The sequence below is a fragment of the Molossus molossus genome, unplaced genomic scaffold (assembly GCF_014108415.1).
Source record: "Molossus molossus isolate mMolMol1 unplaced genomic scaffold, mMolMol1.p scaffold_m16_p_11, whole genome shotgun sequence".
Classification (NCBI taxonomy): Eukaryota; Metazoa; Chordata; class Mammalia; order Chiroptera; family Molossidae; genus Molossus; species Molossus molossus.
The window spans coordinates 64,819,271-64,891,359 of record NW_023425346.1 but is presented as its reverse complement, the minus strand read 5'-3'; the positions used below and the strand labels follow the sequence as shown (position 1 = coordinate 64,891,359).

Here is a 72,089-nt window from a genome sequence, read left to right as displayed (position 1 = left end):
GGTCGGGGTCATGCAGGAGGCAACCAATCACACATAGATGTTTCTGTCTCTCTGTCTCTGTCTCTCCCTCCCACTCAATCTGAAGATAAATGGAAAAATATCCTCGAGTGAGGATTTAAAAAACAACAACAAAAAGAAGTCAATGCTACCAAAAGCAATCTACAGATTCAATGCCATCCTTACCAAAATTCCAATGGTGTATCTCATGAAACTATAACAAATTATTTTAAAATTTGTGTGGAATCACAAAATATCTCTGGTAGCCAAAGTAATCTTGGGAAAGACCAAAAAGGGAGGTATCATGCACCCTGATTTTAAGATACACGGCAAAGCTATACTAATTGAAACAGTATAGTATTGGCACAAAAACAGACACACAGACCAAGGAACACAATTGAGAGCCCAGAAATAAACACATCCAAATGTGTGCAAATTATGGCTAAGGAAGCAAGAGCATATAATGGAGAAGAATCTGGTCAATAAACAGTGTTGGCAAAACTTGGACAGCCATGTACAAAAGAATGAAACTAGACTACTATCTTACACCATACACAAAATGAATGCAAGATTTGAACTTAAGACCTGAAACAATAAAATTCCTAGAAGAAAACAGAGCAACTCCTTGACGTCAAGTTCCTTGGTGTTTTTGTAGATTTGACTCCAAACGCAAGGGAAACAATGCAAAAATACACAAAAGGACTACCTCAAACTAAAAATCTTCTGTACAGTGAAGGAAACCTTAATTAAAACAAAAAGACAACAGTCCGGCCGGTATGGCTCAGTGGTTGAGCGTCAACCCATGCACCAGAAGGTCGCCGGTTCTATTCCCCCGACAGGACACATGCCCAGGTTGTGGGCCTAATCCCCAGTGGAGGCATGCAGGAGGTGGCCAGACTATGTTCTCTCCTATCAATGTTGCTATCTCTCCCTCCCTCTCCCTTCCTGTCTCTCTAAAGTTAATTAAAAAATTATAAAAAAGGAGAAACATCTGTAACAAAAAATAAATTCAAAAGGAAAAGAAAAATTATTTTAAAAAAAAAAAAGACAACCTACTGAATGGGAGAAAATATTTGAAAATCATACATCCAATAAGGGGTTATTCTAAAAATACATAAAGAACTCATGCAACTCAACAATAGTTTAAAAAACAACCCAATTAAAAATGGGCAGAGGATTGGAATAAACATTTTTTCAAAAGAAGATAAACAGATGGCCAACAGGCACATAAAAAGATGTTCACCCTCACTAATTATTAGGGAATTGCAAATCTAAACAACACACATATAGAATGGTTATTATAAAAAAGATAAAAATCTGGAGAAAAGGACGTGGACAATAAAGAACCCTCGTACACTGTTGGTGGGCGTGTAAATTGGGGCAGCCACATGGAAAACAGTGTGGAGGTTCCTCAGAAAATTAAGAATAGAACTACCACCTGATCCAGCTATTCCACTTCTGGATATGTATTTGGAGAATATGAAAACACTAATTTGAAAAGATATATGCACCCCTATATTCATGCAGCATTATTTACAGTAGCCACGATATAGAAGCAACCTAAGACCCCACCAATGAATGAGTGGATAAAGAAGTTGTCGTTGGCCCTGGCCAGTTTGGCTCAGCGGTTAGAGCGTCGGCCTGCGGTCCGGAGAGACCCGGGTTCGGTTCCCGCTAAGGGCATATACCTCGGTTGCAGTTTGTCCCCGGCCCTGGTTGGTCGTGCGGGTAGCAGCCACTCGATGTGTCCCTTCACGTCGATGTTTCTCACTCTCTCTCCCTTCCTCTCTCTCCCTCCCATTCTATCTGTACAAAAAATGGAAAAATATCCTCGGGTGAGGATAAAAAAAAAAAAAAAGAAGTTGTCATTGTATATAAAAAATGCTACTCGGACATAAAAAATAATGAAATCTGGCCATTTTTGACAAAATGGATGGACCTTAAGGCTGTAATGCTAAGTGAAATAAGTCAAAAACAGAAAGACAAATATTATATTATTCCACTCATATGTGAAAATTAAAAAATAAATAGAAAAACAAACAAACAACCTAATAGATGCAGAGAACAAATCAGTGGTGACCAGAGGGTAAAGGGATAGGGGGATAGCTGACGGGGAAGAAGGCCAATTGTATGGTAATGGATAGTAATTAGACTTTTCAGGGTGATCACTTTTCAGTGTATACAAATGTTGAATTATAATGTTGCATACCTGAAATTTACATATTTTTTAAAAGAATGTATTAGTATATAAGCAAAAGTTAAAACAGGTTGTGTGACTAATAATCCCAGTAATAATAGCCTTTTTTGAGATTCTAACAAACATCAAAATAAAGGTAGTCTCATAAAAGGTATCGCCATGAAATTACATATAATTTCCCAAAAAAATATATCAGAGCAATGTGTATAATGACTGACCTGGTAAGCTTCTAAACTGATCTAAGCTTCTGAACGGATCAGAGTTATATCCATTCCTTTTATTTTTGAACTCCGTAAGATATGATTTAAAATATTGTAGAGTGCAGAAATAGAAAACTGTATTCTTCAAACATTGTGCTAAGTTTGTCTTTAAAATCCATTCAAACTCCAATATTATTTATTATATAGATCATCTTCACTGAGCCAATTCCAAAGAATTATATTCAAAAGAGACATTTTAATTAATTAGAATTATAGGGTTCGTCCATCTTTTAAATAATCTCTGAAATGTTTTCTCATATTGTAGATTAGAGTGTAGTAATAACTGGTTTTCACTTTTTCAGAAAAAAGAAAGAAATATTACTGAACCAACACTTCACTTCATACACAGAATTATGAGTTCATCTTCATACAACCAAGAAGATTTGATTTCATCAGCCAGGTACAAGAAATTAAAGCAATACAAAAGTAAAAATCTAAAGATGAAAGTCGTGTTTATAGGAAAAATGGGTTCCCTGGTAAAACTATGATTAGCCAATTATTCAGTCCTAAACCTTCCCTCATTCCTTATTCTCCCCTCCCGTAACTCCCCACTGTGGATACTTCCTAAGGCCTCCCCTTTCTACTTGACCCCCATTTATTCTCCTGGCCTCTACATCCTTTCTATCTAACAGTGTCTTAGATCAAGAATTTACTTGTGTGTTTATTTATCTATTTTTTCTACCTGGGAGATAAACACTGGGTCACAGTCTCATCTCCATCACCTGCCCAAAGGCTTCCTGCTCAAATCTCTTGAGTAACTAAATGTTCCCATAAAAGGAGAGAGAGCTGTGTAAGTTGGAGCATTCAGAGATAGATTTTAGAAAGCAATGGAGTTTGATGTGGGACTGTAGGGACAGACAGCATTTATATGAGGAGACAATCCAAACTATAGGAGCAGAGACTGAACTGCGTGGCATATATAGAGGACAAAGAACAAAGTACACTGTAGACTTGACATCTGATTAATAACTATATCTGAAATAGGTAAATTTATCTAAAACTGTTCTTAAGTTTATAAGAATATGCATAAGCTAGAAAAGGTAGCACTTTCTATTTGAGAAAAGCACTGGGTATAATAAAAATATATACCTGTTTACAATTTTTTTCCACACAGCATGAAGGGATTGTTTCTATTTGACACTGACACTAACACTATTTTGGGGCATTTATTCTGGGACCATTATTGCCTTTTATTCCTGCACAGTGGTTATTTAAACATACATAATTAGTGATGCAAGCACCTAATTTCTATCAACAATGAAGACAAGAGCACAGAAAATACCAAATAAAGTCCATTTAGAGAAAGATGGAAGACCAGGAAACTGCAGGCCTTTGTTGGCTCAGGCAAAAAAAAAAAAACATGAACAATTGCAGAATGATGAAACAACTTCACAGGACCTCTGGAAACCAGTCAAATGTAAGCAGCAATCAAGTGAATGTCCAATCAAGGAAAAGTCATATTCAAAATGGTGGGAAATTCCAGATTTTTACTTGCCCTTTCTCAGTCCTCTCTCGAACATGACATGGCATGGTCGTGTAGAAACAGCAAATTCCCAGTTCCTTCCCTTAAAATGGAAAGAGTAGATTTCAATTTATGTGCTATGCTCTAGCCTCACTGTGGGCTTCCTGGGGGGATGTTTTCTGTCTCGCCTGAATAGAAGCTCCGATTGGGAACTGTGGCAGAGTTTCGATCTAAGCCTGGAAACCACAAAAGGTAGTTGATGGATGCCACTGTGCATGAAAATCACAGGGGACAGCAGATGCATAAGCACCCAAGAGCAAGGGTTGACCAGAGGCAGAAGAATACAAGAGAACATCTAAGGCCCTATGAAAAAACACAACAAAAGACTCTTGGGAAATAAAACATTTAGAAGTAGATAAGGAAAACTGAACATGAAAAAAGCACACAAATAGGCCCAGATGGATATGTGCCTGGTTAAAGATCTACTTCAGGCTGCTCCCAAGGTTCAGAGTCCTGCTCATCAGTGAAGGGCTTCCACACCAATCTCCAAAAACTGGGAGAAGTAGCTGTTTCTTCCAATGCCCAATTTCAACATAAGATCATAATGCACACAAAGAAACTTGGAAATAGGGCCCATTTAAGGAAACCTAATAAATCTCCAGAAAATGTCCATAAAACAGCACACCACGCCCTGGCCAGTTTGGCTTAGCGGTTGGAGCATCGGCCTGCAGACCAGAGAGTCCTGGGTTCGGTTCCTGCTAGGGGCACGTACCAAAAAAAAAAAAAAAAAAAAACCAACAGCACACCAATTGGACACACATAACAAAGACATTAAAATAATGGTCGTGAATAGTTCAAAAGCTATAGGAAAACACAAAAAACTAAAGGAAATCAGGGGGAAAGTCTATGAACAAAATGAGAATAAAATCAAAGAGATATCAATTATTAAAAAGAACCAGAGAGAAAATCCAGAGCTGAAAAATATAATAACTGAATTGAAAAATTCACTAGATGGCTCAACCAAGAGAAGGTTCAAGAGAAGGTCAATCAGGAAGAAGAAAGAATCACTGAACTTAAACCCAAGTGATTCGAAATTATTGCAGCAGAAAGGAATAAAGAAGAAGAAGAAGAGGAAGACTGGCTCTGGCTGGTTTGCCTCAGCGGTTGGAGCATCGGCCCGCTGTCCAGGGAGACCTGGGTTCGGTTCCCAATGAGAGCACTTACCTAGCTTGCAGTTGGTCCCCACCCTAGTTGGGGTCATGTGGGTGGCAGCCAGCCAGTCGATGTGTTTCTCTTACATCAATGTTTCTCTCTCTCTCTTCCTCCCTCTCTCCCTCTCGCTCTATCTGAAGAAGAGAATGCAAAAATGTCCTTGGGTAAGGATTTAAAAAAAAAGTGAACAGAGTCTGCCTGGGGACATATGGCTCACCATCAGTAGAGCAACATAAGGATCTTTGAAGTTCCAAAAGAAGAGACAAAGAAAGGGGCAGGGTGACCATTTGAAAATATAATGACTAAAACCTCCCCAAATTTGAATAAAAAATGCATCAATATAAAAATACAATGAACTCAATGAACTCTGAGCAGTGTAAACACACTGAGACCACACAGACATATTACAATCAAACTGTCAAAAGCCAAAGAGAAAAAGAAAATCTTGAAAGCAGCAAGAGAAAAGAAAGACTATTAAATGACAACTCTATAACTAGCAAAGATAACCTTCAAAAATGAAAAGATGCTCAACATCACTAATCATTAGGGAAATGCAAATCAAAACCAAAATGAGATGCTATTCACATTGATTAGGATAGCTATTGTTTTTTTAAAAGTCAGAAAATTACAATTGTTATCAAGAATGTAAAGAAATTGAAACACTTGAATATTGCTATTGGGAATTTAAAATGGTGTAGTCACTGTGAAAAATAGTATGACAGTTTCTGAAAAAAAATTAAATATAGAGTTACCATATGATCCAGCAGTTCTACTTCTGGGTATACACACAAAAGAACTGAAAACACTAAGATATTTGGACTCAGCAGCATTATACACAATACAAATCATAAAAGCCCCTTCACTGATGGATGAATAGATAAATAAAATGTGATGTATTCATTCAATAGAATATTATTCAGTCTTTAAAGGGGGGAGGGGAATTCTGACACATATTACAACATAGAAAAATCTTGAAGACATTATGCTAAGTGAAATAAAGTCTGTTTACAAAAGCACACATATATTTCCACTTATATGAGATACTTCGTCAAATCAGAGGCAGAAAATAGAATAGTGGTTCTAGGGATGAAGAGAGATGAAAATGAGGTGTTAGTAATTAATGAATACAGAGTATCAATTAGAGAAGATGAAAGAGTTCTGGAGATGGATGATGGTGATGGTTACACAACAACATGAATGTACTCAAGCACACACCTATACACTTAAAATAGGTCAAAATGTTAAATTTTATGTTATGTATATATAGACAAATGTTTTAAAGTGGGAAATGTTAATTTATATATCACATTTATAAATTTGGAAAACCAGCAATATAGTATTTCAAGTTTACTTCCCTATGAAGAATGACTGACATAAAGTTCTTTTGCTTAACAGTATTTCCTTCATTCATTAAATACACAGAAAATGAAATGATCTTTTTTTTTTGTTTTAGTGAGACTGAAGACTGTACCCCAGCTACACATGCTAAAATATTAGAAGGTAAGGTTTATTTTAACTTAAATTAGAAAGTATTCAAAAGAGAACTTAGTTTACTTCTTTGATAAATTTTGTAGTTATCAAATCTAATGTTGATAATGTTTGGTTTATTTCTGTGAGCTTTAACTACTTTTGGAAATATAATCCAGTCCTACATCACTCAGGTGTTAAAATAAGCCAATTAGTTTATCTTCTTTGAATTGCTATTATATTTTACTAATGATTTTGATCAAGAATGTGGCATGATATTGAGAATTAACATTTACCCTGCTCCTGTGAGACATATCCACAAAATAAGGCTATATCATACCATAGCTTCTATCTCAGCCAGAACCCATGATACTAGGGTTTAACAATTTTGGGGGAGGTTATACTTCCTATGCCTTAGCTCTATGAAAATGTACCAAAAAGGGGAGGGGCTTTTAGAACTGAATTTATTTGCTGACAATAAAATCTAGCCATTATAGACTTCACTTTTTTTTTTTTTTAATCTTTATTGTTGGATGTAAAATGTATTACAGATGTTCCACATTTTTCCCCCATTGACCCCCTCCTCCCCACTCCCGCCCCCCTCCCACCTTTTCCCACACTACTGTCTGTGTCCATTGGTTATGCATATAAATTCTTTGGTTTATTTCTTCCCACCCCCCCAAACCCCTTTCCCTTTGAGGTTTGTCAGTCCAGCAATGAATTTGTGCTTCTTAATCCCTTCACATTTTTCACCCATTCCCCCAACCCCCTTCCCAACTGGCAACCAACAAAATGTTCTCTGTATCTATGAGAATGTTTCTGTTCTTCCTGTTCATTTTGTTTGTAGATTCCATTGTTGATAGATATGTATTCATTGCCATTTTGTTTGTTCATACATTTTATCTTTTTCTTCAAAAAGACCCTTCATCATTTCATATAATAATGGTTTGGTAGTGATGAACTCCTTTAACTTTTTCTTGTCTGGGAAAGTTTTTATATGTCCATCAATTCTAAATGACAGCTTTGCAGGATAGAGTAATTTTGGTAGTAGGTTCTTGGTTTTCATCACTCTGAATATTTCTTGCCACTCCCTTCTGGCCTGCAAAGTTTCTTTTGAGAAATCAGCTGACAGCCTAATGGGAACTCCCTTGTAGGTAACTAGCTGCCTTTCTCTTGCTACTTTTAAGATTCTCTCTTTGTCTTGAACCTTTTGCATTTTGATGATGATGTGTCTTGGTGTGGGCCTCTTGGGGTTCATCTTGTTTGGGACTCTCTGTGCTTCCTGGACTTGTATGTCTGTTTCCTTCAGCAAGTTAGGAAAGTTTTCTGCCATTATTGTTTCAAACAGGTTTTTGATTTCTTGTTCTCTCTTCTCCTTCCGGCACCCCCAAGATGCGAATGTTGGCACGCTTGAAGTTGTCCCAGAGGCTCCTTACACTATCCTCATTTTTTTTATTCTTTTTTCTTTTTGCTGTTCTGATTGGGCATTTTTTGCTTCCTTATATTCCAAATCGATGGTTTGCTCCTTGGATTTACATACTCTATTACTGAAGCTGTGTAAATTATTCTTTATTTCAGTTAATGCCTCCTTCAATTCTAACTGTGTATCCATGATTTCTAACTGGTCCTTTCTTATGCTCTTGAGGCCCTCCCTAAGTTCACTGAGGTTCTCACTAAGTTCATTGAGCATCCTTATAAGCAGTATTTTGAACTCAGTATCTGTTAGGTTGCTTATCTCCCTTTCGCTTAGTTCTTTTATTGGGGTTTTGTTCTGTTCTTTCATTTGGGACCTGTTTCTTTGTATCCTCATTTTGGCTGCCTCCCTATGTTTGTTTCTGTGCGTTACTTAATGAGAGGTATGGGGCTCGCTGAGACCTGATGCTGCTCGTTTGAAAGAATTTAGGAAAAACCTGAGGCAGGATCCAAGACCGGCCAATCCTATGGTTAAGGAAGTGGCAACAGCTTGGGTGGGCTTGAAAGTTGGGTGGGGCGGGGCCTCAGGGAGTCAGCAGGGCGGGGCTACCAGTGTGAGCCTGGTTGCTGGAGTCCCAGATATGGCTTCTGTCTGCTGCCCCCAGGAAGGGCTCACCAAAGGAACAAAGGCCTCTGACAGCACGTTTGTCCTGGAGAAAGCCCCCTCTCCAGCCCTCGCTCCAGTGCCAAACAACTCAGTTCTTCCCTGTATGTCTCTGGTGCCCCTTGAGCTGCCTCCCCTCCAAGCTTAGAGGGAGAGAGTCCGATAAGTCCGTGCGCGGGCCCTTTAGGGAGCTGCCTGGGGCTCCAGCCGCCTCAGCTTCCCTGAGCCTCAGTTCCCGCTGGTTTTTCCAGCCAGAAGTTATGGGGACTTCTCTTCCTGGCACTGGAACCCTGAGCGGGGCACCTGGTGTGGGACGGGGACCCCTCAGTCCTCAGGAAGGACCTTCCCAGCCGCGGGAGCCTCCTGATTTTTATCCGCCACACGTGGGTGTGGGACCAGCCCGTCACCGCCCCCCCTCGCGCCGCCGCCCCTCCTACCAGTCTGGATGTAGCTGCTTTTTTTAATTCCGTAGTTGTAGGACTTCCATTCAGCTTGATTTCAGACGGTTTTGAATGATGGTTGTTCTGTAGTTTAGTTGTAACTTTGATGTGGTGGTGGGAGGACGCGATACCGCGGTTACCTACGCCGCCATCTTGACTGGAAGTCCTAGACTTCACTTTTTTTATTTTAATCTCTTAGTATCGACTCCTTAGAACATTTGTGAGGACTTTCTGGTTCTCTATTTGTTGAATCCTCAGAGGATCAATGTGGCTCTAACAATGACAACATGCACAAGAGATGTAGTGCTGTGTTACTGTCAAATAGCCTTGAAACTCAAACCACAGGCTTACCTTGGTTATCTCAAATATATAATCCACTCAAGGAGATAGTTGAGAAATATAAAGTGGAAGTGGAAATCATTTTCATTGAGATGGTTCAGAGTATAGCAGTTAAGTATGCCAGAATTCTATGAACACACCATAACCAGAAGGTGTCACAATAATCACTAATATGATACCTGTATTATAGAATCAAAGGATGTTACAGTCAGATAGAAACTACTCAATACAATGTCCTTCATTGTTTACATGAAGAAATTCAAGTTCAGGATAAGAAAATGACTTGTCCAGGGTTACTTTCAATCAGAGGCAGAATCTAATCTAGACCCATAAATTCAGTTTGTTTTTCTCTACCTTGTTGCAATGATCATGATTAATTCTTATATCCATTAGTAATATTGCAGCTGTCCAATTCAACCATGTATTCATTCATTCAAAGATTTACTGAGCATCTCCTCTAAGTTATGTCCCATGTATGAACAAACCTGACAAAGTCTTTGCTCTCATAGAATTTACATTGTAACCTGGGGAAGTGCATCAAAGGGTAAGAACATGAAAAGACAATTATCAGAAAATAAGTACTTCCCATCTCATCTGGGACAAAAAGCAAGAAAATGTCAAAGGCTTGCAAAACCCTACATCATCTGGACATTACCCCAGATCCCCTATTACCTTTCTACCACTTCCTCTGATTCTCTTTCTGGCACACACTGCTCCAGCCTCACTGACCCCCTTGCTGCTCCTTAAACATCCCAGGTATTCAGGGCCTTTGCACTTGCTGATCCTTGTGCAGTGCTCTTCCTCCTATATTTGCATTGCTTACCTTCAGATCTTTACTCAAATGTCACCTCAGTGAGGTCTTTGAATCTGTAACCTCATTTCCACCACTGTATTAACCACTCCACTTCTTCGTTTGTTTTTCTCCCTGGCATTTGTTATTCCCTGTCAATTGTTTTTTTGCACTGTCTCCTTTTACAATGTAAGCTCCATAAAGATCACAGCTGTGTTTCCAAAAGCCTAAAAGGGGCATACAGTAGGAGGGGGCATTCAGTAAAATAGAAGAGACTATGGGAATAACTAAGGGGAGGGGCACAAAAATTCTGTTTGGTTATGTTTAGATTGAGGTACCAATTAGATATTCAACTTGAGGTGTCACATAAGCAGTATGATATTTAAGCCTGGAGTTCAACGGCGAGGTCAGGGCTGAACAGGCACATTCTTAGTTTTATATAAATATATACAAAAAAAAAAACTCAAATAATTTAAATCTGAATATATGAGATACTCAACTATCAAGAAGTTTTCTATAACTCTTCATCAAAGAACTAAGACAATGTCTATGACTGTAGAGAACTGAAAGCTAATTTCCATAGTGAGTTTAGCTCACCAGGCTTTTCCAGAGAGTTTTCTGCTAGAAAAAGAAAGGCATTCTTTGCACACATAAATAAAGAAGCATCAGGGTTCAGTAGGTATAATGATGCCACGAGAGTAAGAAAGCTGGATCCTAATCCCACCTTGGACACTTTCTAGGGTGTGACCTTAGGTAAGGTATTTGACCTCATCAATATTCAGTGCCCCAAAACGGAGATATCATTCTTCTTGTTTTCTTTGCAGAAAAACAATCTTTGCAAATTAATTTTAAACCCATGTTGTATTTTATAAATGTCAGTTTTTAAATTCTACATAATCAATGCTATAATATGACTGTAGTATTAAAATGCTTAATAAATATCCACATTGCTTTTTTTTTTTTTTTTTTTTTTTGCTTTCTCCACAGAAACTTCCAGGGTCAGTATTTCCAAACAAGGATCTAAAATGATGACAAAGGTATCTTCAGCTCTGTCAAAGGTGTTTTCTCGAACTAAAACAGATACTTCCAAATCTTCATCACTACTTCACCAAGACAAAGATTAAAACTTTTATACTTGATATAACAATGCTTACTTCCCTTAGAAAATAAAACAATTTTAAAGCATAACATAGTGTGCCATAAGGTGATTTATATAATAAATTAAGAGCAAAAGAAAGTAAAATAGGGGCCTGGGTAAGAGAAGGGTTGGGTGAATGTTTTTGATAGTCATTTCGGTATAAAAAGATGCTGAGCGCTAGTATTACCTGTGTGCCATGAGGATAAAGAGACAAAAGGTGTACCTAGAACAACCGTCACCTCTCAGTAATGACCAGAAAATGAACTTGAGTTATTTTCTGTTTAATATTTAGAGGTATTTTCACCAAAACAGTTAGCAAATTGTAATGAAACAAGCTGGATTCTATGACACCGCTATGAAACTGACTGGTTCACTGTTAAATGTGTATTTGGATGTTCAAATAAAAGTATTTATACCATATATAAGAAATTAGTTTTTCCCACCTGAATAAAATTTCATCATTTTATAATATACCTCCTAAGCAACAAGATCCAAATATGGATAAATCAGCATATAGAAGTAAATTATTACTTTGTATAAAATAATAGACATACATAAAATGAACCCTGGGTCAGAAAAAACCCTCAGACACAATACCTTTGTGGATAAAATGCCATCAATAAATAAATCATTGGTCAGTAAAGTTATTAAAACATTTATGTAAATATTTAAACATGAAAATAGATATCAAGGCTCTGTTTGTAAAAACAATAATAAAGAGGAAAATTTAACAAGATGGATAGTTAGTACAGTGATAAAAGATATTTTTCAAAATCAGTTAACATGCTACTTTGTGATATGGATCCAACTTCAGCATGTTTGCCCCTGGAATCTAAGGATCTTGTTTAAAAGATCCAAAAACATGAACCAAACAGGAAAAAAGTGTCAATCATCACTATCAGCTCTAATGCTGACTCATAAATTGTAAGGAATGTGCTATCTTCATTATCTAAAATTTTCTTGACAGTAGCCTGTGCTAAAAGCTGAAGCATCTGAGAAAATTTTGTTTTACCAAATTGCATTTCCTTTAAAAAAAATTAATCAGTGAGGTTATGACAGGATGCTCCAGAAAAATAGATGTGATTATATAGTAGAAAGTTTACATTCCAATAATAAGTTATTCAATTAGTAATTTAGTCAATTCATAATTATATCAAAAATTATTTAATCTCAAAGAGCATACAAAATCATGTAACATATAGTAACAAACCTTTTCAGAAATTATAATGATGAGAAATGACTGGCAGTCCAGTTCAAAACTATTTTCAGGAGGACTTTGGTCAAATGGAATAGGTAAACACTGTGCTCATTTCCTCCCATGAATATATAAAAATTACAACTAAATGTTAGAACAACCACCCTTGAGAACCACTTGAAGACTAGCAGAATAGAACTCCTATAACCAAGGATATAAAGAAGTCACATTGAGACTCGTAGAAGGCAGGGAGACTCAAAACAGGTTGGTCCAATACCCACATGTGTCAGTTAAGAATCAGGAAAGATATCTCCACTGCAAAGATTCCCCCTGAGGAGCAAAGGGGTCCAGGCCCCACACTGGGGTCCTCAGTGCAGAACACCAGTACTGGGAAGAGGAGTCCTCACAATATCTGGCTGTAAAAGTCAGTAGGGCCCTGGCCAGTTTGGCTCAGCGGTTAGAGCGTCCACCTGCGGTCCGGAGAGACCCGGGTTCGGTTCCCGCTAAGGGCATGTACCTCGGTTGCAGTTTGTCCCCGGCCCTGGTTGGTCGTGCGGGTGGCAGCCACTCGATGTGTCCCTTTCACATCGATGTTTCCCTCTCTCTCTCTTCCTCTCTCTCCCTCCCACTCTGTCTGTACAAAAAATGGGAAAAATGTCCTCGGGTGAGGATTAAAAAAAGTCAGTAGGAATTGAGTCTGGTTAGATGCAAGGCTTCTGGAGATTCAAGCATCTTCTCAAAGGGCCCACACACAGACTGGCTCACAGACACTTGCCCTAAGCTCCAGAGAATAAACAGCAGCTTGAAAAATGCCATGAACATGCCAGGAACACATGGGAAGAAACTGAATTGTGCGCCTTCAGGGCAAAAGCTGGAGGGGCAGCTCTTTCTGAGACTACAGTACCAGTAGGAACCACTGTTCCTTTGCTGATCACCACCCACATACAAGGCACAGGTGGCTGCCAAATCTGACTATCATCAATATTGCTCTTGCCCCACCCTGATGATTCTGAGAGACCCTGCAGCACCCAACATCTTTCAGAGACTAATCAACACAAGCAGCCAGCCTGGGCCCATGCTGCAGACTTTCCTAAATCTCTCAAAGGTTCACAAGTGCCAAACAAGTAGCAGCTGGCTTCAGCATGCCCTGTAACCGTTGCTAATCAGCCCCAGGCCCGGCACTAGTAGCAATCAGACTGGGTTTACATAATAACCACTCCCAGGCACCTGCAAGCCTAACACAAGCAGCTACCAACCACAGATCACTTTGTAACTCCTACTAGGGAGCCCCAGGACAGACACAAGCAGCAGTTGACCTTAGCCTACACCAGAGCCCCTCCTAAGAGATCCCAAAACCAATATACCTGGTGGCATGCCTGAGACCAAATCAGAGCACCACCCTACTAGCAACACAAATGACACACCTAGAAGCTAAACTTGGCAGGCACCAGAGCTTCAATACAGTGAATCCAAAACAGTAGGTTCAGCCCCCACACAACAGCTTATCCATTGTCTTCATGGCCAGCTCTCACAGCCAGTCAGCAGGAGGGTCAATCCCACCCACTGATATGCCAACAGTAATCAGGCTCAATTACAACAGGAGGACATACACAATGCACACAAGGGACACATCTGGAGCATACATCTCAGATGAATAGGAAGGTGCCATTGGGCCCACAGGACACCTACTACATAAGTCCACAATTTCAAGACTAAGAGAGATAGCAGTTCTACCTACTAAATAGAAACAAATGCAGGGAGGCAGCCAAAATGAGGAGACAAAAAAGATGTCCCAAATGAAAGAACAGGAAGAAATTCCATAAAAATACTAAATGAAATGGAGGCTAGCTATCAACCAGATACAGAGTTCAAAACATTGTTTCAAAAGATACTCAATGAACTTAGGGGAAGAATAGATGATCTCAGTGAGAACTTCAACAGAGAATTAGGAAACAAAAAAGAAGATAGAAAACAAAAAAGAACCAGACACACAAGGCAATATACAGATGATGTATTATAGAATTGTACACATGCAATCTATATAATCTTATTAACCAGTATCACCCCAATAATGTCAATTCAAAAAGTCAACAACAAAAGAACCTGACAGAAATGAGAAATACATTAGATGGAATCAACAGAAGATCAGAGGAAGCAGAGGATCTAATTAGCTATATAAAAGACAAGATAGCAGAATCAGAATTGCAAAAAGAAAAAAGAATCCAAAAAAATGAGGATAGCTTAAGGGACCTCTGGGACAATATAAAACCTAACAACACTTACATCATAGAAGTACCAGAAGGAGAAGAAACGCAAGGGACTGAAAACCTATTTGAAGAAATAATGCCTGAAAACTTCCCTAACCTGGCAAAGGAAATAGACACATAAGTCCAGGAAGTGTAGAGAGTCCCAAACAAGATGAACTTGAAGAGGCCCACACCACACATCATAATTAAAATGTCAAAGGTTAATGACAAAGGAGAATTTTTAAAGCAGCAAGAGAAAAGCAGTTAGTTACCTTCAAGGGACCTTCCAAAACACTGTCACCTGATTTCTCAGCAGAAACTTTGAGGGCCAGAAAGAATTGGCATGAAATATTCAAGGTGATGAAAAGCAAGGACCTACAACCAAGATTACTTTATCCAGCAAGACTGTCATTTAGAATAGAAGGAAATGTTAAGAGCTTTGCAGACAACAAAAAGCTAAAGAAATTCATCACCACCAAACCAGCATTACCATAAATGTTAAAGAAACTTCTTTAAAAAGAAGGGAAAAAATTAAGTAGGAATAAGAAAATATTGCAAAGAAAATATTTCCTACTGACAAAGGCAAATATAATAAAAATAGTGGATCAAACAACACTAAAGCTAGTATAAAGGTTAAAGGCAAAAGTAGGAAGACCATGTATAATTACAACAGTAAATTAAGGGATACACAGAAGCACACAAGAGTAAAAAGTAATTACAAAAACAAACAGGTGGCTTAGTAAAATTGATAGTGATGTACAATGTGTTTGAACCTAAGCAACCATAAACTTAAAATAGACTGCTATAAACATAGCTCAGTATATATGAAGCACATGAAATCTATAAGAAATATCCAAGAAATCTACCAGAAATATCCAAGAAATCAAGAAATATCCAAGAAAAAAACAGAAATCTACAAGAGATATCCAAGAAATACAGAGAAAGGAACCCAAGCACAACACTAGAGAAAATCGTCAACATATAAGAGAGCAAGAGAATAAAAAGGAACAGAGAAGAACTACAAAAACAATCAGAAAACAATTAGTAAAATGGCATAACTACATACCTATAAAAAATTACTTTAAATTTAAATGAATTAAATGCTCCCATCAAAAGATGAATGGATAAAGGAGTGCCACATACAATGGAATATTACTCAACTATAAAAAATAGATTACAACAATTACTTAATAACTGACAGTAATCACAAACTATGTAATAAGTGGTATTGCTAATGAAAGCAGAGCATGAAAGATAAATGAAAAACAAATCTACATGTACTGAATCACATTATTTTAAATTGCTGAATTTTTAGTTCTGTAGGAACTACATAAACCAGTTTGTAGAAAATTAAAATACAAAAATCTTTTGTACTGAAAAAAGATAGCTGTACAACTAATAGAAATAACAATAAAGAGCTCTGCCATAACAACATCATTGGAAAGAATCTGAAAGTCAGATATAAAAACATGTAAAGGAACATTTATAAATATGCATGTAGCCCTGGCCGGTTTGGCTCAGCGGTTAGAGCGCCCGCCTGCGGTCCGGAGAGACCTGGGTTCGGTTCCCGCTAAGGGCATGTACCTTGGTTGCAGTTTGTCCCCGGCCCTGGTTGGTCGTGCGGGTGGCAGCCACTCGATGTGTCCCTTTCACATCGATGTTTCCCTCTCTCTCTCTCTCCCTCCCACTCTGTACAAAAAATGGAAAAATGTCCTCGGGTGAGGATAAAAAAAAAAAAAATATATATATATATATATATATAAATATGCATGTATATAAGTAGCAGTTTGGAAGGTGATATGGGAAATTGAAACAGTGGTGTTAGCTCTGAGTAGCATTCTTTTTTTCTTTTATAAAATATTATTGAGGACAGTTGCTCAGTGGTTAGAGTGTCAACCGCAGATTAATGAGTTGCAGGTTCAGTTCCAGTTCAGGGCATGTACCTCGGTTGTGGTTTGTCCCTGGCCCCGGTTGGGGTTGTGTTGGTGGCAACCAGTCAATGTGTCTCTCTCACATCATGTTTCTCTCTCTCTCTTCCTCCCTCTCTGTCTGAAGATAAATGCAAAAATGTCCTCAGGTGAGGACAAAAAAAAAATAGGTACAATTAAATACCTTGTATAATTTGATATTCATTATTTATTGTTTTAATGTAAATTTTTATTTTTAACATTAAAAATCAATCCTGTTTTATATTTCAATGTCACAGATTCTCAAGCACTTTAACCACTGAAATGTTTCAAATAATGGTAAATTTAGCAATATTAGAACAAGAATTATATAAAAATACATAGTTACAAGCCACCTTTCTCTTGTAACATTAAATGCATTTGGGTAGAGAAGTTCTGAAACATAAATTTCATTTTAACTTATTGGCTTCCACAGAAGTATTTAGTTTCTCAGTTGCATAAGCCCTCACTATATTAGTTTATATAATCACTTGATGTGAAAAAAATCAGATTCTTTTACACATTTCCAGATTTATAGTCAAGATTTTGTCTATTAATCTTTTTCAGTAGAATAAATGTTAGAAATGGAAAGAATTTTTAATTTCTCACAAATATCCAAGTAATCTAGATATGCTTCCTTAAAGAGTCACATTTCAGACATATTAGGGAATTGCTTAATGCTTTGCTTCTAAGTTATGTTTTGGATAACGTGGGAGTCCGTGTTTAATTATTACTAAAACATATTAGATAATAAGTGCATTGCTCTGATGATTATTATAGCACAATAATCAATATGGTTAGCTCATTAACACAAATTAAATTGTTGCATTTCACAAAAAGTAAGATTATTAATATTTAAACACAATGAATTTTTTAATAAGGACATTGTCTATTCTCTATTTCAATCATTTTACAGGTAAAGATCATGTTTCAAAACCATTTTCTAATGAAATCTCAACAAATAAGCATATAAGCAAAGGCAACACATTCCCAAAACCATATAATAATAACCTAATCAAATATGAGATATGTAAGCAATGTTTTCATTCAAGTTTGTCAAAGATTACATAAATTAAGCATTATATAACTGGATAATAGACCTGTTTTACAATAATATTTTCTTTATATGATTACTTTAAAAACTTATTAATTCACTAAAAAGACATTACAAATACCTATTCTGAAATTTTCCCTAATGTTAGTATTAGAAAGCAGTAACTGTTAAATATTTAAGTGATTTTATCAAGCCAAAAAATTGATTCACATAAATGACATTATGCATTATGACTGGAACTAGACAAACAACAGTGAAATACGTAGAAAAATGTTTATATGTTAAAAATACAGGTGAAAGTAAAATATTTAACAAAGAATATTTACAAAGACTTCTTTATAATGTGAAATAAACACTAAGAAAATGTGTTAAAAATAATTTGAAAGTTTTTCTGAGTGATTTTCTCAACAAGAGAGAATACCTCAAATCTAGAGAGATGGCAGCATGTGACCAAGTGTCAGCTACCTTCTCTCCTTTACCTGATGACACTTGACAAAATAAACAAAGAAATTTTACTAGTAGAAAACCTAAACATATGCTGAAACTAAACAATGATGGCCAACTAGAAATTCTCATTTCTAAAATAACATTGTAATATTCCTTAAAGTGCTGGGAAACCTCATTGACTAACTTGATTACAGATGAAAAGACCGGTAAGAAAGAACCACCTTCTTCTACCACCCACCACATAGTTTTGTAAACACACAGAACAAAAATGAAGATAAAATAATCCAAATACAGTAAACCCTCAAATTTGCAGAGCTTAATTTCATGGACTTTGGACTTAATGGACAAAATTTACAGTCCATATATCATATGTGAAAATGTTCCCCTGTTAATTTTAAAATGTTTTTAACCAAAATTTGCTTATAATTAAATTTACAAGTTATTTTTAATTCACTGCTATTTTTTTTAATATGTTTTATTTATGTTAGGGGAAGGGAGAGGGACAGAGATAGAAACATTGACAAGAGAGAAACACTGAATGGTTGCCTCCTGCATGCCCCCTACTGGGGATCAAGCCCGCACCCAGGGCATTTGTCCTGACCCGGAATCAAACCAGTGAACTCTTGGCACAAAGGACAATGCTCAATCCACTGAGCCACATCAGCTGGGCTCTCTGTTAATTTTAACAAATTTTAGCTAATAGGCCATATGTTGGAAAAATCACTGTAGTAATTATGCCAATATAAATAAATATTACATATCTAAACCATAGGCTACATACTTAAATTCAAGAGTCACCACCCATAAACACTGTTTGGTGAACGATTAACATGTGATCACACCACTTCCAGTGTGGTCATTGGTTCTGTTGTTCCATGACATGACTTTCTGCAGTAGTTCTAATTGTGTCAGCTAACATCCCCACGTGTGCCAAGCCACACCCCAGCCAAGAGCATTTGTTTACTCATGGTGACTGGTGAAAACACACATTTACTAGACCTATTCAATATAACTTTAAAATTGCTGTAATACATATAGATAACTTTTCTGTGAAATTAAACTTTTATACATACTTAAATTTTAATTACACAAATGTGTCTACATAAAACAGGTAAACTAATTTGTCAGTTTTTTAACATATGCATTCAGAAAACCTACTTTATTATATAATGGGCTTTTGGCTTTAACTGACACCCCCTCACCTAAATTAACCCATTATATTGAGGTTTTATTGTACAATGCAAAATGAGTTTTGGAAGAATATTTTTTTTATAGTTGGGGACCAGCCACTGTATTGTTACTGGGGGGGTGGGGATACAAAAACATTAAAAAAGGGAGGAGGGGAATTTCTTCATTTGGAGCTACATTTGCCACTACCTTGGTTTAATAGTAGTAAAATATTGGATGAAGTCAACTGACATGTTGGGACAACAGAAACGATGAATTGGTATCACAAATTTATACTTATATTTATTTCCTATGCATATCCACATGGCACAAAAAAGAATGAACATCAATTCTTACCTCTGATAATACACAAAAATGTTCTCTAAATGGGTCATTGATCTAAACATGAAAGCTAAAACTATAAAATTTCTGGAAAAAAATGTCAGATAAATTCTTTGCCATCTAGTGTAAAAAAAGATTTCTTTAGAAGCAGGCAAAATATTTTAACAGACACTAAAAAAAATCATGGACGGTCAATAAGAACATGATAAGGTGCTTGGCAAGTAAGATTAAAAATGATGGTATCCCTACACAATGGCGTACAACTCTACAATAAAAAGAAAGTGAACTGGTGTTATATGCAACAACATGGATAAATCTAAAAATAATATTCCTCTGTGAAATGATATAAAAAAGTGTATATTACATGAGTCCACCCATAAAAAATTCCAGAAAATGGAAACATATATAGTGATAAAGGGCAGATCAGTGATAGTCTGCAGCCAGGGGCAGATGAAGGAATGGGCTACAAAGGTGCATAGGGAATCTTTTTTGGCATGTTGGATGTGGTCTTTTTCTTAATTGTGGTAGTAATTCCACAGGTACATTATTGCTCAGAATTCATAGAATTATATATTTTCAGTGGATTAGTTGTACAAATTATAAGAATTAGATGAAATAAATATATAAAAAGATTTTGAACAAGGATGTCATTTGCTACAATTTTAATCAGAAAAAATTAAAACATGGATAATTTTCAATGAGTTTAAATTAATCCAGTTGCCAAAACCAATTCCACTAAAACCAGAATTTGTTCCTAATATTCAAAGAAGCAGTCATAACTAAAGTTTATTAGACTGCCAAAATATCTTGGCCCCAGAGATCAGAATATGTCTTTATGTTTTAAGGATTTGGTTTTGTAAATATTTAATATAATTATGTCAATTTTCCTTATTTTTATTATTTACATTAACCATGTACTATCATGTATTCCTTCTATTATGAAATGCATATCCAAATACATGGTTTTTGGTTAATTTATATCTAAGCATTGTAATCTGGTAAATAATATCACAGAGTTGGGAAACAAATATACCTGGGTGCATATTCACTCTCTGTCATCTACTAGGTATTTTACATCAGACATGTTACTTACTCTCACTGTAAAATGTGCTACTAAGAATTCTTATTTCATAGAGATGTTGCGAAGAATTATTGAGATGTAAATGATGCTCAATAATTGTTATTATTTTCAATGATTACCAACTACTGATCCATCTTGTTTAGCAATTTCATTTTATAGATGAGAAAACTGAGATCTAGAAAAATTAATAGACTGACCCGAGGTCATAGATTGTTCAGTTTAAAGCCTGGTTTACAACTATTTATTCTAAATAACAGTTATTTTGCTGTACAACATGTTGACAGACTTAAAAGTTGAATTCACCATTCCATCAATTTTCTTCTAAAACTAATGAATTAAGACATATAATTCATGGATAATTTTCATTCATGTCAAATATACTCAACCCCATAATTTAAAGCAATGCCTAAATGTTTCTCCACAGGCCAGAAATACTCACTCCACTATTGAGTCTTGTGCAGATAGATGTTCTATATGCTATAAAAAAAAATGAGGTGAAAATCTCATCCACCCCTACCCTACCCTTCTTGCCCTGCAGTGAGAAAAGTGTTTACAGGTAGTAATTTGGGAAAATTCACAAGACTCACCTTGTTTGTTTTTCTTAAAGTATCACAGATTTATACTGCATTTTATCCGATGTCTAAAAACAATTATTTCATATATTTTTGTTTGCCTTTAGATTTTGTTTTGCATAAGGAAAGATGGTTAATTCAGTTCATTACTTTGTCATAGATAGAAAGGGAATTTACCATTTTATTTTTACTCTGCTTATTTTTTAATTATTTTATTAGCATGCAATTAGGTAATTTTGGTTGGCAACTTTCTACCAGGTTCTAGTCAACTGGTATATTAAAATATTTGATGGTTTTTTCCAGCACAAGTATTTTATACACTGGGTTTTTGTTATTGTCATGATCAAGAGGGTTTTATATACATTTCCTGTTATGCACATGAATTCCCTCTGAGCTTGAACCACCAAGTCTAAATATACTTGACTTTAGAAAAGAACTAAGAGTATGTGAGTTTCGTTTTTTATCAACTTGAGAAGTGTGGTTTAGATAAATAACTTTTGATGTTCTAAAGCTGGTTCATCATATTCAGAAACAATTACATTTTGTGCTTTCAAGTTTCCCTTTGCTAATATGTGCCAGGTTCTGATGTCGTAAATATATTTACAAACATTTTATATCTGATCATCTTTTGTAGATGGTTACACAAAGGATTCCAAATACCACAAGCTTCTCTTTTCGTTATAGTTTAAAATATCAGTATTTTGATTGTCTTAATTAAGAAATAAAAGTTTCCAGCTTGGTACTGGCACAAGAACAGGCATATAGACCAGTGGAACAGAACAGAGAACCCAGAAATGGACCCAAGGCAATATGCTCAATTAATATTTGACAAAGGTGGCAAGAGCATATAGTGGAGTAAGGACAGCCTCTTTAATAAATGGTGCTGGGAAAATTGGACAGCTACTTGCAGAAAAATGAAACTAGACCATCAACTTACACCCTACACAAGAATAAACTCAAAATGGATAAAAGACTTAAATGTAACTCATGAATCCATAAAAATCCTAGAAGAAACTGTAGGCAACAAAATTTCAGACATCATACACAGCAGAATTTTCACTGACACATCACCTAAGGCAATAGAAACAAAGGAGAAAATGAACACATGGGACTACATCAAACTCAAAAGCTTCTGCACAGTGAAAGATACAATCATCAAAATGGAAAGGCTACCCACTGTATGGGAGAGCGTAATTGCCAATGATATATCAGATAAGGGGTTAATTTCCAATACATATAGAGTGCTCATACAACTCCACAAAAGGAAGACAAAGAACCCAATTAGAAAATGGGCAGAGGAACTAAATAGACACCTCTCCAAACCGGACATACAAATGGCTAAGAGACATATAAAGAAATGCTCATCATCACTAATCATCAGAGAGATGCAAATTAAAACAACAATGAGGTATCACCTCACACCTGTCAGAATGGCTGCCATCAACAAATCATCAAACAAGTGTTGGCGAGGGTGTGGAGAAATGGGGACTCTAGTGCACTGCTGGTGGGAATGCAGACTGGTGCAGCCACTATGGAAAACAATATGGTGTTAGCTCAAAAAATTAAAAATTAAACTGCCATTTGACCCAGTGATTCCACTTCTAGGAATATACCCTAAGAAGCCTGAAACACCAATCAGAAAGAATATATGTACCCCCATGTTTATAGCAGCACTATTTACAATAGCTAAGATCTGGAAACAGCCCAAGTGTCCATCAGTAGACGAATGGATAAAAAAGCAGTGGTACATATACACAATGGAGTACTATGCAGCTATAAGAAAGAAAGATCTCTTCTCCTTTGAGACTACATGGAGGGACCTGGAAAGTATCATCCTAAGTGAAACAAGCCAAACAGAGAAAGACAAGTATCATATGATCTCACTTATTTGTGGAATATAATGAACGTAACAGTATGAGGAATGGGGAAGTCCCAGAGACATGGAAGTAGGGTACAGACTGACAATCCCCAGAAGAGGGGGTGGTGGGGGAGAGATAAACCACAGAACTTATATGCATGTGTGCATGAACAGTGGACATGGACAACAAACTGGGGACAGGGCAGGGAGGGAGGAGGAGGGGGGATCAGTGGGGGGAAAAGGAGAAACATCTGTAACAAAAATTAATTAATAAAAAAAATAAAATGAAAAGAAATAAAAGATTCAAAATAATACTAAAAACCAAGTGGCAGTGTTCAGGACCGGGTTCATTGTGTCACAAAATCAAAGAATGAGTTCATGGACAAAGCGGTAAGTGAAAGGAAGTTTTATTTGAAAGACAGGCTCCCTGCAGCGGGGAAGGGACCCAAGTGGGTTGCCAGTGAGGCTCCATTGTCTAGGGGTAGATATATGCCTTGCTAGCCTCTGATTGGTCCTTTCAAGTAATTCTACCTTAACAACATCCATACATTTTATTTTATTTTTTTATTTTTTTAATCCTCACCCAAGGATATTTCTTCATTTTCTTCAGATAGAGTAGGAGAAAGAGAGAGAGAAACATCGACATGAGAGAGACACATTGATTGGTTGCCTCCTGCACGACCCTGACCATGGTCAGGTACAAACCACAACCAAGGTATATATGCCCTTGACCAGACTCAAATCCAAGAATCTTTGGTCCGCAGGCCAACGCTCTAACCACTGAGTCAAACTGGCCAGGGCAACGACATCCATACATTTTAAAGCTTGTGTTTCCCACCTGACTGGGTTCAGCCCCAGGTCACCTTGCTCTAAATTCATATTACCCTTCTGGAAACAGCATACGTAGGCATCACTGATTAAATAGCTTTCCCTATCAAGTGAATTGGGAGAGATTTAATTAGCAAAGATATATACTGTCCCATAACATTCCCTAGTTGGAAGTGGACAGGTTCTGATTTAAAAACAGACATTTATTAGATATTCCTGACATTTGCACAGAAGCTTTACTCCCAGGGAAGAGACGACTTATTGGGTGTGGTTAAGAACAAGTAAGTAGCCCCAGTTACCTACAGGGGCCTTAGTGTCTTCCCTTTTTATGATAATTTCAAATTCTCCTAGACTATTAGTGAGGAGGAATGGAAACTTCCTTGGAGCAGCCCTATGATTGTTTTTGGTTTCTCCCCCAAAACCAACCTTGGTTTCTTATAATCCTTTCTAAGGCAACCTGGCTCTTTGCAAGTTATGCTATAGGCAGCATAACTTATTCAGAAATCCTGTTACCTTGCCTGAAATCTGCCTTTCTAGGTTTTTTTTTTTTTTTTTTTTTTTTTTATCCTCACCTGAGGATATTTTCCATTTTTTTGTACAGATAGAGTGGGAGGGAGAGAGAGAGGAAGGGAGAGAGAGAGAAACATCGACGTGAAGGGACACATCGAGTGGCTGCCACCCGCACAACCAACCAGGGCCGGGGACAAACTGCAACCGAAGTACGTGCCCTTAGCGGGAACCGAACCTGGGTCTCTCCGGACCGCAGGCCGACGCTCTAACCGCTGAGCCAAACCGGCCAGGGCTAGGTTTTTTTTATATATATATAATTGAACTGAAGCTCCTTTCAGGAGCTTCTAATTTGCATTTCTATAAACAGGGGTTAGTAGTTCTGACCTTGGAGGCACAATTTTCAATGTTGATTTTAGTTTTATTTTGAGATCTGTAGAGTCTGAATAAACCTCCTGATATACTGTTTACTGTGTTGCCTGCCTGTGTACTGAGCTCCAAGTCACCTCAAACTTCACCACGTGTCTCAGCCTTCCCTTTCCATGGTCCCGTCCCTCACTAACCTGCCCCTCTCTCCTCAGTACTATAACACAATTAGAATAATTGATCATTATCAATGTTTTGTTTTAAATTACATTATTTATTTTCTGAAAATTATATATTCTAACTTGCTGACAGCCTATGTTAAACACTAAATAAACTATTTTTCTCTCTAACACATTTCTCTTATGTGCTTTATTTTTGTAATACAGGGGAAAAGAAAGCAGCTGCATTCTCCAGCTGTGACGACATGTTTCAAAAAATGAGACAAACAACATCAGTAATAAATAAAGCAATTTACTTCTTTACAAAAATGACTCTCTCTATGTAATATCAAAGGTGTAGCCAATGGTAGAGCCTAGTAGCTGGTATGGCTAAAGTGAATACTTGCTGGATAATTAGGTTGTCACTATATCAGCTTCATTATACTGACAAGGGCATACTAACATTTAAGAGCTTTCCTTTTGAATTCATTACTAAGAAACTCTCACTTACTTACTGATATCAATTGAGTGACAGAATGCAGTTCATTGCTGCTACTGCAAAGTAACTTTTACTTGCGATTGTAGGCAGAGTCCCGAATGTTCTTTAATGATAAATAGAAAGAAATGTTCTAAATCCATAATACTGGTACCAAAAAATAAAAATTATATTACATTTCTGAAGTTCACTATGTCTACAATGGCTATGGGTTGTGGAAACAGGGCATGTTCCAATATGATGATGTCAGGTAATTCATTTTACACACGCACACACTTCCCCTGATTATCAGCTATCACTAGACTACTATAACAAATTAAAATTTCCCCGTGTTTTCACAACTAATTTTATTTTCTAGCCACCACTAAATCTAAAAGGATTTATAGTTAAACTGACTTTTCTAATGTCATTGGTAATTGGAGAACCCACACACCTACCCAAAAGCTATGTATCAACTCTCAACCAGGAATCATACCTTCACACTAATACTTGGATATAAGTGATTTAGCCATCATCTCTTCATAGATCCAAAAATCTGACTTAAATTTACATACAACTAAGGAATAGTACTGTGTTCACTTTTATTGAAATATTTATAGTTTATATCTGTATATTACCTTATATTTTACATTATATTTTTATATAAATATATTTAATAACTATGTAAGATATGGGATATATACTGCCTCACTTGAGATAAGACCACTAATTTGAGAAATGTAAATAACAGGCTAATGTTACATATTTAATCATTTGCAATCTCTGTGTTTGCTAGACTGTGAAAAGAGTAAGGTCCAGAGTAACTGTCAAAATAAAGTCATTAATATAGTATCAATATACCAGGTTTGTGAAATATGTTAATGATAGAACTAAAAAAAGAGCTTATAATAGAGAACTGGTGGAGAAAGGAGATGATTACAAAGGAATTTCCAGATGACCTTGTATGTTCTAATCAATATTTCACCCTATATCTTCTTATAGTATAGCTTGAAATACATTTCTGCACATAAAAAAATTATTATGCTTATATTTGTGGAGAGATTCTGCATTCTGGGTATACCAACATTATTGTCAACTACTTGAGCTGCTAAATGCTCAATAGGAAATATACTGATCAGAATTTTTATATCCCCAAAGGTCTGACATAAATTGGAGAATTTGTCATAGCTGTTAAATGGTAGAATAAATTATTACAGCAAACTAATAGGTAACTTTAAAAGGCTGCTTCTTGATCTTGTACATCCCAGAAAGTTATCAGTGAGGTCAAAACTATTTTCTTAAAAATAATAACAATAATACAAGTTTGTCTTTTTCATGCTTTATGAGTGTGCCAGATAACATGATGGATGATATTACAAGAGACTGAATAAGTTCTCTTCTGCTAAACCAAACACAAAAGACATTTTTAAAATGATAAAACAATGCCACTCTTCTTGCCCTCCCCCCCTTAGGATAATAATGTTATTTTTATAGTTCTTTAAATGTATAAATACTTTATAAATAATTAATGAAATATATTTGTATTATCACATATTATCTGTATAAATATTCAAGTGAATTAATAGTCTTAAAATTCTCCATTTAAGTTGCTATTATAAATATAGATAGAACTTACCCACATTAAAGTTTCAATAATTTTTAAGAATTTAGAAATTCACTGAGCTCAAATTTTGAGAGCCACTCCCCTAAATTAAGTATTAGAATGTTACACTAGGTACATAATTAATATATTCATCTTTTCAAATGGGGAAAGAGTTTGGCTTATGCTACGTATAATTTCATGATGTTTTGAGGGTTTAATGAGGATTAAAGAGTTTTAGGATAAATATTTCCCAGCCCCACCACTCAGAAAGCGACTCACATTGGCCTGCAGCAGAGAACCTCTTGGGAGGCCCAAGACCAACACACTAAGATGCCAGAATCAATAACATTAGAGCAAAATCCAGCAAACTCCACAAATTGCAGATACAAACACCTGTATAACAGCTGGCATGACATGGTCTGGGTTGAGCCCTACAGTCAGCAAGTCCCCACCCTCAAATGAGACATCAGCAATCAAGACACAAGTACAACAGAAGAGTCCAAATAACCCACACAGGGGATATTCCTAGAGCATCCGGCTCAGGAGATCAAAAAGATTCCACCACTGGGTCCCACAAAAACACTTTCTACATAAGGCCACTCCATGAAGCCTGGTAGGCACAACGTGCCATCTAATACATAGAAACAAACACAAAGAGACAGCTAAAATGGGGAGATAAAGAAACAACTCCCAAATGAAAAAAAAGGAAGAACTGCCAAAAAAAGGATCTAAATGAAATGGGGGCAAGCAATTTATCAGATATAGTGTACACAGTAATGGTTATAAGGATGCTCAAACAACTTAGTAAAAATTACAAGCAACTCTATGAGGAACTTAGTGGGAACTACATTAGGATGAAAAAATATATAAAAACCATGAATAAGAATCATCCAAGGAGGAATCAGAAAATCTGAACAGGTCAATAACAAATGATGAATCCAAACAGTAATCAAAAACCTCCCAGCAAACAAAAGTCCTGTATCAGATGGCTCACAGGTAAGTTTTACCAAACATTCAAAGAAGAACACCTGTTCTCTTCAAACTATTCTAAAAAATCCAAGAGGAGGGAAGACTTCCAAGCTCTTTTTACAAGGCCAGCATTATCCTAAATGAAAAATGATATCAATGAAATAAATAATACCCTGGAAGGCCCTGGCCCATTTTGTTAAAGAGTCAGCCTGCGAATGAAAGAGCCATGGATTTGATTCTGGTCAAGGGCACATGCCTAGGTTGTGGTTTGGTCCCCATCCCTGGTCAGGTCATGCGGAAGGCAACCAGTCAACATGTCTTTCTCACATCAATGTCTCTCTCTTTCTCTTTCTCTCTCTCTCTCTCTCTCTTCCTCTCTTCCTCCCTCTCACTCCATCGGAAGATAAATGGAAAAAAATCCTTGGGTGATGATTAAAAAATAATATTAAAAAATATTAAAAAAAATACCCTGGAAGGAATCAACAGTAGATTAGAAGAAGGCAAGAACTGAATTAGTGAATAAGAAGACAATGTAAAAAAAACACCCAATCAGAGTAGCAATTAGAAAATCAATTAAAAAGCAAGAGTATAATTTAAGGAAGCTTTGAGACAACATGACAGAACAATATCTGCATCATAGGGTTACCAAAAGGAGAAGAAGCTGAGCGAGGAATAGACAACCTCTTTGAAGAAATAATGACAGAACCTTCCCTAACCTGGTAAAGGAAAAAGTCACACCATTCCTAGAAACACAGAGAGTCCCAATCAAGATAAACCCTAAAAGACCCACACCTAAACACATCATATTAAAATGGCAAATGTTAAAGACAAATAAAGAATCTTAAAGGCATCAAGAGAAAGACAGAAAGTTACCTATAAGGCAGCTCTCATAAGACCGTCAACTGATCTCTCAATAGAAACACTTCAGGCCAGAAGGGTGTGGCATGACATACACAAATTAATTAAAAGAAAAGAAGTTAATACAACACTACTCTATCCAGCAAGGCTAACATTTGAAATTGAAGGTGAAATGAAGAGCTTGTCAGACGAAAAAAATCTAAAGGAGTACACTACCACCAAACCAGCATTGTAATAAATTCAACAGGGACTGCTTTAAGAAGAATAAAATGACAAAGGAACAAAGTTATAAAGAAAAAATGGCAACAAGTATGTCCCTATCAATAATAACCTTAAATGTAAATGAACTAAATGCTCCAATCAAAAGATACAGGGTGCCCTGGACAGTTTGGCTCAGCGGTTAAAGCGTCGGCCTGCGGTCCGGAGAGACCCGGGTTCGGTTCCCACTAAGGGCACGTACTTCGGTTGCAGTTTGTCCCCGGCCCTGGTTGGTCGTGCGGGTGGCAGCCACTCGATGTGTCCCTTTCACACTGATGTTTCCCTCTCTCTCTCCCTTCCTCTCTCTCCCTCCCATCTATCTGTACAAAAAATGGAAAAATATCCTCGGGTGAGGATTAAAAAAAAAAAAGATACAGGGTAGCAGAATGAATAAGAAAATATGACCCATATATATATATACTATCTACCAGAGATTCACCTTAGAACAAAAGATTCACAAAGACTGAATATGAAGGTATGGAAAAACATATTCCATAGAGCCAAGCCACTGTGATTCAGTGGTGGAACATTGACCCATGCAGCAAGAGGTCAATGGTTCGCCCTGGCCGGTTTGGCTCAGCGGTTAGAGCATCCGCCTATGGTCCAGAGAGACCCGGGTTCGGTTCCTGCTAAGGGCACGTACCTTGGTTGCAGTTTGTCCCTGGCCCTGGATGGGTCGTGCGAGTGGCAACCACTCAATGTGTCCCTTTCACATGGATGTTTCTCTCTCTCTCTTCCTCTCTCTCTCTCCCACTCTATCTAAACAAAAAATGGAAAAAATGTCCTCGGGTGAGGATTAAAAAAAAAAGAGGTCAATGGTTCAATTCCTAGTCAGGGCACATGCCCAGGTTGCAGGCTCAACCCCCAGTGGGAGGCATGCAGGAGGCAAATTATTGACGTTGATGTTTCTCTTTTATTGGTATTTCTATCTCTCTCCTTCTCCTTTCCTCTCTCTCTAAAATCAATATAATCACATTTTTAAAATATACATATTCAATGGAAATGAAAAAAAAAGGCTGGGGGAGTAACACTCATATCTGACAAAACACATTTCAAAACAAAGGTCATATCAAAATACAAAGAAGGTACTACATAATACTAAAGGGATAAATCCAACAAGAAAATATAAAATGTGTTATATGTACCCAATACAGGAGCACTTAAATTTAAAGAGAAATTCTTGATGTACTTTAAGGGAGATATAGACAGCAATACATTCATAGTAGGGGACTTTAAGGTACCACTAGCATCATGGATAGATCTTCCAAACAAAAAAATTAACAAGGAAACACTGGCCTTAAATAACACACTAGATCAACTGGATCTAATCGATATTTGCAGAACATTTCATACAAAATTGGCAGAATATACATATTTCTCAAGTGTGCATGAATCATTTTCAAAAATAGATGACATGTTAAAATACAAAATAAGCCTTAGCAAATTTAAGAAAACTGAAATCATATCAAGCATCTGCTCAGATCACAATGGTATGAAACTAGAAATCAACTACAATAAAAAAACTCAAAAACATTCAAACACATGGAGGCTAAATAGCATGTTATTAAACAATTAATGGATTACCAATAAGATCAAGGAAGAAATAAAAAAATTTTCTAGAAAGAAATGAAAATGAACACACAATCGAATATGTATGGGACACAGTGAAAGCAGTCCTGAAAGGGAAGTTGATAGCATTACAGGCCTACCTCAAGGAACATGGAAAAGCTCAGATAAACAATCTCACACTACAACTAAAAGCACTAAAAAGAGAACAACAGGAAAAGTCCAGAGTAAGTTGAGGGAAAAAAATAATAAATATTAGAGTAGAAATAAATGACAGAAACTAAAAAAAAAAAAAAAAAAAAATACAAAAGATCAATGAAACCAAGAGCTGGTTCTTTTTAAAAATAAACAAGATTTATGAACCTTTATCCAGTCTCATCAAGAAACAAAGAGGAGGACCCAAATAAATAAAATCAGAAATGAAAGAGGTGAAGTTACAACTGACACCATAGAAATTCAAAGAATTTTTATGAGAAAATACTATGAAAAATTATATGCCAACAAACTATCACCTTGACAGAATGGGCAAATTCCTAGAAACATACAATCTTCCAAAACTGAATCAGGAGGAATCAGAAAATCTGAATAGGCTAATAACAAATGATGAATCCAAACAGTAATCAAAAACCTCCCAGCAAACGAAAGTCCTATATCAGATGGCTCACGGGTAAGTTTTACTAAACATTCAAAGAAGAACACCTGTCCTCTTCCAACTATTCTAAAAAATCCAAGAGGAGAGAAGACTTCCAAGCTCTTTTTACAAGGCCAGCATTATCCTAAATCCAAATCCAAATAAAGATACTACAAAGAAAGAAAATTACAAGCCAGTATCCCCGATAAACACAGATGCTACAAGTCTTAACAAAACATTACCAAATTAATCCAGCAATACATTAAAAAGATCACACACCATGACCAAGTAAGATTTATTCCAGGGATACAAGGCTGGTACAATATTCACAAATCAATAAATGTGCACCTCACATAAACAAAATAAAGGATTAAAATCATAAGATCTTATCAATAGATGCAGAAAAAGCATTTGACAAAATCCAGCACCCATTTTTTAATAAAAACTTTCAGCAAAGTGGGGTAGAGGAATCATACCCGAACATAATAAAGCCATATATGCCAAACCTTCAGTCAACATCATATTCAATGGGCAAAAACCAGAAGTGTTTCCCTTAAGAACAGGAACAAAACAGGGACATCTGTTTTCACCACTCTTATTCAACACAGTACTGTAAGTACTAGCCACAGTGATCAGACAAGAAGAAAAAATCAAAGGCATCCAAATTGGAAAAGAGGAGGTAAAATTGTCATTATTCACAGATGACATGACATTGTATATAGAAAAACCTAGACTCCACCAAAAAACTACTAGAATTAATAAATGAATTCAGCAAAGTAACAGGATAAAGAGTCAACATCCAGAAATTGATGGCATTTTCATACACCAATAAATATCACTCAGAAAGAAAAACTAAGAAAACCATCCCATTTACCATTGCACAACAACAAAAAAATAGTAATAATAAGATACCTTGGAACAAACTTAACCAACAAGATAAAAGACCTATACTCAGAAAACTACAGGACACTGAAAATAAATAAATAAATAAATAGAGGAAGATACAGGACACTGAAAAAAGAAATAGAGGAAGATACAAACAAGTGGAAGTATATACTATGTTTATGGATTGGAAGAATTAACACCATTAAAATGTCCATACTACCGAAAGCAATCCATAAATGCAATGCAATTCTTATTAAAATACCAATGTTGTATTTTACAGATTTAGAACAAATATTTCAAAAATTTTTGTGGAACCAAAACGACCCCAAATAGCTGAAGCAATCTTGAGAAAGAAGAACAAAGTAGAAGGGATCACAATACTGGACATCAAACTATACTACAAAACCACTGTAATCAAAACAGCCTGGCACTGGCACAATAATAGGCATATAGTTCAATGGAACAGAACAGAAACCCCCCAAATCTACCCATATCATTACAGTCAATTAATATTTGGCAAAGGAAGCAAGAACCTACAATGGAGTAAAGACAGTCTATTTAATAAATGGTGTTGGGAAAACTGAGCAGGTACATGCAAAAAAAAAGAAACTAGATAACCAACTTACACCATATACAAAAATAAACTCAAAGTGGACAAAAGACTTAAATGCAAGTCACAAAACCATAAAATCCTAGAAGAAAACATAGGCAGCAAAATCTCAGACATCTCACATAGCAAAATTTTCACCAATACAAATCCTAGGGCAAGAGAAAAATAATAAAAAATAAAATAAAATAATAATAAAAAGGGAACCCACTGTATGGGAGAATATATTTGCCAATGACACATCTGACAAGAGGTTTATTTCCAAAATATGTAAAGAACACACAGCTCAACAAAGGAAGACAACCCAATTAAAAAAATGGGCACAGGACCTGACTTGGTACTTTTCCAAAGAGGACATATGAAAAATTGCTCAATGCCACTAATCATCAGAGAGATGCAAATTAAAACTACAATGAGATATAACCTTACAACTGCCAGAATGGCCTCCATCAATAAATCAACAAACAATAAGTGTTGGGGAGGATGTGAAGAAAAAGAAATGCTAGTACACTGCTGATGCGAATGTAGATTGGTGCAGCCACTATAGAAAACACTATGGAATTTACTCACAAAATTTAAATCGGAACTACCGTTTGACCCAGCAACCCCACTTCTAGGAATATATCCTAAGAAGCCCCAAACACCAATCAGAAAGAATATATGCACCCTTTTTTATTCATAGCAGTGTTAATTGCAATAACTAAGATCTGGAAACAGCCCAAGTGTCCATCAATAGATAAGTGAATAAAAACTTATAGTCCATTTACACAGTGGAATACTATGCAGTTGTAAAAAATATATATCTTACCCTTTGTGACAGCATGGATGAACCTAGAGAATATTATGCTGAGTGAAATAAGCCAGTCAGAGAAAGAAAAATATACAACCTCACTTATAAGTAGAATCTAATGAACATTATAAACTGAAGAACAAACTAAGTCCAGAGCCATGGAGGAATTAAACAGACTGACATAACTGAGATGGGGGAAGGGGAGGAGGGAAGAGATAAACCAAAGAACTAACCAATGGATACAGATAATAGTGTGGTGAAAGCCTGGGGTCGGATAGGGGCTGGGAGGAAGGGGGTAAAGGAGAGAAATTGGGGGGCATCTGTAATATTGTCAACAATAAAATACGTACTAAACAAACAAATTAACAAAAATACATGTATTATTCTAATGACCTGAAAAACTCCTGAATTATTCCTAGTCTTATCTCATTCCTTTGACATTTAAACAATAAAGGTTATATATTCTACATTCTCTCAAGGCTTCAGCCTACTCTCTGTTTTCTTAGAATATGTAAATAAACTCCTATGTTTTTACTTCTTATCTAGCTGCTTTTACACTTTATAGCTTAGAGCAGCCTGCACTGGGGGAAAATGGCTACTTGCCCCCAGTCATGAAGACCCACAGGTGTCCACTGTATATCTACAAATTCATGTTTGAAAAGAGAGAGCACCAAATGAGGGGAGGAAGGACTACCCTTTAGTCCCCTCCTTTCCCTTACTCCCCTTTCTCTTTCTCAAGAGAAGGAGCATGTTTATATTCCACTTCTGCTCCCTTCCCCTTACTCCCAGGACAGAGGACATGTCCACAGCCCCTCCCATGTCTCTTTCCATCCTTATAAAAACCTCTGCCTGCACTAAGATTTTTTTTTTTTATCCTCACCCGAGGACATTTTTCCATTTTTTGTTCAGATAGAGTGGGAGGGAGAGGGAGGAACAGAGAGAGAGAGAGAAACATCGATGTGAAAGGAACACATCAAGTGGCTGCCACCCGCACGACCAACCAGGGCCGGGGACAAACTGCAACCGAGGTACGCGCCCTTATCGGGAACCGAACCCGGGTCTCTCAGGACCGCAGGCCGATGCTCTAACCGCTGAGCCAAACCGGCCAGGGCAGATTTTTTTTTTTTTTTTTTTTTTACCAAGGACATTCTTCGCATTTATGCTCAGATAGAGCTGAAGGGAGAAAGGGAGGAAGAGAGAGAAACATCAATGTGAGACAGACACATCGACTGGCTGCCACCCGCACAACCCCAACTGGGGCCAGGGACTAACCGCAACTGAAGTTTGTGCCCTTAGCAGGAACCGAACCTGGGTCTCTGGTCCACAGGCCGACACTCTAACTGCTGAGCCAAACCGGCCAGGGCTGCACTAAGATATTAAGATGGGTTGTCAGGGACAGGAGTTCCCTCATCTTCTCAAGATGCCTGCACTCAAATAAACTTCTTTCCTTTACACCAGCATCTCTCATGAGTTTGGCTTTTGTTGTTGCCAGCTGCTGAACCAGGATTTGGTTACAGTGGCAGGAAGAATCTGCCTTCCCAGGCCCAAACTTGTGCACCTAGGATCTGGTTCTGTGGGATAAGGGAGAGAGAGAAATTTACCCCTTTACCTTCTAAAATGGGTATTTTAACATAATGGGTATTCTCTCCCACACACCGAAAGGGCCTTTTTTTGTTGTTGTTTTATTTTGGATCTTTGATCTTTATCCTTCTTTTTTCCAAGCTTTATTGAGACATAATTAAAATATACTGTGTTAAAGATGTACAATGTGATGATGTGATATATGTATATATAGCCATATAAAGTTAAACATCCACCACCTCATATAGTTATTTTGTGTGTGTGTGTGTGTGTGTGTGTGTGTGTGAGAGAGAGAGAGAGAGAGAGAGAGAGAGAGAGAGAGAAATTGTAAGATCAATTCTCTTAGCAACTTTCCAGTATACAATACAGTACTGTTAACTATAGTCAGGAAGGACTTTGGATGCTAAGTAGCAAAAAAGGAATTTCTATTTCAGTGCCAAATCTCTTATTGACTAGTAACTCAGATCCAAGAAATAATTTCTGATGTCTTCTAAAGATGCAGTTATGGAAATGGACTACATCCAATGCAGTAAATCCACAGCCTATCTTACCAAGTGAACCAGCCAGGTTCAGCACTTTTTTCCCCCTTTTTTTAGCCCTTTTATGGCAGATATTTACCTCAGGAGGTGTGGGACAAGACAAAATGGCCTAAAATGGGGAGTATGAAGTACTTCACTCATTCTGACACTCAAGTTAATATCCTTGCTTTCTGGGTCATTTGAATTTGTAACTCCTACGCTACACCTTTAAACTTTTTTTTGTGGAGGATTAGTTTGAGTTATAAAGGTGCAGAGAAAAGTATATGGAATTCCTAATCTTGCTTCCTATTGCTTTTGGAAATCACAAACAAGCAATTATCTTATGTGAGAAAACAATGAATTCAATGAGTTAGACTTCTTTCTAATCTGTTAAGAAATGACTGAGGGGAGAAACATATCAGAGCAGGTGCTATATTTTGAAATGTATATTTTCCACTTGAGGAAAGAATCTTTTTTTCTCTACCTGAATCACAACTTCAGGCCAGAACCAAAGGTCAGAGGTAGAAGGGAGTTAAGAACTGTGAAACTGGGGCCACTATTATGAGATTCTAGATTCTTTGTAATTTCCCCATAGTTGTTACATACGATTCATCAGTTTCATGAGAATGACTACCAATAAAATTTTTCAGTAAAACAAAGGGGCCAAAATGTATCGTTAGGGGCATTAAAAAGAGGAAGTTAAGACAAATACATTCCACCCCTACAGGAAGTCTTAAAGGAGAGGATCCCCAAATAATCCAATAGATTATAATACTAAGTAAAGTGGGAAGCAGGCTAGGTCTTTCTGTCCTCTGACAAGAACAACTACAAAAATAACAAAAAATAGGAAGATAAAATAAATAAGTAAAAGACAGAGTCCATCAACCTGGAATAGGAGCACAGATGAAATAAAGTTCTTACACAGATACGAGAGAGAGAGAGAGACAGAGAGAGACAGAGAGAGACAGAGAGAGACAGAGAGAGACAGAGAGAGAGACAGAGACAGATAGGATTCTTTGGCACTATTTAATGTAGAAAGTTAAGCAAACCATCAATTGTACTAATTAAAAGGATTTCGAATATTCTCCTTATTCAAACAGATGGAAAAAATTAAAAACTTCTAGAAAGATTAGTCCTGGCCCCACAATGCTTCCTAACAGAAACAGTTTAAACAATAATCAATGAACAAAAGTAACAACCAAAGAGTGTACATTTTTAAAAGTTAGTAATTTGGTTTGTACAAATATTAACGGGCCCATTTATTCCTTTTCAAACAGGATCTACTTTTGTAATGTTAGTGATAAGCATTTGGACTTTGAAGTCAGACTGCTAAATTGGAATCCCTGGCTGTGTTTAACATAACCTTGGAAATGTTTCTTTCTTTCTGCGCTTCATCTATAAAATGGGAACAGTAAAACGCCTACCTCCCTGTCGCTGTGATAGCTAAATGAAACAGTGTAATGTGTCAAGTAGTTTCTGGATTTATCAAGCACTTAACAAAGGCTGTTGAGATGTACTCTCCACCCTCAAACTAGGTTTGCTTAATTTTACACTATAAAGGGGATTTTAAGAAGCGTTTAGGCACTTTCCTGAAATCTGAAAATAACTTGATATAGTACGTCAAAGGAGTTTAAATGCCTCCTTCTCTAGGCGATCATCCCTGGAACTCTTCAAATAAAAAGAAACCTTTTACATTTCTTTAAAAACTTCCGCAAGAACTTGAAGCTCGCTGTACTTGCCCGCCGACCGGCCCTGCCCGCCGACCGGCCGACCGGGTACCCCGGCTTTCCAAGCAGCCCCGAATTGCTGAGGCTGCTCGCTTGTCACTGAGGATGGGGATGGTACAGGCGACCATTAAACTAGCCGGCACACAGGCCTCCACTTGAGGCGAACATGGACAAAAAAGTGACCATCCCGAGCGAAAGACAGCGCGGATGGTGGACACACCTCGCTCACCCCGATTCACCCTTAGGATTGCGGAAACCGAGGAAGGGCCAAGTGGGTAAGCGACGTCACGTGTTACGCGTAGTCATTTTCCCACGTCCTATGCCTGCCCCACTGGCCAGCCGAGGCAAAAGCGCACGCGCAGCTCCGCTTCCGGGCTCCGGTCCTCACTACCCACAATGCTCTGCTGCACCGACCTGTCGCAAAGGCCACATTACGGCAGCAAGTGAGCGCCTAGCTTTCCGGGCAGTGCGGCAGCGACGGCAGCCCGCCTTTCCCCTCTTGCCGTGGGGCCAGATATCCTGACGGTGTATAGCTGCGCTTAAGTCTGGCCGGTGCCACTTATCTCCGCAATGCCCCCCAAGAAACAGGCTCAGGCCGGGGGCAGCAAAAAGGCGGAGCAGAAGAAAAAGGAGAAGATTATCGAGGTGAGTACCCGTCCCCTCCCCCATTCACGCCGCGAGCCCTGAGGGAAGCAGCCTCCGGGTTCCCAGCTCCCCGGCTCCTGCTCGCATTTTGGGGGCCACGTGTCCCTCCCTCCGGCCCTGTATGGCCCACTGCCCCTTTTTCAGCCCCCTGATGACGCTCGCTGCGTCCCATCGCTATAGTGACGCTGCTGGCGCCCCCGCACCCAGCCTTTGCTTCTCTCACATGCCTCCCTCCACCAACCCGGTGCGACATGTCGCCTCCTCGTCCCTCACTCCGTGCCTCCTGCAAGGGTTTTGTCCTTCGGCAGTTCTCAACGTTGAAGATGTTTCTGGGCTTGTTTAAAAAAATAACGCCGGACGGGCTCAGGCCAGACTGTAAGGCAGACTCCTGACGAGCCTTTGTGTGCCTTATTTTCTTTACCTATCACCTAGAACTAGTAGTTACTGCTTTCGAGCCAACAAATGACTGCTGTGGGTTTTTCTGACTCTTCGCTAAACTGTTTCAAGTTCCTGAAAGAGTGGAGCCTTCTTTCAGGTCGCAGCCCACCGTGTTGTAAATGGCGATTGCTACATACATTTTGAATGAAATAAAATCGAATAACGCTTTCAACGAGGTTAGGTTTTAGTGTCACTAGCTGTGTTAAGTGCCGTATCCGAATTTGTTTTATATATATGTTGGTTTAGTGCTTTGCGCCTGGAGCCCTGCAATGACCGAGGACCGCAACGGACGTTCTTAAATGTTTTATATTTGTCTCCCAAGGATTGTGTCCTTGGGATCCCTTGAGAGAGTGAACCATGCCTAAGATTTCATAGCCTATCACATGCCCTCCCCCTCCATGAGGGATGTCTCGATTCCTGCTGTTAATTTTTCTCATAAGTAAAATAAATAGTTCCTCGTGTGGTGTGGATGTAACTGGAAAAAGCCACGGCCAGCCTTTTTTTTTTTTTTTGCATCAGGTATATCTGAATAATAGCCTTTTGTAGAATAGTTAATTCCTTTTTATTAGAACACTACCAAAATGCATGTTTTGAAATGAGGTGTTTATAAGTGATTATTGTTTTTAATTCTGCTGATTTGATTTAATTAACATGCTTAGGAAGAGTTCTAGTAACTTTGGCCAAGTTCCAAATCTGAAGCAGCACCTGTACTCTAACTGCCTATTTGTACTCATTAGAACTGTCTTGAAGTAGCTAGCCAGACTCCTGGCACTTAGATATATCTCTGTGGGTGGTGATCTGGTGGCATTCAGTGCTAAGTAAACCAGGGGCATTTTAGGGGTGACATTTTATTATTTTCCTTTACTGAGTTTGAATTAACATGGTTGACCATGATGCAAAGCAAAACTCCCATATGGAAATTGTTACATGATAATATAAAGTATACTTTATTCGTTATTGAGCTTTAACTACATCAGTCCCCTCCTATCGAGAGAGGATATTTCCAAGATTCCCAGTGATGCCTGATACTCAGCCTTTCTTTATCTACTATGTTTTTTCTTATGTGTACATACTTATGTTAAAGTTTAATTTATAAATTAGGCACAATAAGAGATTAACAACAATAATAATAAAATAGAACAATTATAACAACATACTGTAATAAAAGTTATGTGAATATGGTTTCTCTCTGATAACCTAGCTTAGCTGGCTACTAAGTGACTAGCAAGTAGCCTGTACAGGATACACTGCACAAAGGGATGATGGACATCCCAAGTGGGAGGGCAGGAGATTTCATCATGTCCCTGGACTAGCACACAATTTAAAACTTAATGAATTGTTTATTTTTGGAATTTTCTATTTAATATTTTTGGACAGTGGCTGAGCATGGATAACTGAAAACACGGTGAGCAACCACAGATAATGTGGACTACTTTTTATACAATTATTTGTTTCACTTTAAATTGGTAGGACTGGTATTGTTTTAAGGACTTGTATGTGAAAGCTTTGCATAGTGTCCCATCAACTAAAAATGATTGATGTATTATGGCTCCATTCATCATGTAACCGGATTATTTTTAACATAAGGGAAAAACAGCTTTAGTTTCATGAATGAAGATTGCAAAGAAAAATGCAAAATAAGAAAACTATGTTCTTTAACTGACAGAAAATATCCCGAGTGCTGAAATTAAACCCATATTTTTTTCCCTTCACAAATGATGGGCGCTTTTTTTAAAAATGGTAGTTTTGCAGGCTCAAGTGCTTCATGGTGAATGGATGTTTGCTATCACTGGAAAAGTAAAATGGTATTGTGAATTGTAGTGTTATGTTATAGCATTTGTTGTGAAACTAGATTTACAGAAACTATTCTGTTACCCAGCCTGGTAAGAAAATAGTATATTCCATTTTAGTAAGTACTATAGGTAACTTTTCTTTTTTTTAAAAAACTTACCTAAAGCCCTAGCATGTCTCAGTGGCTATTGCAGGGGGGTGTAAAAGTTAAAGTAAAATGTATTTTGTGACAAACTCTTAATGAAAACTTTTGAAACCAGGTTCATACTGGTTATTGAGCTCTGTCATGATTTTCTTGGAAAACTGTTTCTTTATACTTTATTTTGACTTGTAAAGACTAATACTTATTTCAGAGTATGGTTAATTTGGGGAGATTTTATAGTAATAAGACCTGAAATTATAACTTGTTCAAAATTGATCATTAAGTAGAATATATGCTGTTAAGCAGCAGTTTTGAATAGACTTTAAAATAAGTGGTTTCTTATCTACCTGTATCCTCTTCTGTACCTTTATTGCTTCCACTGCCACCACCATAGGCACTTACTATAGAAAAACAACTACCTGTAGCTTTTGGGAACTCTAAGGAGAGAATAAAAAGAGGCATGAGAGCATAATTTAATGAAAGAAGCATCAGCTTTGGGGTCAGATAGACCTGACTTTGAGTCCCGTGTTACAAATAAAAATTTCAAACACTGGTTTTAGGTGTGTTATATGACCCATCTGAACCACAGTTTCTCATCAGCAAAATGGAGCTAATTCTTGTATTAATATCTGTGGGTTAAATGAGATGACATAGTAGATATTCAATAAATGACTGCTGTTATTTATTAATATCATAAGTAAGAACTGGTTAGGGAGAATAATCAGACTGACCTGCACTGTCTATACAGTGCTTGCTTTTTGTCACTGTTGAAATTATTTATATTGTCTGTTTTTCTTCTTTCCCTCTTTAAACTCCCCAAAATTTCATGAATTCATTTTCATTAATGTGTTTTCTTTCTAAAATTAGTATATCAAAAAGCATTATGGTTCTATTAGACATTCACACAGTTGTCCCAAATGACATATACCATTTGCTTTAGTTATAGCTAAAATTTAATAAACTGGAGTCAGCTTTGAGAAACAGAGTTTGATTATGGAAAGGGGAAAATTAATCTTTGTGTTTAGGGTAAGCAAACAGAAGGTGCCCAGCTAAGGACTTATAGCAGCAAGGAAAAAGTAATATGTAGAAACCTATAGAGATGGGATCCAGGTGTGTAAAGAATGGAGAAAAATAATTGGTGGTAATGAAAAACCTCAGCCAAAGTCAACTGTTGATTACTTGAAGCTAGATTAACCAGTTTGCAGAAGGTCCATTGCGTGGATAGACTACAAAAATAAATTAGTGCATTGGGGGGGAACGAGGACTATTAAATAAGACGGTGCTGCCCTCTGCTTACCCTAGTATCCAGAAATGTAGACCCCAGTTATGAGAGAGAGAGACATCGATTTGTTGTTTCACTTACTTATGCATTCGTTGGTTGATTCTTGTATGTGTCCTGACTGGGGATCGAACCCACAACCTTGGCATATCAGGATGACACTCTTAACCAACTGTGCTACCCAGCCAGGGCAACCCCAGTTATCTTTGAGCACTATTCAGTATTGACCTGCCCTCCTGCCCCTTCCTTTTTTCAAACATTTTTTTAAATTCTCTCAGTGGGATAAGTATTTCCATTTTTAAATTGAGAAAACAGGCACTGAGGTTAAATAACTTTCCCAAGGTTACTAAAATGGCAAGTAACAGAGCAAGGATTCAAACCCAGGATATCTGGCTCCAAAGTCCTTGCTGTAAACCTCTGTGCTATATTAGCTTCATCATAATAAATCTTTTAACCCACAACAATCCTAACTGGTTAGTGTGAGACTCACTTTACAAATAAGAAAACTGGCAAAAAAAAGTAATTGCTCAGTTCTGGCCCAGCCGGTGTGGTGGCTCAGTGGATTGAGCATTATCCCATGGACTGAGAGGTCCTAGTTCAATTCCCCATCAGGGCACATGGCCAGGTTGCAGGTTAGATCCCCAGTAAGGGCATACAGGAGGCAGCCAATCAGTATTGATGTTTCTATCTATCTATATATCTCTAAATAACCAATAAAAAATAAAGAGTTCGGCTGGTGTGGCTCAGTGGTTGAGCGTCGACCCATGCACTAAGAGGTCACCAGTTTGATTCCCGGTCAGGACACATGCCCAGGTTGTGGACCTGATCTCCGGTGGGAGGCATACAGGAGGCAGCCAATCGATGGTCTCTCTCATGGATGTTTTTATCTCTCTCTCCCCCTCCCTTCCTCTCTAAAATCAATAAAGGGGGGAGAGGGGGCATAGGCAGTTTGACTCCAAAGCTTATACTCTTAAGGCATCACATTATACAGCCTGGCTCTTCGAGAGAACTGTTGGAACTTTCTGTATAAAAACAAAGGAAGCTAGCTATGAAAAATTCAGTGCAGAGAATTTCACTTGTATGTAGTTACTTTTGCCTTTTTTACAATATGCATAGAATATAGAAATTTTACGTAGAATTCTGTAAGATGTTGGGATATTAAAACATGAGATAGACATTTAAGTAGGGAGAAGTGAAGTTTTATATGGATGAATAAGGAGATAGTTCTCAATGAAAATACTCTTTTAGCCCTGGCTGGTTGCTCAGTGGTTAGAGCATCAGCCTGCAGACCAGAGAGTCCTGGGTTCGGTTCCTGCTAAGGGCATATACCTTGGTTGCAGTTTGTCCCTGACCCTGGTTGGGGTCGTATGGGTGGTGACTACTCAGTGTGTGTCTCTCATATAGATGTTTCTCTCTTCCTTCCTCTCTCCCTCCCGCTCTATCTGAAGATAAATACAAAAATGTCTTTGGGTGAGGATTCAAAAAAAAAAACTTTTTTTTTGGTACATGCCCCTAGCGGGAACCGAACCCAGGACTCTCTGGTCCACAGGCTGACGTTCCAACTGCTGAGCCAAACCGGCCAGGGTGACTCTTTTAGAACTAAAACTCTCTTAAACTTTGATCTTAACATTGCAAGATCTGTTTTATATTGAGATTCTGTAAAATTATGCTGTGTTGAGTGGTTTTAAATACTAATCCTACCAGTGCCGTTTTCCATTTGTGTTCTAGCCCTTTTAACCAGGTTTATTTCTCTTCCCACTAGAGGATCCTTTTTCAGAGAAACAGAAAAGACAGAAAGACTTCACATACCAGTATTTGGTAGTTTCCTGACACCCATGCCACCCATTCGCTTAGGGTGAAGCCCACTAGTCAAGCCTCCAGCATTAGTTTCCCAGGGCTGTTGTAACAAATTACCATAAACTGGATGACTTAAAACAGCAGAAATTTTCTCTCACAGATGTGGAGGCTAGATATCTGAAATCAAGGTCTAGGCACAGCCATGCTCCCTCTGAAGGCTTTAGAGAAGACATATTCTTGCCTCTTCCTGGTTTCTGGATCTTCTGACAATCTTTGGCATTCCTTGGCTTGTAGCTGTCATTCTAGTCTGTGCCTCATTCTTCACATTGCCTACTCTCTGTTAGTGTGTCCTTTTCTTCCTCTTATAAAGATACCAGTCATGCCGACCAGATGACTCAGTTAGTTGGAGCGTCGTCCCGTACACCAAAAGGTTGCAGTTTCAATTCCCTGTCAGGACACATAACCTAGGTTGCAGGTCCAATCCCCTATCCAGGGGTGTACCAGGAGGCAGCCTATCAATGTTTCCCTCCCTCCCTTTCCCTTTTTCTCCCTCCCCATCTCTAAACATCCTTGGGCAAGGATTTTTTTAAAAAGATACTAGTCATTGGATTTAGGCTCCACCCTAATTCATTGTGCCCTCATCTTAACTTACTACATCAGTAAACACCTATTTGCAAATAAAGTCACATTTTGAGATTCTAAGTAGACGTGAATTTTGGAGGGATGCTGTTCAACCCACTACAGTCCCCAAACACACACGTGCACACAACACGCAGGGGCTTCTAAATGCTTTTGTGCGGCATATTAAATATGAATAGATAGCCAAAGATTACAATTAGTGCCTTGCATATAATGAGCATTTCATAAGTGATAACTGCCATTTATATTAATAGTTTTCCCAGGCTACCATATTAATTTTCCAAATTTAAGTAAAATGTTACTTTTTCGTTAGGTATACTTCAATTTTAATATTTTCATTTTAGCAACATCTAGGAATAAATACTTCTCAATAGTTTAAGTTCTTTAAATTTAATTGTTTTGAAAGGATAACTACCCCAAAAATCAGTCCTGAACTTAATGTATCTTCTTATGCAGTATTTTGGAAAATGTGTTCAATAGTGCATAGTCCTTCAGGATACTATGAGAAAAATGCATTCTGAGATAGAATAGGTTCTGAAATCTCCTCTGGTAAAGACTCTCAGTTATCTTGTGCTTAAAATTAAAAACCCCATTAACCAAGCATTTTCCTACATTTATTTGACTATAGGACTTTTTTCTAGTACAGCAACTCTGCACATCCTGTAGAACTGGTATTACAAAACCCACTGGAAAAAGCATCATAGAATAACAGATTGAATGATGATAGTTGTAAATATGTATTAAATTGTAAAGAATCCTGGGTGATGTTTTGCGGTCATGTGTTGCCTTAACTTGATGTTTTAATGTTTTGCCTCTGTGTGTAGCATAAGAAAGAATAAGTTTCTTACCTATAGGTAAATGAAAGAATGATTTTTAGATATGACTGAAAAAGAAATAGATAAATTAATATAAAGAGCTAAGATATTTTTATACTCTTTCTCATTTAGGACAAAACTTTTGGTCTAAAGAATAAGAAAGGAGCAAAGCAACAGAAGTTTATCAAGGCTGTGACTCATCAAGTTAAATTTGGTCAACAAAATCCACGTCAGGTAAATTTAAATTTCTGCATTTTCTTCATCTGGATATAATACAGCATCCATTACAGATAAAAATATTTGGGCGCAGCCAGTGTGGTTCAGTGAGTGGTTGAGCATCGACCTATGCACCAACAGGTCACCAGTTGGATTCCCGGTCAGGGTACATGCCCAGGTTGTAGGCCCAATCCCCAGTGGGGGGCATGCAGGAGGTGGCCGATCTATGTTCTCTGTCATCGATGTTTCTATATCTCTCTCTCCCTCTCTCTTCACTCTCTAAAATCAATAAAGAAAAAAAAAACATTTGGAATTATATTTCAAATTGGAATCCTACTTTTCAAACATCTCTGCATCTTGCCTAAGTTACTCAGCAATGCCTCCTAGATATTCCTCTAGACATTTTTATATATTTCTTTATTCTAATGGCTATGTACTGTATGGGTATACTATAGACATCCATTTCACTACTTATAAGTGATCACTTTGTTTCCAGCTTTCTGACTTCAAGAACAGTTCTATAAGAAATATCTTTGTATGTATGTTCTTACATGGATTTGTGCTTTTCTTTCTGTGGCATAAATTATTTGGTGGCACCTTTCTAGATCAAGAGAGATGAATTTCTAATTTTAATAAATTTGCCTGATCACTTTCCATAGAAAGTGTAGTACTTCACATTTTCATTCTCAGTGCATGAGTTATAGATACTAAAGTTTTTTCTAATGTTTTTCAACCTGGGGAGTATAAAGTAATACTTCGTTTTTACTTTGTTTCCCTTACTAGTAGTGAGTTTGAGTATCTGTTCATATACTTACTGGCTATGTGGGTTTGTGCTTCTCTGACTTGCCTATTCAAATTCTTTTCTTCTTTTCTTTGTCTTGTCAATTTATGAGACACCTTTTGTCTGCATTACAGACAGTTTATGAGGTTTCTGTTACATTTTGCTGTACACAATTTTTAGTTTTTGTATTGTCAGATATGTTTAGCTTTTATATGGCCAAAAGTCTCCCTGCCACTAGATTATTTATGGTTTTCCTAGAGTCCTTTCTAATTATTTTCATTGTAACTTGTCATAAAAATTTATTTTATATGTCACTAAATTCATCTTTCAAGTGAATAGCCACGTATACCAGAATCATTTATCCTACTAATTGAAATACCACTGTTGACATATTAAAGTCTCAAATATGTTAGGATCTTTTTCTGGATTCTTACTTCTATTTATTGTCTACCCCTTACCCAGTATCACATTGATTTTTATTACAGTGGCCTAGTAATATATTCTGTTAGCTATTAAGGCAAGTCTTTTCTCCAAAATCTTATTCTTTTCTATTTTTTATGGCTCTTCTTATGCATTTATTCCATACAAACTTTGAAATTAGTTTATTCATTGGCAGTTTGTTCCAAAAAATTTTAGCCCCATTTTTTTTCAGGCTCTTTAGCTCTTTCACTTTCTTGCATTTAAGATTTTATAGACATAGATCTTTATCATAAAAAGTAGTTTTTGCCCAACTGGTGTGGCTCAGTGGTTGAGCATCGACCCATGGACCTGGAGGTTGCCGGTTCTATTCCCAGTCGGCAAATGCCCAGGTTGTGGGCCTGATCCCTAGTGGAGGCATGCAGGAGGCGGCCAGATGATGTTCTCTCTCATCGATGTCTCTTTCTCTCTCCCTCTCCCTTCTTCTGTCTCTGAAATCAATAAAGAAAAATTATTAAAAATTTTAAAAAGTACTTTTGTCATGGCACTATCTCCTTTTTCTTAACTTTTGGAAGCACTTTTTTTTTAATCTAAGAATATCAGAATATATATTTTCAGATTGTAACCCCTATCTGAAACAAATTTCTCTTATTCATGCTATACAGATTTGTACCTCCAACACCTTTTTTTTCTCTTACACACAGCTTGATTCTAGAGCCAAAACTATTGCTCTTTCACACCTGGTTTAGTGAAAATGTATGCTCAGGCCATGGAGTCAGATCAACTTGGGTATGAATCCCCCTGTCTTATTTGTTACCTGATCTTAAGTTATTTAGTGACACTGCTCTTTATCTGTATAGTGGAAGGGCAGTTATCCTTGAAGGGTTCCTATGGTGGTTAAAGGAGAACATAAATGTAAATTTTCGTTCATAATATAGGTATGTAAAAAAATTCACTTTCTTCCCTTAATCCTATTCTCCCCCCTCCCCCTTTTTTTTCTGGTGGGAAGTATGTTGACTGATAATTTCAGATGGCATGTTGACTGGTACTTTCAGATGGCATAGATCCAAGAAACCTGTAAAATTTGTGGTAATAGTTAAGTTTGCTAGTACATTCCGTATTATGTTTTTTTAAATTTCTTGGGTACCTTACCTGGGCTTATCTGCAAACATGAGATACCTAACTACCATATTTGACATTGGAAATGAGCCAGCAGTCCTGCTGTAAAGCTGGGCATGAGGTGCCCCACCATAGGCCCTGTACTACAAAGGTTGACCCTACTCTGTTACCTCCAGACAGCTCTCCTCGCAGGCAAGGAGTCAGTGAGGCTAAGGATATGTGCCCACCCAGACTGTGCACCACCCCTCTCCACAACAATTCGAGGCCTGCAAAAGGTCATGTTACCCTATGTCCATCTTATATGCTGCCAATATGCCTGAAGTATTCAAAGGGAGGATGTGTGCCAGGAGTGTGGATCCATACCATATCCTCTCCTGTATCTTCCACCTTCCTGCACATGTGGTGGGATGAAACTCAGAGTGGGAAGAGGAGTAGCCAGGGGTGGACTCTTGCTTTACTGCCATGCTCCATTGTGGAACTCCATGGAACCTGAGCATTCTAAATTTGAACCTGTCCTTCTTGGCCCTAAGATATATTTGTCAAGTAGGGGTACAAACCATATTTTATTCAACTTTAGATTGATTTCTAACTTAAAATATTTACAAAAATCGGCTTTGGGTCTGTGCTCTACTCTTGCTCTGGGCCTCACAAATGTTTGAGATGGGCCTAATGAGCAAAAGATACTTTTATTAAAAATAAAGTGACTTAGCCCTGGCCGGTTTGGCTCAGCGGTTAGAGCGTCCGCCTGCGGTCTGGAGAGACCCGGGTTCGGTTCCCGCTAAGGGCATGTACCTCGGTTGCAGTTTGTCCCCGGCCCTGGTTGGTCGTGCGGGTGGCAGCCACTCGATGTGTCCCTTTCACATCGATGTTTCCCTCTCTCTCTCTTCCTCTCTCTCCTTCCCACACTGTCTGTACAAAAAAAAATGGAAAAATGTCCTCGGATGAGGATTAAAAATAAATAAATAAATAAAGTGACTTACATTTTTTAAAATGTTGTCGCCACTTTTCTGTTTAAACATATTCACCACATGGTCAGAATCAGGATTTAGAAAGTCTTGAACCTTACAGTATTTGGCCATTACCTTCCTAAAATTTCGTCTTCCTTGATTATATTTTTGTCCTGGATTTCTTCCTATTTTTTTGATGGGTCTTAATCCTTTCAATGGATTTTTTAGGTACTTTAAGCTCTTTTAATATTGCTATTTTTTAGGGAACTGTCTTTTGTTCTTGTCATTTTTTAAGCTGTCCTTGACTAACCTCATACATACCCAACGTATATAAGCTGCTGTTTCTAAAATTTTTATCTCAAAGCAGTCCCTCTGTCTAGGCACCAATGTCCATGTCCAGCTGCCTTGTTTGCTCCAGTTAGATGCTCTGTAAACTTCTCCTACTCAGTATGTCTAAAACTGAACTTATCTCCACCTTCTGCCCTGAAACCTGTTCCTCCTGTATTCCCTGTCTTTTAACAGCACCATCCATACATATGATAATTCTCCTAGTTCCTCCCTCTCTCTTATATTTCATGTCCATTCAATTAGTCCTGTCAGTTCTATCTCCTTAAAGTTCTCTCTTTCATCTTTTCTCCATCCTTGCTACTAATGCCTATTTTAAGCTCCTGTGTTTTCTTGGGAACAGCAATTACATTAGCCTCCTAGTTTTCCTTGCCATTGTGATCTTTATAAAATACAATCTGATTGTGTCACAGGCTTACTTTAAACCCTTTAGTCTTATTTTGTCACCTACTGATACAATCCAAACTTTTCATTGATAATCCTTATACCTTGTTCCTACTCTGTCCTATATCTTACATTCACTGACTCTCTGCATTCCTTTTCTTGCCCATCAGGAAGATTCATCCATAAATTATTAGCTCAATCTAATTTTCTTAGACATGCAGGAATTTCTTGTTCCCAGAGCACCATGTATTATATTATACTTGTTGACATGTCTGTCTTTCCACTAGATTCTGAGCTTTAAATATGCATCTTTGTCTTTTCATCTTTGTATTCCCTGTCATCTAACATAGGACCTGACATATAAATATTTGGATGAATCCTCTAATCATATTAGGTATGTAAATTGTGTACCTGAAACTATGTCATATGTAATGTTTGTTTTGTTTAATCTCCCAAATTGACTTGGCCCAGTGTTTTTCCACAGGAGTACTATAATTATTTTGGGTGGTACAGTTCTTTATTGTGTGGGACTGCACATTTCAGTATGTTTGCATCTCTGATCTTCAAAAGGTGCCCATGTGTTTCTGGGGAGTGGGTTGTTGTCACAAGAACAAAAGCATAGGTGAGAACCATTTGCTAACAATGCTGGGCATGTAGCAAATGCTTAATAAATGCTTATGGCTCTAAGCTTTAGAATATGCTTTTAACTTGGCATGATACCATTTACAAATTGTTTTTTTAAGTAACTGCCACAAGATTTAGCAGTTTTGTTTAATAGTTTAACCACACCATTTAATATATACTGAAAGGCCATTGTAAACCTGATATTATGGGGCAAAGACTGTATAAGTATAAACATGCAAATGTCTTTGTTATGTTAGAGTTGTGATACACATTATAATGAAAATAAATTTTTATATTATAGGTAGCACAAAGTGAAGCTGAAAAGAAATTGAAGAAAGATGACAAGAAGAAAGAATTACAAGAACTAAATGAGCTGTTCAAACCTGTAGTTGCTGCTCAAAAAATAAGTAAAGGTAAACTTTAAATTTCAGAAATGTTATTTTTATCAAATGTGATTCATATATAAAACACTTAATTTGTTTTGATGTAAATTTGCTTCAGATCATAAGCTGATTGTATCTGCTTTGAAAATGATACTTCCTTTGTTGATGCTATCTATATCAGTTACTTTCTTACAATTCTCTGCATATGTGCACAGCTATGTCATTGTACAACTATAACTCCAGCAGCCATTAGCCCCCCTACTTAAGGGAGAATTAAGGATTTAGACAGTCTACTAGTTGATTTATAATATCCGATCTTTGGCAGTTTGCAAGGCAAACCTGGGTTGTATAAACCGGAAGACCCAAACCTCCATTTATATTTCTCCTTTTGCCTCCTGCCTCATTAACTGCAACTAGACAAGTACGATGTAATAACTTATGTGTTTATTTGGTTTCCCATTTCCAGTCCACTTTTTTAGTAATAATAAAACAGAAATGTATGTAAAATGCTATAGAACCTGAAAAGAAATGTCTTACTAAACACCCATAAGTGGTAGAACATCAGTGTGAGAACATGAGTGAATAGAAAATAACAAGTTAACCAAAAGTAATTATATCTCAGAAGCTGTACTTTATGATCTGGCAGATTAAATACAAATATGCCATTTTACATAGGTGCAGATCCCAAATCTGTGGTATGTGCATTCTTCAAGCAAGGACAGTGTACTAAAGGAGATAAGTGTAAGTTCTCTCATGACCTCACTCTGGAGAGAAAGTGTGAAAAGCGAAGTGTTTACATTGATGCAAGAGATGAAGAACTTGAAAAAGGTATTTTTTAAAAAACATTTTCTTAAAGATAAATGTCTCTGACTTTTGGTTTGATGTTACTAAGAAATTTAGTAACTTTCGGTATTAGTAGGCCATGTTTATAAAGAATAATTGTTGTTTTTTATAAAATCTTAATTTACAGCATTATACCCTTTGATTAAGTAAATGAAGTTCTTTAAAATCCAGTTACTTATTTTGTATTTGTTTCTCACCCTCTCTTACAGCACTACCTTCTTATTTGCCTAGACTACTTAGGATTTTGGCGAATACTATCAGTCTATTCCTACCTTTCGTGTTTTAAAGAAAATATATTAACTCATGAGTATTATAATACAGCTTTCCTGTCTAAGGAGATAAGCAGTGTGTTTTGGGAACAGCAGATAGAAATACAGTATTTAATCTGTTTCTTTTTATAGATACTATGGATAATTGGGATGAGAAAAAACTGGAAGAAGTAGTGAACAAGAAGCACGGTGAGGCGGAAAAGAAAAAACCAAAAACTCAAATAGTATGTTCTTTTCTTGAATTGAGTGGTATTTATCATTAGGGACAATTATGTGGCAAGGTATTTGCTGCTGTTTTGTACTGGATTATTCTTTTTGTTGTTGTTAATCCTCACCTGAGGATATTTTCCCATTGGTTTTTAGATAGAGTGGAAGAAAGGGAGGGAGAGAGGGAGAGAAACATCGATGTGATAAAGACACATCGATCAGTTGCCTTCCACACAACCCCAGCCAGGCCCAGGATCAAACCTGCAACCCAGGTATGTGCCCTTGACCAGGAATCAAACCCTTGATCCTTCTGTCTTTGGGCCAATGCTCTAACCACTAAGCAAAACCTGCAGGGCTGGATTTTTTTTTTCTTTATTGATTTTAGAGAGATGGGAAGGGGGGGCGGGGATGGAAACATTGATGAGAGAGAACATTGATTGGCCACCTCCTACATGCCCCACACTGGGGATTGGGTCCACAATCTGGGCATATGCCCTGACCAGAAATCGAACTGGCGACCTCCTGGTGCATGGGTCAGTGTTCAACCACCGAGCCACACTGGCCGGGCAGGGCTGGATTATTCTTTAAGTTATTGGGTTTTTTTCATAAAGAGGAGGTGCACTGAGCTTTGTTTTGGGAATTTACAGGTGTAAGTTATACAGCATTAAATTCCTTTTCAAAAGCAGCCTTTAAAGCCATGTGACTGAAGTCCTTCAACTCTCATTTTCTAAAGTGATCTTACTTTCTCAAATAATGGATGAACACAATCATATATTCCGCAAAGAATTCTTTCCCTACATCTTATGCAAAATGAATAGAGGGAGAACTGTTAAACTAACCCACTTAATAATTTATTCTGTTTTAAATCACAAAGGTGAAAATATTGTTACATATGAATTGTGGGATGAGTTTTGAGTACGTAATGATTCTAGTATTCCAGGAAATGTGCTTTTTAAAATTGGTCCCTTATTTCTTGGACCCTGCATTCATATTCACAGTATTTATCTATAGTGCAGTTACAGCTAGAAACCTAGCTTATGCTAGAAAATTCTACATGCTAGTTTTACTTACATCTGTTGTATTTCTTCAGAAAAGAAATGTTGTCTATATTAGTTAATTCTTCCTTCTTATTTGCAAAGTTTAATACCTGAGGCTTCAGTACAGTTACATCTTGCACCTGTTCTTTTTTTTTTTATTATTATTGATTTTAGGGGGAGAGAGAGAGAGAGAGAAACATCAAAGTGATAGAAAAACATCAGTTGGTTGCCTCCACGTTCCTCTACTGGGTACTGAACCCGCAACCTGGGTATGTGCCATGGCTGGGAATCGACCCTCCAGCTTCTTAGTGTACGGGGACAACACTCCAACCAACTGAGCCACCTGGCTAGGTCCCGTTCATGTTTTGAAAAATTACTATGCTTTGTGTTCCTTTTGTACCTTGATTCTCAAATGTGAGAAATTTCTTGTCCTGTCAGATAATTCATATAGTGCTTATGTCATTATTGCATGTGATTAGATTTTAGGTCAAACCAAAACAGAGTCACTGGTTTTAATTTTTTAGAACCATTTATATTTTCTCTTATTTAAAAATTAGACTTTTCAGATTACATTTACAAAGGCTGAATGGAGACAAGTCCTTCTTTATAATTCAGTTTATAATAGTGTCAAACACAAATTTTATATAGATCCTCTTGGAAGAGAAGTTAGTTAAGTATTTTACAATTAATTTATATATATATATATATATTCACAGACTGGTTAGCCTAAGGTTGTGATTAAGAAGGTACTTGTTTTATATACTTATGCATTTACCTTAGAAATGAACTACACTGAGCCACTACTTGTGAATAATATCTCTGTAGGTGTGCAAGCATTTCCTTGAAGCTATTGAAAACAACAAATATGGCTGGTTTTGGGTATGCCCCGGAGGGGGTGATATTTGCATGTACCGTCATGCACTTCCTCCTGGATTTGTGTTGAAAAAAGATAAAAAGAAAGAAGAGAAAGAAGATGAAATTTCATTAGAAGATCTAATTGAAAGAGAGGTAACTAGTATTTTTTCCTACCGTAAGAAGAAAAAGCAGTATTTATTGTGACATTTTAATATTTACCACTTGGGGGCAATAGCGTGTTATGAAAGGGGGGGAAAAAAAGATCTTTTCCCAAAGTTGCTTTACTTTTTAAATTACTTTTATATGTCTAAAATGTAAACTTGTAGCCATAATCATTAGCCAATTAAGACATTAATTTTAGGATTATGAAACCATTTTTTTTTTAAGTACTAGACACTGGCTTATCAAATAAATTATTTTCATAAGATAGCTTATCAGTTCATTAAAATACTAAGTCAGTGTTCACATTGAATCTCAGAGGGTAGGGAGTGGAGGATGGGACGAGATTAAGCAAAGAATTTAGGTACTTATATGCATAGCCCATGTACACAGATAATAGTGTGGTAAAAGCCTGAGGTGGGATCGGGGCTGGGTGGAAGGGAGAAAAGGGAGGTAAAATAGGGGACATCTGTAGTGTTGTCAACAATAAAAACATATTATTTTTAAAAAGTGAAAGAGATAGTTGCATTAAAAAAAAAAAGATTGACTGAACTTGAATGTTTTCCCTGATGTCTTATTTTTTTCACCATTTTACTAATCATTGACATTGTATGGGAGGAGACAATTGCACATCAGTTTTTCAGTTATATGTTTTATTATCATCCTTGAGCTCAAAAAGGAACACTGAAAACAATGTTCAACTACTCATTTCTTGCTCAGCACAAGAGATTCTATGAATTAGTAGATATGGTTTTGTGTGTGACACAAAAATGTTGAGGTTATTGGGAACACTAGGTTTAGGGTTGCACTTTTTAAACTATCTTTTTCCATGTCTTGGATAATTCATATTGTGTAAATGTCTAATTTGGGGATTTTATACATTTGTTCTTAAATGGACATATTCTTTGGTGTCTCACACTGGGAGTGATGTACTATAATAGAAAATGTAGACTTTGGAGTCAAATATATTCAGGATTGTTTGTATTCTTGTTCTACCGCATACTAGTTAATCTTTGGTAGATTTCCCATCACCCTCTGTTTGCTTTTTTGTTCAGATCAGTGTATATGTGTATAAAGCATTAATAATGAATATCGGGCAGATGTTAATGAAGTATTATGTTTCTGTATATGTTACTTGATTATTGGCCCTGAGGAACAGGTGGTATTTTTTTTTTTGCTTGCTTTTCTTCTCATCTACTCAGGAACACAAATGAAACTTGGGTATTGAAATTGTCATGGTGCTTTTCATATTTTTTTTCAGTAGTTGACTTATATTAAAACAATTTCTCATGGCAAGTTTTACTCACCTTCAATTTTGAAAAGATGTAGTTCAAAATAATATATTTTGTTTAGAAATGTTTCTCTGGAGGAACTGATTTACTCATTGCCATGTAAAATAAAAATAAGTCAGTTTTAAATCTAATGTCTTCTTGACAGGCAAAGGCTTAATTGCATTAATATAAAACTACTAAATGCTATTATAGGTGATTTGAAAAAAATTGACTCTCTTTATTTTTTCAGCGTTCTGCCCTAGGTCCAAATGTTACCAAAATTACTCTAGAATCTTTTCTTGCATGGAAGAAAAGGAAAAGACAAGAAAAGATTGATAAACTTGAGCAAGATATGGAAAGAAGGAAAGCAGACTTCAAAGCAGGGAAAGCATTAGTGGTATGTCCCAAATGCGCCCAAATAGATTCTTTATTCTTTTTTCATTTTGTCATTTCTGTTTCATGCAAGATTTTATCCTTATTTAATCCTAAAATCAGTGACCAAGAAATGCTTGAATTTTGTCCTGACTTAGTATATTTGTGTATATCTGAATAGATCAGTGGTCGTGAGGTGTTTGAATTTCGTCCTGAACTGGTTGATGATGATGATGAGGAAGCAGATGATACCCGCTACACCCAGGGAATAGGAAGTGATGAGGTAAGAAGCAGTTTTGGCCTCTCATGTTGATTGAGAAAGAGATTAGAGAGTGATCATAGAGCAACATGGTAAGGAGTGCCATCCCATCTCTGGGCCCCACTTCACATCCTGATGCCAACCTGGGATATTACCTGTACTCTAGGTGTCCATTCTTATCTGTAATGAAGACATGGGATAATCCCTAATCACAGGGTACTTCTGAGAATTAAATGAATTGGTAAATTTATATTTTCTTTATAGAACTTAGGGCAGTGCCTGGTATATAGGTAAGTGCTTCTATGTATTGTGTATCAGCTGTAAAAAGTATGTGGTTTTTTTTCTCACTCTAAAATAAAAATGTTTTTTGAGTGTAATATTTTATGCTAAAAAAAATAATGGGACGGAGATACTAACTAAAAAAAAGTACAACCCTAGCCAGTGTGGCTCAGTTGGTTGGAGTGTCATTCCATACACCCAAAGGTTGCAGTTTCGATATTCGGTTAGGGCACATAGTTAGGTTGCAGGTTTGAGCCCCAGTCGGTGCATGTGGGAGGCATCCAGTTCATGTTTCGATCCTTTTTTCTCTCTCTAAAAAAAAAATTAAAAATTGAAAAAAGAGTACAGAGGAGAAGCAGGAGACATTAGCAAATCTTTTTTTTTTATCCTCACTCGACATTTTTTCCATTTTTGTTCAGATAGAGTGGGGGAGGGAGAGAGAGACATTGATGTGAAAGGGACACATCAAGTGGCTGCAGCCAGGGACAAACTGCAACCGAGGTACGTGCCCTTAGCGGGAACCGAACCCAGGTCTCTCTGCACCGCAGGCTGACGCTCTTAACCGCTGAGCCAAACCGGCCAGGGCACAAATCATTTTGTTGTAGGCAAACTTAGTAATAGCAGAGAGCTGACTGCTTTTTTCTTTCTTTCTTTCTTTTTTTTTTTTTTTTAAATATCCTCACCCGAGGACATTTTTCGATATTTTGTTCAGATAGAGTGGGAGGGAGAGGGAGAAAGAAACATCCACGTGAAAGGGACACATCAAGTGGTTGCCACCCACACGACCCAATCAGGGCTGGGGACAAACTGCAACCGAGGTACGTGCCCTTAGCGGGAACCGAACCCGGGTCTCTGCAGACCGCAGGTCAACGCTCTAACTGCTGAGCCAAACCGGCCAGGGCGAGCTGACTGCTTTTTGTATTATAAAGTTCTGGTTTTCTCCTAACAGTTGAAAGATAAGAATATTCTATTCTGTGTGTAAGAGTGTGATGACAGAAAAAGAAGCTTCAAATATGGCTTTGCTATTTTTTTAAGAAGTTCAGAAAAGTAAATTTTGGCAGTAGTCATTTGTTTTCCCTTGACACTAGTAATAATTTTGTTTCATTAAAGCACGTCAGAGATAAAAGGCAAATAATTTATGAAAACTTAATAATAACTTTCTTTTCCATATATTTTTAAAGGTTGATGATTCTGTGAGCATAAATGACATAGATTTAAGCCTGTACATTCCAAGAGATGTAGATGAGACAGGAATTACTGTAGCCAGTCTTGAAAGATTCAGCACATATACTTCAGAAAAAGATGGTAAGTATACTAACTTTTCTGTAATTCTAAGAATTAGGAGGCTCTCTAAAGTAGGTTAGACCAGGCTTAGCAAACTTACATGCCTGTAGGCATCAGACTGGTAACATAAGTGTGTGGTTTGACTGATTGTAAAAGTAATAAATAGCAGATGCTGTAGAAATGGTTGGCTAGGAAGTTATTGAAGCCATTAACTGAAACAAGAAGGGGACAAAAAGGAGTTTGGAGATGTATTGGGACCTCATCAGGTTGAGATATTTTGATTATCAAGAGTGGCATTGGGCCCTGGCTGGTGTGGCTCACTTGGTTGGAGCATTTTCCCCTATACTTAAAGGTTATGGTTTCAATTCCTGGTCAGAGTGCATATGGGAAGTAATCAATCAAAGATTCTCTCTTACATCGATGTTTCTCTCTCTGAAATCAATAAACATGTCCTTGGGTGAGGGTTTTTTTCAAAAGACAAGGAAGAAAAATAGTGGCATTGGGCACTCTCCCTTTTGGGAGGATGCCCACACCTTTCCCATCCCCCTCTTCTCTTAGGTGCGTTACCTTTGCCTTTCCTTCTCTTAATGTCCAAGGGTCCTTTTTTTGCTTCTGTAACTTGTTTCCTGAGCCTACACAGCCCAGCTGGCTCATTTCTGCTACCTTTGTAACTTTCTAAATAAACTTTCTCTTACAACTTGGAAAAAATAAAGTGACATGTATATGATACTGTGTAGACATTCACAGGAGGAAAAGATTTGCAAGTCATTTAACTGAGCGTGAATTCACCCAGGTGCAACAATAGGGTAAGAACATTCTAGGGCGCACTGCAAACATCAGTGTTTTATAATCAAAAGAGGAAAAGCCTGGAAAAGACACAGAGAAAGACAGATTAAGAGTTTCATTGAAATCAAGTAGGGTGAATTGGAAATAAATCTTTAAATGCAATTAGGGAAGGAGTTGTAGGAATAGTGTTCAAGAGTCATTGGGACTGCAACAATATGAGGAATGAGTACAGACCACTCTTAAGAACTTTGGAAGGAAACATGGTCATGGGATGGAGCTTTTTAGGAGATGAGAAATCTAAGTTTATCTATAGACCATAAGAAAAGGATCTGGGAGAGAAGAAAAAATTGAAGATGAAAAGATATTAGTTATGGAAGCAAGAAACAAAAGTGTAAGTAAGTAATTCAGTTAAGAGAGAATGGAGGGAAGGTTGGCCAAGATGTGTTTAGAAATAAGGATTATTGATACAATTTATATCTAATTGTGTTGTTTTGAGTGAGGAGTTTGAAGAGAGAAGTAAAAATTGAGCATAGTTGCTATGAGAGAAAAAGTAGAAAGAATACTTATCAAGGCACAAGTTGAGAGAGAAAAAGCTACACCTTATTTTTACAGTAAAGAATTCAAGTTGTAACTTGAAAAACCGGCCTGCCCTCCTGAGATCTGAGATGCTGTCAGATTATTGTCTTAATACCAGTCTGTAGACTGGTTTGCTCCTTTTAGAAGTAGGGCTTTGGTAACAATAGGCATAATTACAAGGACTTCAGAGGTTATGATCCCCAAGATTTTGTCATCAGAAGTTTTTGGAATATGTAAAATCTAAGCTAGGCTATTAAAAATGGTCTTTGTGTAAATGTTGGTGTCATTGAACAAGGCAGGCAGCATTTTTGTTTTCTCATTTATAAACTAAGGAAAAGTAGCTGCATGGCCCTATGCTCTTTTACCACAATTTGATGACATGATGAAATGTTTCTGGATTCACACTCATTAACAGCAGTACCATTAGTGTGATTTAATTACTATATGCAAAACCAAAAGCTAAGTGGCTGCTTGTATCATAACATTTTTTATTCCATAACCATTTATTCAAACAAAATATTATGTGGATGTTGACTGTTTAAAAACCTAATTGCTGGGTCTTACAGGGAACATAAAGTTGTGTGAGATAAATCTTGTGCTCAAAGGTATAAACCATTAAGTAGTCAGATGTTTAAAGTGAAAGACATTTTTTGCAGTTACAGGTAATTGGTACAAATAAGTTCAGAAATGAAAGATCAGTTCTTGTTGAAGTAATGTTAGGTAAGGCTTTCGTGGAAAAGGGAAAAAAGGAAATGTGTAGTATCAGTCTGTGACTGTCCGTAACTAATGGAATAGTGTTTTCTGTTTCTAGGCCCTTATTGATTTCAATTTTTATTTTTAGAAAACAAATTAAATGAAGCTTCCGGAGGTAGGGCTGACAGTGGTGAAAGAAGTGATTTAGAAGAGGACAACGAAGGGGAGGGACAGGAAAATGGAGTCATCGATGCTGTTCCTGTTGATGAAAACCTTTTTACCGGGGAGGATTTGGATGAACTAGAAGAAGAATTAAACACACTTGATTTAGAAGAATGACACCAAACAAGTTAATGAAAAAATTAAGCCAGTTCAGCATGAATTGAAATTGACTACATTAATTCTTTTCCACCTAGAATTCTTCAACAGGATGTTTATTTCCCATGCTGATTTTGGAGGGCTTACTCTCCTCCAAAAAAGGAATATTCTCACTACATCTTGTCTTCTGACTTTGGCTGCATCTCATAGTAAGTTCAGAGTAGAAAATTGAAAATATGGTCACTGCAGAAAATGATTGTTGTAACTGTGTCCACTCAAGTAGGAAGTGTTACTGCTTTTCCAGCTTTTGATTTTCATTGGGCATGTGTTACTACAAGGACAACATAAATTTAAATTTAAAATACCCTTTATTTAATGCAGTTTTTAATGGGTGATTTTATTTCTTTTGTATTTATATGTTTAAAAGACTGCCTAAAATATGAGCACTGTACTTCATAAAGGAAACTGCATATGCAGATTCAGTGTTGTATGTTTTTGGACAATTAGATGGACATTTAAAATGAAACTTCTTTAATCTGACAGGATCAGCTGCAATGCCCTGTGATAAGCTGTTTTAAACTTATCCCTCTTCTTTTTTGCCAATAAAGTTGTAAATAAAGACCATCATACATTAAAATTCAAATATGAGCCTTTTTTTTTCTATGACAGTTTTCCTAGCATGTCTAGCTTGAGAATTTTAACTAAATATCTGTTATAGTTAACTATCACAGAAGGCACAGACATTTAAAGAGTTCTCTTAATAATGATTATAGAACTATGTAAGTACTGACAGTACTACTATGAGCTCAGCAACACTAATGCTTAGGCTCCAAAAGACACTATACATGATGTTATATGAAAGGGTAACTTCCAAATTGATAGATCATCAACCTAATTAAATATCACCTATTGTTGAACCAAATACTACTTAAGCATCATTATGGAGATTTATAGTTTTGTTATAGTACATACTAGTTTGATTACTCTATTAGAAAGAGTGTAGCCCTGGCTGGTTTGGCTCAGCGGTTAGAGCATTGGCCTGCAGTTCAGAGACCCGGGCTCAGTTCCCGCTAAGGGCACGTACCTCGGTTGCAGTTTGTCCCCAGCCCTGGTTGGGTCGTGTGGGTGGCAGCCACTCAATGTGTCCCTTTCACGTCGATGTTTCTCTCTCCCTCTCCCTCCCACTCTATCTGAACAAAATATCGAAAAATGCCCTCGGGTGAGGATAAAAAAAAAAAGAAAGTGTAAACAAATCCACCAAAAAACTGGACTGAAGGCCTTTGACATTGAGATCCCCTGAAAAATTACAGTAACATATTTAAAATGGGCATAATTTGCTAGTGACATATTTAATATTAGTTATACCTTTTTGTTATTTTTATGTAAGTATATTTTCAGATAGAAGCACTTTTGTTATTTGCAAATTTAAGTGGATTTTAAGGCAGCTAAAACAATAGCACTAAAAGTCAGGTGACCTGGACCCTAATCTCATTTCTGCTTCAGGTAAGTTGTATGATTATTAAATTGTTAAGAATCTTAGTTTCGCCCTGGCCAGTTTGGCTCAGCGGTTAGAGCATCAGCCTGGGGAACAATGAGTCTTGGGTTTGATTCTGGTCAAGGGCACGCACTTCGTTTGCGATTCATCTACGGCCCTGATTGGGGTCGTGCAGGAGGCAACCACTCAATGTGTCCCTTTCATGTTGATGTTTCTCACTCTCTCTCGCTCTCGCTCTCTCGCTCTCTTTTAATCTCTCTCCCTCCCAGTGTATCTGAACAAAATGGAAAAATATCCTCGGGTGAGGATTTAAAAAAAGAATCTTAGTTTCTTCGTCTGCATATAGAGTTAAAGTGCTTCTGAATTGTAAAACCTAAGAAAACATTATTGTAAATCTTATTAAATGATAATATCAAAAACAGTAAAGAAATTGACTTCCTAGTTGTTTAGTACTAGTACTATAATTGGCATTTTTCAGATTTAGAACATCATGAGCCAACTTTAGTTCCCATCTACAGTGAAAGTACACTTTAAATACTTTGTATATAAAAAGACTGCTTGGGTTTTAGTTTATGAAAGATTGTTCCATTTTTTTTTTATACAAGTTTTAGATGTTAATTGCACTTTTTAATAATAAAACATTTTAAAATAATCTAATGAGCTTAAGTCTTTCTAACGCTATACCATCTAAAACTTTTCCTAAGAATTATAAAAGTAGAATCCATTTACTTTTAGACCTTAAATATATTTTTTTAATGTATATAAAGTAGGCCTGTGTAAACCAAAGTAAGCTAAAGGCTTTTAGTTGTTTCATTTAAATTTAAAGTATTACTACCTTATGGCAAGCATGTGCTTTTGAAAACCAAGTTTTCTTTAATAAGTGAATAAAAGGGAAAAATGCTACACTGTGGAGGTAATTTTTGATACCTATAATTCTTTAAATCTAGGATGCCTTCATCTTCTTGTCCTTAGGTTTCTTTTATTATAAATACAATATGTGCTCAGAATGCAAAAGCATTTTAGTCTGAGAAAATCAAAATGGAAAATTAAATCTGCCTCTAAAATAACATACAGTGCATTTCAGAGGCCAGTAGATATAATTTTTGTATTATTCAAAGTACAGTTACCTTATATTAAGTCTGAAATTGGCTCTTCATTTTAAAACCTATTTACACATTACTTTTTTTTTTTTTTAATTGATTTTAGAGAGGGAGAGGGAGAGAGAAATGGAAACATCAATGAGAGAGGACATCGATTGGCTGCCTCCTGCATGTCCCCCACTGGGGATCAGGCATGCAACCTGGGCATGTGCCCTGACCAGGAATCAAACCAAAGACCTCTTGGTGCATGGGTCGATGCTCAACCACTGAGCCACACCAGCCAGGCTACATATTACTTTTAAATAGTTTTTCTTACAGATTGTTCTTTTATGTAATTCTCATTGTTAACACTGTAGATCTCTAATTGGTTTCAAGTTATAACTTCATTATAAAAGGTTTGTGGTTTAGAAATTCAGAAACTTAAGTTGTAAATCTTCCACTGGTGGGGAACTATGGCTTTGCACTTACAGTCTATAAAATAAGATCATTTTTTCAAATGGCAGAATTTCTCATTGTCTTATCTAGATTACATTAGCCTATACTTTTTATCTTATGCTCACTAACAATAACAGCCTCTAGTGATCACGTTTGCCAAAATGTTTCTAATTCAGAGTAAATTATAAATTTTTTTCTTATTTTTGCACAAATGATTTATATGCTACTATAAGCCCACCATGGGTGCATTGATATAAAATTGTATAATTGTACCATATATGTTTGGTGCTTGAATTAAGCAACTAACCATGAATTGGTTTAGAATGTGATAGGAATAAAACTACAGGATCAGACTTTTTAGGTGTAGCAGATTATTAAGAACGCATCACAGAAAAAAGTAAGATGGCAGAAAAAAATGGCGGCGGAGTGAATGGAGCTACACAGACCATCTCCCAGGAACAAACTGGATTTACAACGAAAATAAAGACAAATCATCAGGAAGGGGCAACCGAAAGGCAACCTAGAGGACCACATAACCAGGGACACTGACTCAATCCTGGTAGGCTTGCGAGGACGCGAGAGGGGGTGCCGGGAGCCCACGGTCCGCAACGGCCTGGGCTGGGACCAGTGGACTCGGCTGGGACCCGGGGACTCAGCTGGAAGCTGTTGCTGCCTCGGCTTCATCTGCGACCACAGCTGAATCCTTCGAACTCAGCTGAGTGCTACACCCTCGGCTAGTGCCGCAGACTCTGCTGCCCTTTGCTGGGAGCAGCGCCCTTGGGTTAAAAGTCCCAGGCGGCTCCATGACGCAGAGTCTGAACAGAGGCTAAATTGGCAGCAGCCACTCACCTTGGGCTCCGGCAGAGGGAAGGCAAACTGTGTGGGGACACTCAGGATTTGGAGGGTGCTCAGAGCTTTTGCTGAGTGCAGCCACGCAGGACTGTGGTTATCTTACTCCTTCCCAGGGCCCTAGGGAGAGGCGGGGGCCCCTCCCTTGGAGATTCAACCCCACCTGGTGGCCATTGAAATGCTAATTGAGGCCCATTAACAACCAGCATCTGCCCCACCCTCGGGAAATCCTCTTACACTGAGCACCTGAGGGAGTTTTTCAGGCAACTCAGAAACCAAGGTTCTTTAAGTGACCTCTACTAATAGCCTCCAGGCAAAAAAAAGCTAGAGGAAAGTTAAGACTTGACAGTGGTATTTAAAGTGGGTCCTCCCTGCCTCATCCAAACCCAGGAGAGGAAGCCACAAACAGCAGAACACCAACACCCACAGGGAAAATTTGGCAGACTCCAAAGCCCACTGTGATAGCCAAAATGGTGAAAAACAGAAACAAAAGCCAAATAAAAGAACAAGAGACCTCTACCAAAGATGAGATAAATGAGGTGCAGTTAAGCAAGTTAACAGAACAAGAATTCAGAGCCATGATCTTGAGGAAGCTCAACAGCATGTGTAAGGACATGAGCACCATGAGTAAAGACATAGAAATGTTGAAAATCAACCAGTTGGAAATTAAAAACAACATATCCGAAATGAAAAACACATTGGAAGGTCTAAAAAGCAGAGTAGAGGAAGCTGAGGACCAGATCAATGAATTAGAAGACAGGGTAGAAAAAATTAACCAATCAAAACCAATAGGAAAAAGCGATTAAAAAACAGGAAGACAGCTTAAGAGAACTGGGGGACAACTGGAAACATAATAATATTCGCATCATAGGAGTCCCCAAAGAAGAAGAAAATGAGCAAGGGTTAGAGAATATATTCAAAGAAATAGTGACAAAAAACTTTCCTAATTTGGTGAAGGAAGAAGGCAATCAAGTTCAAGAGGCACAGAGAGCCCCAAGTAAACACCAAACAGTCCCACACCAAGACACATAGTAATCAAACTACCAGAGGACCTAAATAGACACCTCTCCAAACAGGACATACAAATGGCTAAGAGACATATGAAGAAATGCACATCATCACTAATCATCAGAGAGCTGCAAATTAAAACAACAATGAGGTATCACCTCACACCTGTCAGAATGGCCGCCATCAACAAATCATCAAACAGCAAGTGTTGGCGAGGGTGTGGAGAAAAGGGGACTCTAATACACTGCTGGTGGGAATGCAGACTGGTTCAGCCACTATGGAAAACAATATGGTGTTACCTCAAAAAATTAAAAATTGAACTTCCATTTGACCCAGTGATCCCACTTCTAGGGATATACCCTAAGAAGCCTGAAACACCAATCAGAAAGAATATATGTGCCCCCATGTTTGTAGCAGCACTATTTACAATAGCTAAGATCTCGAAACAGCCCAAGTGTCCATCAGTAGACGAATGGATAAAAAAGCAGTGGTACATATACACAACGGAGTACTATGCAGCTGTAAGAAAGAAAGATCTCTTATCCTTCGAGACAACATGGTGGGTCCTGGAAAGTATCATCCTAAGCAAAACAAGCCAAACAGAGAAAGACAAGTATCATATGATCTCACTTATTTGTGGAATATAATGAACATAACAGTCTGAGGAATGGGGTAGTCCCAGAGACGTGGAAGTGGGGTACAGACTGACAATCCCCAGAAGAGGGGATGGAGGGGGAGAGATAAACCACAGAACTTCTATGCATGTATGCATGAACAGTGGACATGGACAACAAACTTGACAGGGCAGGGAGGGAGGGGGAGGGGGCAATCAGTGGGGGGGAAAAGGAGAAACATCTGTAACAAAAATTAATTAACAAAAGTAAGATGGGAAGAGCTAGGTGCAAATATGAGACACAAAGTCATACAACTTAACAATGTAGGCTTTAAACCCAGACCAAGGCCAAAGGGGCTGGCCCTAATTCTAACTGGGCAATGGGGAAAAGAATTTGAAAAAATAAAAAGCAGAATCAGTCCTTTTGGAATTCCTAAAAAAGAAAACATCACATCCATCCTCAGGTTTTAACACACAAAGTGGACAGGAAGTTTGTGACAGAAGTTCATACCGGTAATTTATGATATTTTATATGAGTTCTATTCGTATTCTAGGCATTTAACATATAAAGAACTTTCAGGATTACAGACTACTTACTACTCACACTGTCTTAAGTTCAGGATTGTGATTCTGAAACATATAGTACAGTACTATTATGTTAATGCTTTAAAATACTGAACACATCGTGTTCATACTGTATGAACTCATGCATGTTGCCATGAATGTATGAATACCAGCCAAAGTCTTATGTTTTAGGTTTTTATGTTTTGTTATTAATCCTCACCCTAGGATATTTTTTACATTGATTTTTAGAGATAGTGCGAAGAAGGGAAGGGGGGGAGAGAGAGGAACCTGGATATGGGAGAGACACATTGATTGAACCCTGACAGGGCTCATGACCCTTTGGTGCAAGGGCTGGTGCTCTAACCATTGACCCACACCCGCCAGGGCAGGCTTTTGTATTTTTTAAGTGTGTATCCTACTGGTAATAGTTGTGTTTTCTGAATAAAGATAACACCTTGTTTCTCGATAGAAATAACAGTTGTGGAAATTAGAAGTCCACAGCATATCTTCAGAAACAGATCTTAATGAAACATTACAAAATGCTTTTTATATCCCCCCATTTTAATATTGTGTATTTACCCTTTTGTAATTAATTGCTTCTGTTATATGCAAAGAAGAGAAACTTAGATTTTATTCATTAACATTTTTGTGCCTTTTGTATAGCTCAGTTTAAGACTTACTCTTTGCCTGATTTGCGTATGCATTTAAAAGGGGAAAATCACAGCCCTGGCCAGTTTGGCTCCGTGGTTAGAGCGTCGGCCTGCGGTCCGGAGAGACCTGGGTTCGGTTCCCGCTAAGGGCACGTACTTCGGTTGCAGTTTGTCCCCGGCCCTGGTTGGTCGTGCGGGTGGCAGCCACTCGATGTGTCCCTTCACATCGATGTTTCTCACTCTCTCTCCCTTCCGCTCTCTCCCTCCCATTCTATCTGTACAAAAAATGGAAAAGTGTCCTCGGGTGAGGATAAAAAAATAAAAAAATAAAAGGGGAAAATCACAACTATGTAAGACTATGAAACTGAAAAAGTACCTAACCATTAATAGCAATACCTTTCAATTAGACTAAAGACAAGCTTTACAGTCCTTTTGTATTCAGCTTGTATTAAGTATTTAGATTTTTTTTAATCCTCTCTGAAGGGTGTTTTTCCATTTATCTTCAGATAGTGTGGGAGGGATGGAGAGAGAGAAACATCAATGTAAGGGAGACACATCTACTGGTTGCCTCCCGCACGACCCTGACCAAGGCTGGGGACAAACCACAACCAAGGTATGTGCCTTTGACCGGAATTGAACCGCGACTCACTGGTCCGTGGGCCAACACTCTTGACTACTGAGCAAAACCAGCTAGGGCATAGATTTTTTTTTTTTTAGTATAAAAATGCCCTTTGTGAAAATACTGTGATAACCAGTTTTCAGGTAAAGGTGTTTATTTTATACTTTGTCCCCAGAAAAGTACATTTCTGGTTTTTAAACATGTTTGTATGTAAAATAAACTGGCCCTTGGAGACTTAAGCACCAGGATTAGTTTCCTTAGCCCTGTCTAGTTATTGTGCTATAATTGAAAAGACCATGAATACTTAATCATATGTTTAGCAGTTAAACTTTAGGGTGTACCATTGTTTTCAAAGGAACATATATCAGTTTCATTCCACGTGTGCAGCTGTGTTTCTACCTGTGAATCCTTTAAACCATTTTTATCTAAGTTTTAAGGAACTCTGTATTTAACTGGCACAGCTCATCAGTTCCACTTTTACTACTGTTCATATTTTAAGAATTTTGTGATGATGTTACCTTATTTAATTGGTAGTTATTTGAGTAATCTTGTTTATAGCTTTGCAGCATGTGTAGGGATGTAGTGTCAAAAATGTATAATTGAAAGTAGTTAAGTAACTGAAACCTCTCAAGTTAGAAGTACTGTGTGCAATAATACACTAATTGTGTGGATCACTTCATAATTGTGCATTTATACAATCGACCCTTGAAGAACATGGGGGTTAGGTGCGCTAAACCACACACACACCACTGCAGTTTAAAAATCTGCAAAGGTACAGTAGACCCTCCACAGATACAAGTTCCCAACCACAGATTGAAAATAGAGTTGACCCTTGAACGTGTTTGAATTGTGTGGGTCCACTTATACATAGAATTTTTTCTCCCACAAATAAGTGGAGTTGTGCAGTTAAAACCTGTGGTGTTCAAGGTTCAGCTATATATTGTAAATATTTCACTTAAATTTAGAAGAGTTTAATGTGGAGGCATAGAATTAATTCCATTAGTTGCAATATTTATCCTTGAATTTTGACTCAGTATTGTATAGATAATGATGGCAAAGACCTGAGTAACTAAATCCTTTTGATAATTTTGTGAATTAACATGTGATTGAGAAGCCATTTTAATTTGTGGAGATAAGCATAACTAAATCAGCTGTCTTGTATTCAATTGTATACAACCTAATTAACCACCCGAATTGGTGGTTTACTCCATGAACTATTTTCTTCTAATATGCTAATAACTGTTAAGTATTCTTATACCTCTTGCACTGTTTACCCATAATAGAAGGAAAGGTAAATATTAACTTTTATACTCCAGACCTATCTTCCATCCCTGTGGGGGGATTGGGGGGATAGAATTAGTCACTAATAGCTGCAGCCTATTTTCAATAAAAAAGTTGGATTACAATGAATTATGATAGAATCTAGTTTGAGCTAATCATTGACAATTAAATTACTTAATTGGTTTTTTAAATTGTTTTCCCCAGAGCAGTCTTCTAATGGGAAGGGTAAAAGCCTTCAGGAACCCTTAGGTATATGAAATGGCTTATATATAGAAGGCCTTATTCATCCTTTGACACTCTTCCTACCGCTTTTCTTTCCCAGGAAGATTTTGGACGCAAATAATTATTTTTAGTAATTATCATTCAACATTAGAGATAACTAAAAAGATTATTTAATTTGTAGGTTTATTACACAGCTGGTTTCTGATTGCTGATATCAATAAAAGCCAAAACTATGAAGGATGAAAGTTGATACGCTTTATTTAATAAAAGCAAAGCAGAATCACTTAGAAGTGACAGAAGTATCAACACAGGTGAGTTGTCTGTAAGAAGACAATGTTTAGTAGAAGGGTGGGAAGGCTTCACGGGGACAGTAGTCCTGTAACATGCTAATAATCATAGACTTCTGTGACCATATGCTACTGTACAAAAATAATATTTTTAAAAGGACAGGAACGCAAGGACAAGTAAAACAGGTTATGATCATTTCTCTTGATAATTCATTTGCACAAAATCACAAGGTTTTATTTGTGCAAGAACATAAATGTACTTTTCACTCTTTACATGTGAGTTTCATAGCATAAAAAGGAAAAAGGAAGAAATCTCTTTATTATTATTATTTTTTTTTTATCCTCACCAGAGGACATTTTTCCATTTTTTGTTCAGGTAGAGTGGGAGGGAGAGAGAGGAACAGAGAGAGAGAGAAACATCGATGTGAAAGGAACACATCGAGCGGCTGCCGCCCGCACAACCGACCAGGGCCGGGGACAAAGTGCAACCGAGGTACACGCCCTTAGCGGGAACCGAACCTGGGTCTCCCAGGACCGCAGGCCGATGCTCTAACCGCTGAACCAAACCGGCCAGGGCAGGAAGAAATCTCTTTAAATGAAGGATTCTAGAACTGGTTTTTAAAAGTCATTTGATTAATATGAATGAGCTTGTTGTAGTCCATCTGATAAATTCTGTTCAAACAAAATGCAGTAAATGCAAATTATAAAACTTTCAAAAAGAAAGCATAGTTTCCTGTCCTCCATATTTCAAATTTGGGGATGTCACCAAAGACAATTTGAATCAGCTATCTGCTGAGGAATAAGCTATGATAATGAAAATTCTCAAAATTGAAGGAACCAACTATACCTTGTTCAGATGCCTTTGTTTCTGTCCCCCTCCCCCCACATACACACACACAGTTCATGTATAAGCACAATTATTCAAAGAAATAAGATGAACATTTGTTAGAGAATACCAGATAAGTGCTCTACTGCTGTTTGGAAATAATTGGGTCTTCTGAGGAATGAATTTCAGGATAGTAAAATAGCCATACCAAAATGCTTTGTAGTTTCAAGTAAGCACCTTGAAATTTTTCATGAAATACTGGAAGTGCTTTGAAAGTGCACTTTCAGCTATTTTTTATGTTCAGAAAAACATCTATCATGACTTCAAGGCTATATTTTTAAAGCATTTTCAGAGTATTCAGGTCTTCAAAAGATAGTTTTCAAATTATTTCTGGAAATTTTAATTAAAAGAAACTTAATAAGAGGAGATAGAGATAATGATAAATATTTATCCACCACCACCCCCACCCAAATTCCATTCAGTGAGTAGAAATAGCAAAATTGGAATTTAAGTTGTCCTGAATGGGTTTAGCCAGTTAGCATTTTCAAATTAAGAGGTATATTAACACAATAGAGCCAATCATCCTAAGCTTCATTAAGTTGTTAGTTTTTATTAGAAAAAGCACCCATCGAATTTAATAGGATATATGCTGTTTAGAACTCTACCAGTTTATTTGAAGTAAAATAAATGAAAAGTACAAATTTTTTAGGTTTTGATAATATTCTTGCATGCGTAATGTGAGGTATTGCTGCTCATTCTTCCTGAACAGAATTTCACGGTACTAACATTTTCAAAAGCCTGTTCACCTTTGTCATTTTCTCTTCCCTTTGATAGTTGAAGATCAGAAGACCAAATGCAAAATTAACTGTCAGAACTTGTCCAGAGGCAAACAATAAAAGCAGAAGAAAAAATTAAAATGAACCAATAGGATTTTAGAGGCATTGACAGCAAACTTAGGCTGCTAACAGGTTTATTCTTGTACTGACATTTTTATACCTGATTTAATTGCATGAGTCCTATGAGAAATAAAACAATATTTAGGAATTTGTTGTGCAATGGCTTTCACACAGATGTTTTGCCATAGTTTTTTTTCTTTCTTTCTTTCTTACCTGAGGATATTCCTCCATGCATTTTAGATAGAGTGGAAAGAAGGGGGGGAGAGAGAGAAAAACAACTATGTGAGAGAGACACATCGATTGGTTGCTTCCCACACAATCCAGACCAGGGCCAGGGAGTGAGTCTGTAACCCAGGTACATGCCCTCCACCAGGAACCGAACCCCCAACCTTTCAGTCTACGGGCTGACGTACTAACCACTGAGCAAACCGGCAGGGCTGCCATAGTTTTAAATGAAATACATCTTATCTTTCAGATGAGCTTACATATGAGTTACTTAAAAGTATTAAATAAAAAAATTTTTTTAAGTATTAAATGAGACAAATTTCAAAGGTGTATTGATAGAAATGTCTGAATTAATTTCTCTGATAAAACTGAATGGCTTTTCATAGATCTTTATTAAACTTTTAAACAGCTTTATTGAGAGGCAATTAACATAATAAACTACACATTTAAAGTATACGATTTGAAGTGTGACAAATGTATATACCATAGACTCAATAAAGATATGTACATATTCACAACTTTACTTAAATAGAATCATATATGTACTTTTCTTTTTTTTTGCTCAGCATGAATATTTGGAGATTTATTCATGACGTTGCAGGTATCAATATGTATTCCTTTTTACTACTAACTTGGGGATTATTTTCAGTTTGGAGCTATTATAAATAAACTGACTATGAACATTCACTTACAAGTCTTTGTATGAAAAATGGTTTCATTGGTTTTTTTTTGTTTGGTAAATACATAAAAGTAGAATGTCTGGTTCACATGTTTTACTTAAGAAATGTCTATTATGTTTTTCAAAGTGGTAATAACAGTTTATATTCCCACCAGCTCCAGTTGTTCCACATCCTCACTAACAAACACTTGATGTGTGGTCAGTTTTAATTTATGTGTTATTTATCTGGGGTTAATGTTTCCATGCAGCTCAAAGTATGGGTAAAATTCACTTTTTGCACATGGTGAACAATCTAAGTGTTTCAACATCACTTACTTGAAGGACTGTCCTTCACAGAATTGCCTGTGTACCTTTTTTGAAAATCATCTAACCATTAATCAACAGTTTAATTTTTTTAACTCCTGTTTCATTTATCTCTATAATTATCATACTTTCTTGATGACTAGCTTTATACTAATAGAGTCTTGAAATCAGTTACAACAAATTCTCCAACTGCGTTATATTTTACAAAGTTGCTTGGCTATTTTAGGTTCTGTTGCATTTTCATGTGCATTGTATTTATTTATTTATTTATTTATTTATTTATTTATTTATTTTTATTTTATTTTTTTTTATCCTCACCCAAGGACATTTTTTCATTTTTTGTTCAGGTAGAGTGGGAGGGAGAGAGAGGAACAGAGAGAGAGAGAGAAACATCGACGTGAAAGGAACACATTGAGTGGCTGCCACCCGCACAACCGACCAGGGCCAGGGACA

The 72,089-nt window shown here is 37.2% G+C and overlaps 2 protein-coding genes across 2 annotated transcripts in view; both read left to right on the top strand.

The window, feature by feature from the left end:
- Nucleotides 1-11,365, top strand: part of LOC118625023 (fibrous sheath-interacting protein 2-like) — a 105,707-nt gene extending 94,342 nt beyond the window's left edge. Inside the window, 5 exon segments of the mRNA XM_036253343.1 lie at nt 2,720-2,930; nt 7,737-7,745; nt 10,749-10,796; nt 10,982-10,994; nt 11,229-11,365. Of these exon segments, the coding sequence (XP_036109236.1) occupies nt 2,720-2,930; nt 7,737-7,745; nt 10,749-10,796; nt 10,982-10,994; nt 11,229-11,365 (418 nt within the window).
- Nucleotides 11,366-38,063: 26,698 nt separating this feature from the next.
- Nucleotides 38,064-60,222, top strand: ZC3H15 (zinc finger CCCH-type containing 15). The gene is made up of 10 exons (XM_036254890.1): nt 38,064-38,259; nt 45,293-45,394; nt 50,295-50,406; nt 51,052-51,204; nt 51,621-51,712; nt 53,558-53,740; nt 55,268-55,414; nt 55,571-55,672; nt 57,109-57,232; nt 59,415-60,222. The coding sequence occupies exons 1-10, from the start codon at nt 38,185-38,187 to the stop codon at nt 59,603-59,605; spliced, it is 1,281 nt and encodes a 426-aa protein (XP_036110783.1). The 5' UTR covers nt 38,064-38,184; the 3' UTR covers nt 59,606-60,222.
- Nucleotides 60,223-72,089: the final 11,867 nt, after the last annotated feature.

Bases quoted from the DNA above. Each gene is read 5' to 3' on its own strand.
- ZC3H15 (XM_036254890.1), top strand. From the start codon at position 38,185: ATGCCCCCCAAGAAACAGGCTCAGGCCGGGGGCAGCAAAAAGGCGGAG. The intron at 51,713-53,557 runs GTATGTTCTTTT...ATATCTCTGTAG, and splicing joins AAAAACCAAAAACTCAAATA to GTGTGCAAGCATTTCCTTGA. The intron at 57,233-59,414 runs GTAAGTATACTA...TTTTATTTTTAG, and splicing joins ATATACTTCAGAAAAAGATG to AAAACAAATTAAATGAAGCT.